Raw genomic sequence first — 72089 nt, forward strand, 5'->3', positions numbered from 1 at the left:
ATGGGACAGGATGCCATGATCTTAGTTTTTTGAATGTTGAGTTTTAAGCCAACTTTTTCACTCTCCAGTTTCACTGTCATCAAGAGGCTCCTTAGTTCTTCACTTTCATAAGGGTGGTGTCATCTGCATATCTGAGGTTATTGATATTTCTCCCGGCAATCTTGATTCCAGCGTGTGCTTCTTCCAGCCCAGTGTTTCTCATGATGTACTCTGCATAGAAGTTCAATACACAGGGTGACAATATACAGGCTTCTAAATCAAATCCCTGTTTGTGTCTCTGAATGCCCAAGGACTTGGGTAGTTTGTCTATCATCCTAATGTGCTGTGTCAGAACAAATTAAGTAATGCCGTAATGACAACCACATTGTCTCTGGGTTAAAACACTAAAGATTTATTTCTTGTTCATGTTTCAAGTCCATTGCAATTTACATTGCCATTGTCCTCAGTCTAGAACCCATGCTGGAAAAGTAGCTCCTAGCTAGAGGACTTCCTATCACAGTGGCAGAGGGAGAAGAGAGTAAGCCTTCAGCCTGGAAGTCACAGAGAACATTAGAACCCATTTTTTTTCATTAGCCAACACAAATCACTGTTGAATTGAAGTAAAGCCTAACTTTAATTATGCAGGGAAATGTAATCTTTCCCGAATAGGAAAAAAAATACTGAGTAACAGTAATATACTCTAACACATGTTGTACACAAGAAATTTTTGTAGAATATCTTGGCGCATCTCTTATAATTTTCACTTACTTGTGTTACTTATAAATTTCACTTATTTGTATAGTAAGTAGTCTTGAAGAAAAATACTTAATATATGTTTTATTACACTACAATATACTAATAATACTTTTTGATAGTATCATATAGTATATATATGGTCATCTGATGTGAACAGCTAACTCATTGGAAAGTTATCTGATGATGGGAAAGATTGAGGACAGAAGAAGAGGGCATCTGAGGATGAGATGACTGGATGGCATCACCAATGCAATGGACATGAACTTGGGCAAACTTTGGGAGATGGTGAGGGACAGAGAAGCCTGGCATGCTGCAGTCCATGGGGTCTCAAAGAGTCAGGCATGACTGGGCGACTGGACAACATACAGTATATTTAGTATATGGTATTGACGGTACTATATATTTAGAATTTTGTGGTTCACATAATATTATAGTATGCATGCATATGTGCTCAGTTGCTTTAGTCATGTCTGACTCTTTGTGACCCTGTAGACTATAGTCTGCCAGGCTCTTCTTGTCCATGGTATTCTCCAGGCAAGAATACTGGAGTGGTGGCCATGCCCTCCTCCAGGGGATTTTCCCAACCCAGGAAGTAAACCCGTGTCTCCTGCATCTCCTGCATTGCAGTTGGATTCTTTACCCACTGAGTCACCTGGAAAGCCCCATATAATAGTATAATATACTAATATTATACAATTATAGTATACATAATATAATATAGTAGCATATAAAACATGTACATGTATAAATATATATGTATATATATGGTGTGTATAAAATAATGCTATATATTTTGTTGAAGTTTCTGAGGTTGTTTATTGTCAACAACTTAGTCAGGACCTAGCCTTCCTGATTGATAGAGCTACTTTCGTTAATCTCTATATGAATTTGCATAATATTGACATTAATTCTTTTTTGTTGGGTAGGATTTTATCTATATGGGCTCAGAGGTCTCCTTGTGGGAATGTTTTAAATATTGAGATTATTTCAGTAAAATTATAGTAAAGATTTAATAACAATTACTAAAGATTTCTTTAAGCCTTTTCGGTTTTTCTGTTTCATCTTCTATCAGTTTTGATAGGTTTAGGAATTTTTCCATTTCTTCTAAATTTTCAAAATTGCTGGCCTAAAGTTGTTTATAATGTTTGGAGAATCTGATATTAGGTATTTGCACCATCTCTTTCTAAACAAAAATTAATCTCAATAGAGGTTTATCAGTTTTATTTTTGTTTTCAAATAGCCAACTTTTGGCTTTGCTAATTCTTTTGATCAATCTCTTTAATATTTCTTTCTACTAGTTTTACATTTATTTTGCTATTATTTTTTCAATCCCTTGCTACGTTAATTTTCAGTATTTCTTCCTTTAAGGACACATTTGGGGCTTTATATTTCTCCCAAAACACTGCTTTAAATGCATCTCATAAATTGTATGGAACTTCTATTGAATAATAACAAAATGAAATCATAACACAACACTCATCCTGATAATGCTGAGACGCTGAACAATCACCAGTAACTACATCCTTCCCCCAAATTATTTTTTAAAGTTAGAATTGCATAAAGCAAAACTCCTTTTTTTTATAGCTGCCCCTATGGGGTGGGTCCACAGGATTACTTTGTCTCTACATCATATCTTATGTATGAAAGGAAACTAGGAACAGAAGTTTTCTTGATTATTTGAGTGTTAATTTTGTTTTCATTGTGCCTGACAAAATACAGTTATGCAAGTGTTTCTCTGTTATTTTAATAAAATAAATTATGTGTCAAACAAACAACAACAACAGAACCCTCCCCTTTTTAGAAGTATAGTTTTATGATTTTTCCAGATGTGTATAGTTACGTGAGCAACATGCACAAAAGATTCATAACATTTCCATCACCCCCTAAAGTTTTCTGAGTCATCTGCAATAGGCTCAATCCTTGTACTGAACAAAATTTTTTCCTGATAATCAAATTCCCTTCACAATCATGCTTCTCTTATTACATCACAGTTTGAGTAGAAATCAAGTAGATATAAGTCCTTCTGGTGTTTCTTGTGTTGTTGATTTAAAAGTGGTAAATTTTCCTATAAGTCAATGAGTTACTTCACTCAAGTGTTTTTGGTAGATTTTTCTATTAAGATGCTGACACCAAAAGAATTGTGGTCTCTTTGTCAATGTTAAGAATTGCACTAATATTGTCTTTTCCAAATAACAAGAAACATTCTTTCCAAAAATTAAAATACAGTAAATTCTGTTACTGGGTTCCAATCTCCTCCAAGCCAACATTGACTCTCCTAATATTTGAAAGAACCCTGGGAAATCATAATGCAAGCTGCAGATTTTTATTTACCTTTCAAATAGTTTTGGGGGAAAAGTACAATAGTTATGGGAAGAAATAAAGCATTTCCGTATTAAGTATGCCTTTCACTCTAGTCCATTTTTCACCTTCGCCAATTTGATTTAAGGAGAAATGAGGCCCTTTGGGATTTTCATTGTTCTTAAAAGTTGTCAATAGAAGGTTTCATAAGCCACTAGTGCCAGAACTGGTTACAATAAACTGTAATTAAGTTAGTATTGGTAAGCAGCTGTTATTCTTCAGCTACTACTCATCAATAACAGTGTGCTATTAAATTTAAAATCCTGTGTTTAAGCCTTTTTATCTTAAGTTAATAAGATTTTAATCTGAGACATCAGCAGCCCTACAAATGTTTCAGATCAATTTATGCTAGAAACTGTGTTTCCAGAATCATATTTCATTGATTTCAAGAAGCCAGCGAACAAATACAAACCACATCTTTGTATTTATTGCCATTTATATTTACTTAACAGGAGACAGGGATGTTTGATGTCTTTCAATAAGTGGGGCAATCCCACACAAAAGAGAATTGGCTCCCATCCTGCGTGGATTTTGAAAACTCTAGGAGACAAACACATGACTGAAAAACCAATTTGTAAATATCCGAACCTTAATACAGTTATCTAGTATATAACTACAAGAAGTTTGGAATATCTTTACGTGCACTGAATTTTTTCAGAAATCAGAAGATATAAATTGGAATAAGATATTTTTAAATTTATCAAATGTAAAATTTAGTTGATTTGGAATCAAATCACCACCGGCAGTGCCACTGTGGTATCTGAGTTGCCAGTACCACGTATTCTTATCAGCTTTTCTCACATTCATGGTAATTCTCGTAGGTACACGTATGCATGCACACACATGCAGACACACATTTACTTAGAGTCTTTTTTGATGACAAAAAGGAAAATACTGAGAACATTCAGTTGAATATTTGTAGTTGAGTTTTATAATTATGCTCACAGTTGAAAAGTTATCAATGTTCTAGGGTAACATTCTTTTTTTAAATAGTGAGGCAAGTGATGAAACCAAGAAAACCAAATGAACATTTTACAAAGAAAGACGGTAGCAAGTTAACAAAGGTATATTGTCCTTACTTTTTCTATTGTCACAAGATGTAATTTGGTCTGTTAGCAATTCCTTCTATTTAGCAATTAGGGAGCAATGCTACCTATTTAGCATTTCCTCTTCTTTCTCATAAATACACAAGTCAGGTTTGTCAATACTTTTCCTAACTCTAATTTTTAATCTAATGTCACCAATAGCATCAACATTTCATTTTCCTTTACTTCTTTTATGGAATGACTTCTGATCTCCCTTGTTCTTTAAATACAAACACATTCACTACAAGTAGGTGAAGCTCCTGGTGAGCTCATTTTGCCTTGTAGTATAGTTACACCTGAGCATTTGCTGCATATTGAACCCGACATTCATTTGCTAAATTTCCTTTTAAAATAAGATTTCATGTTATATTTTCCTGAAGATATTTGTTTAAATGTTATAGTATCTCAGAATTACTTTTCAGGCTAGAAAAGAGGATACTATAATACTACACATTTACTTCTTAAGGGGGGCACTGTAGGTTTGGGGACCACTGCCCTAAACTCTGCAGAGAGTAGAGACCTCACTGTACTTCTGCTGCTGCTGCTAAGTCGCTTCAGTCGTGCCCGACTCTGTGCGACCCCATAGACGGCAGCCCACCAGGCTCCTCTGCCCATGGGATTTTCCAGACAAGAGTACTGGAGTGGGTTGCCATTGCCTCAGTCTATAAACCAACTAAACTTTCTTTCTCTTTTTCTTTCTCCCTTTTCCATCCCTTACTCTTCTTCCTTCCCTCCTCTCCATTACTTTCTCCTTCCTTTCTTCTTATATTTAATGTGTACTATAATACTGCTGCATATTAAATTTTGTCACAAGTTACTGAAATGCAACAGATGTGAATAATATTCCTGACAACAGAGAACCTTAAATGGAAACACTGTCTATATGCTCATAGTTCAAGGACTTAAACAAAATGTCAGGGAGAGAGAGGTGAGTATAGAAGATGTGTCTAATATTTAATTAAATTGTGTTTAATATTTAATAACTATGGATATAGCTATCCTTAATTTTCCAAAATAGGAACACTGTTCTGCGTCCTGTGGTAAAATCATGTACACATAGTAGAGTTCTTTATCCTGATCAGAAACTTCAGTAGACGAGGTTGAGGAGCAAATTTTAAAACTATTCTAAATGCTGTGCCTGTGGCATATGTAGCAGTTCATTTATTACTTAAGCAATTGGTCCCTCAATATTCCCAAGTTACCACTTTTGCAAAGAAAAATTGTGAGCATAATCAGAAGATAACAATAAATCACTGCAGATGGTGACTGCAGCCATGAAATTAAAAGACGCTTACTCCTTGGAAGAAAAGTTATGACCAATCTAGACAGCATGTTGAAAAGCAGAGACATTACTTTGTCAACAAAGGTCCGTCTAGTCAAGGCTATGGTTTCTCCCAGTGGTCATGTATGGATGTGAGAGTTGGACTGTGAAGAAGGCTGAGCGCCGAAGAATTGATGCTTTTGAACTGTGGTGTTGGAGAAGACTCTTGAGAGTCCCTTGGACTGCAAGGAGATCCAACCAGTCCATTCTGAAAGAGATCGGCCCTGGGTGTTCTTTGGAAGGAATGATGCTAAAGCTGAAACTCCAGTACTTTGGCCACTTCATGCGGAGAGGTGACTCATTGGAAAAGAGTCTGATGCTGGGAGGGATTGGGGGCAGGAGGAGAAGGGGACAACAGAGAATGAGGTGGCTGGATGGCATCACTGACTCAATGGACGTGAGTCTGAGTGAACTCTGGGAGCTGGTGATGGACAGGGAGGCCTGGCGTGCTGCGATTCATGTGGTCGCAGAGTTGGACATGACTGAGTGACTGAACTGAACTGAACTGAACAATACAGAGAGAGGATTGAATTTCTAAGATTGTCTGGGCTTCAAAGATAGATTTGAGTAATGCTGTTATGTGGGGTTCAGAGCAGGGGCTCTAGAGGCAGAGGCTCTAGGGTTGAGCCTGGCTGCATCACTTACTAGGTGTGTGATATCAACATTAAATTTTGGTGCCTCAGTTTCCCTACCCATAAAAAGTGAAAGTCACCAAAACAAAACAAAACAAAAACCAATGTCTATTCATGCCTTATGTTTTGCTAGTACTCACATACACACACACAAATGTATACCCTAGCAGGTATATTCTGTCAGTGGACAAAATGCATTGACAACACAAAATATTTTTTCCATTTGGCTTAATTGTGTGGTTGCTTGCTCGCTAAGTCATGTCCAACTCTTTGTGACCCCCTGAACTGCAGCACACCAGGCTTCCCTGTCCTTTTCTATCTCCCAGAGTCTGCTCAAATTCAAGTCCGTTGAGTTGGTGATGCTATCTAACCATCTCATCCTCTGCAGCTCCCTTCTCCTCTTGTCTTCAATTCTTCCCAGCATCAGGGTCTTTTCCAGTGAGTCAGCTCTTTGAATCAGGTGGCCAAAGTGTTACCTCATTATTATCTGTGATCTTTTATCTTTAAGAAAATGTATTGTTTCATGCATTTTATATTTCTGCTTTTCTGTTATTTCCACACATTCTTCTGCTTTTTACCTTCTTATTTCAGGAAGACATGTACTTCTAAGATGTTTATAAATGTCGTCTAGCCTCAATTTTTAATAATTTAGATATAATTCACATGCAACAAATTTACTGCTTTTAAGCATATAACTCATTGGCTTTTAGAATATTTGCAAAGTTGTGCAATGATTGCTGCTGCTAAGTCACTTCAGTCATGTCTGACTCTGTGCAACCCCAGAGACGGCAGCCCACCAGGCTCCATCATCCCTGGGATTCTCCAGGCAAGTACACTGGAGTGGGTTGCCATTTCCTTCTCCAATGCAGGAAAGTGAAAAGTGAAAGTGAAGTCTCTCAGTCGTGTCCGACTCTTCGAGACCCCATGGACTGCAGCTTACCAGGCTCCTCCATCCATGGGATTTTCCAGGCAAGAGTACTGGAGGGGGCTGCCATCGCCTTCTCCATGTGCAATGATTACCACTATTTAATTCAAGGGCATTTCCATTATCCAGAAAGAAATCGTGAACACATTAGCAATGTGAAACCATTAATCTCCTCTCTGATGCTGTGGATTTGCCTCTCTTGAACACTTCATATAAATGTAATCATACAGTATATGGCCTTTAGTGCCTGGCCTTTGTCAATTAACATACTATTTTCAAGGTTCATCCATTTTGTAGCATTTATCACTACTTCATTCCTTTTAATGGGTAAATAATATTTCTCTGGGCTTCCCAGGTGGCACTCGTGGTAAAGAACCAACTGACCAATGCAGGACACTTAAGAGACTTGGGTTAGATCCCTAGGTGAGGAAAATGCCCTGGAGAAGGAAATGACAATCCATTCCAGTGTTCTTGCCTGGAGAATCCCATGGACAGAAGAGCCTAGCGGGCTATAGTCCATAGGGATGCAAAGAGTGAGACACAAAAGAAGTGACTTAGCATGCGTGTATGCAATGTTTCATTATATGGATATACCACATTGTGTTTATCCATTATCAGTTATTCACTAGTTGGACATTTGGGTTGTTTCATTTTTTAGCTATTATGAATAATGCTACTGTAAATATTTGTGTGCAGGTTTTTATATGAACTTAAGTTTTAAGTTTTCTTAAGTATGTATCTTGAAGAATTGCTGGATCAGAGATGGTTGGATGGCTCCATTGACTCAATGGACATGAGTTTGAGCAAACACTGGGAGATAGTGAAGGATGGGGAAACCTAGTGTGTGGCTGTTCACGGGGTCACAAAAATTTGGATGCAACTGACTGACTAAGCAACAACGACACGGTAATTCTACATTTAACTTTTTGAATAAATGCTAAATTGTTTTCCACTATAAGTGCAACATTTTACATTTTTACTAGCAGTGTATAACAGTTCCAGTTTTTTCACATTCTTCTCCAGGTTTCTCTTCCTTCCCTGCTTTCTTCCGTCTTTCCTTCTTTTTTAACAATTGTCATCCTAGTGAGTATGAAGTGTGTCTCATAATTTTGCTTTGCATTTCTCTAATGACTAGTGATGTTGACCATTTTTGTGTGTGTGTGCTTATTGGTCTTTTGTATATCTTTGGAGAAATATCTATTTAAACCATTTGCCTGTTTTTTAATTGGGCTATTTGACATTTTGTTGTTGAATTCTAAACTTCTATATATTCTGGCTAATCATTCTTTATCAGATATATGACTAGCAATTACAATCTCCTAATTTGTGGGTTGTATTTTCACTTTCCTTATCATATCGCATCCTTTAACACAAAGAGTTTCTAATTTTGGTGAAGTCTAGCTTATCTATTTTATATTTGGAAAGCTTTGTTGATGGTCATGTGTAAGAATTCATTTCCTAATCCTAGGTTGCAAAGATTTATATGTCTTTTTCTAAGAGTTTTATAGTTTTAACTTTTACATTTAGGCCTTTGATTAATTTTGAGTTAATTTTTATATATGATATGAGTTAAGGGTTGAAATTTATACTTTTGCATGCAGTTGCCACAGTACCATTTGTTGAAAGATGATTCTCCCCCTGCCCCCAAATAATCTTGGTACCCTCACTGAAAATTGTTTGGCCATAGACAGCAGGTTTATTTCTGGTCTCTCAATTCTATAACATTGACCTATATTGTTCAGCTTTATGCCAGTATCGCACTTTCTTGATTGCTATAGATTTTTAATAGTTTGAAATTAGGAATTGTAAGTTCTTCAGTTTTGTTCATTTCCAAGATTATTTTGCCTATTCCAGGAACCTTGTATTTCTGTATGAATGTTGCAGAGAAGAAGCCAATTCTGACTCCATGTTGGAAACTGTTCCTATGACTTGGTTTTCATTAGTTTTGTTATTATAATCATACATAATAGCCTGCCTCAGAGGACCCTGTCCATCTGATTGTAAACTAATACAAAGGATCTTTGTTCAGCTCATAACTGTGCTTAGTCACTCAGTCTTGTCCTACTCTGCAACACCATGGACTATAGCCCACCAGGCACCTCTATCCATAGAGTGGGTTGCCATGCCCTCTTCCAGGGGACCTTCCCAGCCCACGGATCAAATCCAGGTCTCCCGCATTGCAGGCAGATTCTTTACTGTCTGAGCCACCATGGGATCTGACTCTGCTCACCTGTGTATAGAGGAGATTAACACACTCCTTCGAGAGGCTGACCCTCCCAGGAGATGTTTTGCAAGACTGAAGACACTATTTTACTTTACTTCCTCACCGCCTCTCCCTCTCTATTTTCTCTTTTGACTTTTGTTCCTCATTGCCTCTCTCTCTCTCTCTGATGCTATAAAAATTCCCTAGTATGGCCCCAATAAGATGGTTCAGTTCAGTTCAGTTGCTCAGTCGTGTCTGACTCTTTGTGACCCCATGAATTGCAGCACGCCAGTCCTCCCTGTCTATCACCAACTCCCGGAGTTCACTCAAACTCACGTTCATTGAGTTGGTGATACCATCCAGCCATCTCATCCTCTGTCGTCCCCTTCTCCTCTGCCCCTAATCCCTCCCAGCATCAGAGTCTTTTCCAATGAGTCAACTCTTCACATGAGGTGGCCAAAGTACTGGAGTTTCAGCTTTAGCATCAGTTCTTCCAAAGAACACCCAGGACTGATCTCCTTTAGAATGGACTGGTTGGATCTCCTTGCAGTCCAAGGGACTCTCAAGAGTCTTCTCCAACACCACAGTTCAAAAGCATCAGTTCTTCAGCGGTCAGCTTTCTTCACAGTCCAACTCTCACATCCATACACGACTACTGGAAAAACCATAGCCTTGACTAGACGGACCTTTGTTGGCAAAGTAATGTCTCTGCTTTTCAATATGCTATCCAGGTTGGTCATAACTTTCCTTCCAAGGAGTAAGCATCTTTTAATTTCATGGCTGAAGTCACCATCTGCAGTGATTTGGGAGCCCCCCCAAATCAAGTCTGACATGTTTCCACTGTTTCTCCATCTATTTCCCATGAAGTGATGGGACCAGATGCCATGATCTTCATTTTCTGAATGTTGAGCTTTAAGCCAACTTTTTCATTCTCCTCTTTCACTTTCATCAAGAGGCTTTTGAGTTCCTCTTCACTGTCTGCCATAAGGGTGGTGTCATCTGCATATCTGAGGTTATTGATATTTCTCCTGGCAATCTTGATTCCAGCTTGTGTTTCTTCCAGCCCAGCATTTCTCATGGTTACTTTGAGACTTTACCATCTTCTCAGTCAGCCAGCTTTCCAAATAAAGTTGTATTCCTTGCCTCAACACCTTGTCTCTTGGATTCATTGGCCTGTTATGCAGTGAGCAGAGCAAGCTTGAATTCAGTAACATGAATTCTAGAAAAGCAGTGAAATTTTGAAAGGGGTCTTTGAATCTGAACATTGATTTGGAGAGTATCATGGTCTTAACAATATTAAGCTTCCCAATTTAGGAGCACTGAATGCTGTTCCATGTATTTAGATCTTCTTTAATTTCTTTCAACAACATTTTAAAGTTTTTCTATGAATAAATTTAACAAAAGGAATTCAAAACTTATACACTATTTATATCTTAATAAACTTTTTTAAAAAAATCATCAAAGAGTATTGTGTTTTGTCAAACTACCTCTTGAGATGACCATGGTTTTTCTACTTTTATTCTAGTCACATGGCATATTACATTGATTGATTTTCATTATATGAACCAGCCTTGCATCCCTAGGGTAGATCCAGCTTGGTCATGTTACATAATCCTTTTTAGTTGCTGCTATGTTCAGTAGTTTTCTTGTACTCTTTATTTCTTCATTTAAGCTTGAGTTGTGGTCCAGTGTCCTTTCACAACTTGAAGTGAAATTAAAAACCACATGTAGTCATTACATATGACTTCATATACTCAAAGCTCAAATTTAATCATTTAATAAATATTCATAATATATTAATAACTGAAAAGTCAGTTATAAATCAATATACACATCATGATCTTGTTCATATAAAAAGTGGGTGTATTCTATACAAAGAAAAACTAAAAACAAAAAATTTGTATCCCAAATTGTTAACAATGTTTATCTTCCTATAGTGGAATTAAAGGTGATTTTTGGCTTTCCTGGTGGCTTAGCAGTAAAGAATCTGCCTGCAGTGCAGGAAATACAGGAGATGTGGGTTCAGTCCCTAAGTTGTAAGATGCCCTGGGGAAGGAAATGGCTACCCACTCCATTATTCTTGCTTGGTAAATCCCATGGACAGAGGAGCCTGGCAGGCTAGAGTCCATGGGATTGCAAAAGAGTCAGACATGCCCTAGCGACTAAACGACTATGACAAAAACCAAAAATTTTAAATGGTGAGTTCTTTTGGATAGCAGCCATTCTGACTGCAAAAAGTGCTGGGGAGGGTGTGGAGAAAAGGGAACCCTCTTACACTGTTGGTGAGAATGCAAACTAGTACAGCCAGTACGGAGAACAGTGTGGAGATTTCTTAAAAAACTGGAAACAGAACTGCCTTATGACCCAGCAATCCCACTTCTGGACATACACACCGAGGAAACCAGAATTGAAAGAGACACATGTACCCCAATGTTCATCGCAGCACCGTTTATAATAGCCAGGACATGGAAGCAACCTAGATGTCCATCAGCAGATGAATGGATAAGAAAGCTGTGGTACATATACACAATGGAGTATTACTCAGCCATTAAAAAGAACACAGTTGAATCAGTTCTAATGAAGTGGATGAAACTGGAGCCTATTATACAGAGTGAAGTAAACCAGAAAGAAAAACACCAATACAGTATATTAATGCATATATATGGAATTTAGAAAGATGGTAATGATAACCCTGTATGCGAGACAGCAAAAGAGACACAGATGTATAGAACGGTCTTTTGGACTCTGTGGGAGAGGGCGAGGGTGGGATGGTTTGAGAGAATAGCATTGAAACATGTATAATATCATATGTGAAACGGATTGCCAATCCAGGTTTGATGCATGATACAGGGTGCTCAGGGCTGGTGAACTGGGATGACCCAGAGGGATGGGATGGGGAGGAAAGTGGAAGGGAGGTTCAGAATGGGGAACATATTTATACCTGTGGCGGATTCATGTCAATGTATGACAAAACCAATACAATATTGTAAAGTAATTAGCCTCCAAAAATAAATAAATAAATAATAAAATAAATAAACAAATGGTGAGTTATTTTTTTCCCCCAAATTTTCTATGAATATATATGGCCTGTAAAAAGAAAAGCACTAGTGTTGACTATTTATTAATAATTTTCTTATTTCTGAGTTCACAAGGAGACTAAGAGCCCACAGCATTGAAAAGAATTTGTTCTGGCTATTGAGAGTAGGATCTCAAACAATTGATTTCCTAATCAGAACCCAACTAAAGTGTAAACTCCTTAATACTTCTTTATATAGCCTGAAATCTACGTAGTGTTAGACAGTTATGAACATGACATGAATATATGCCAAGTATATAGATCAATGACTCACTAATTCAGTGAATAATGTATGAATATACAAATGAAAATGATTATAGCCTATATATACTTTTCTTCTTCTGGAACTACCTGGGAAATACTTACTGGCACTGCCTTTGAGACTGTTTAGTTGCAATTCTGGAATGAGTGATTTATTGCTTATAAAACCACATGAGATACTAGGTGAAAAGTCCTACATAAATATGAAATATTATTTTATTCATTGCAACTTTTAGAAAGACTCATAACATATTGTGATTGCCAAAAGCAGCTGACAAACCTGGTTAGCTTGGTGTGTTTGCTTTTAACAAATAAAAGTGAAATTGGAAGGAAAAAATCATAAAGTTATTCCATATAAGCTGAGACTTACCAGACTTACCAAGCCAAATAAATAATATTTACTTTCATTTAAAAATTATATAATCCAACCAATAAATGTTTACATAGAATTAAATATGGTTATTATTAATTTATACCATGGGGCCATGATTAATGTTTTTTCTGCCCGAAGATTTTATTTTTTTTTCTTCCTTTTCTCAAACATGTCTGGCATTTAGAAGTTTTAAAAGTAATTTCCCCCTTTGGCTTCACCTGGGGTCTCGGCTGTCCCAGAACCTCCTCCTGACCTCAGTGTTGTGTTTTCGTTTAAAATAGGGCATGTCTATAAATGTCAGCAATACAAGGCAATTAGAAGTTTGAAAAGAGCTGTAACATAAACCAGCATTATAGCGAAATGGATATTGCCTTAAGCTGCCTGCAATTCACTTGCTGGTGGAAAGATAATATCCTGCCATTCTTCCATGGTGGCCTTCAGCTGAACACATTTGGCTGAGGATTGACCCATTATTAGGATAAGTCTCTCCCAGCTTGAAACAATGAAGAAACAGAGAGAGAGTGAATCCAGCAAATTGGACTGGTCGTTAGTCAGGGGAGAAGGCGATGGCACCCCACTCCAGGACTCTTGCTTGGAAAATCTCATGGACGGAGGAGCCTGGTGGGCTGCAGACCATGGGGTCACGAAGAGTCAGACGTGACTGAGCGACTTCCCTTTCACTTTTCACTTTCATGCTTTGGAGAAGGAAATGGCAACCCACTCTAGTGTTCTTGCCTGGAGAATCCCAGGGATGGGGGAGCCTGGTAGGCTGCTGTCTATGGGGTTGCATAGAGTCGGACACGACTGAAGTGACAGCAGCAGCAGCAGTTAGTCAGGACTGGGCAGAAAGGTGCACTGGATTAAACAGTAATAGCTGTCTATGATGCAATCTGTGAAATCCAGTCCTGTCTTGATTTCCTCCAATTGAATGATAGGTGCATGCTGTTTGGGTTTGCCCCAAATTTTCCAGATTTTGAAGGAATTAATGTCTATATATTTTGGCATGTATGGGTGTTATTTTTATTTTTTATACTATCATCACCACCAAAAAGTCCAGCACTTCTGACATTAACTTACTTTTATTCATTTTCATTTCCTTTGCTTCCAAGAATCCAGACCACAAACTACTTTTGCAAAGTTAGAAAATGGGAAATGTTTTCAGACATGGCATATCATATTGTTCCAATTTGCCCACTTCCAAAGATGCTCGACCTTTGTGCAGTCACCATGCTTTCTTTTGTGAGCTTGAAGCCTTTTGATACACTGTCAGCTGAGTTCTGGCTCACCCCAGGTGACCTCAGAACATGCATTCAAACAAGATAAGGTTGCTGTTGAAGGTCTCTCCTGGGTTTTCAATCTTGGTCAAACTTGGTTTTCAAACTTGGTTCTGTCTATTCCGATGTTTAGTGGGATAATAAAATGCAAAAGGGTACCAAGCAAACATGTATTCCCTTCCAGAATCTACTCAGGACCTGTTTTGAAGAGTATTTTGTTTTAAAAGACCGTGTGAATTTGGGTGGTAAGATAAGGAGCACATTTGGGGGACAATCTATGAAAATACCTGCTTTTTTGCTTTGTTAGGGTGAGTCATTTTAATTAAATATATATCTGGTGGGGCGTTGCCGTGCACCTGCCTTTTCTTCCTAACATTTCATCTCGTCAGACTCAGCTTTGTAAAACCGAACTGAAATGAGGGAATGTAATTGAGTGAGGGGAGGGGGAAATCTATATCACTGGTCTGCTTGTAAAAATCAAGGTTTCTTTGCAAGCTCTGAACTGCAGTTTTGGCTGTCTTAGGAAAGACTTTTAAAAATCCTTGCTGTCAACAGGCTTTTGAGGTTTTCCAGACTTCGGGGAAAGTTAAACAGACCATGAAACATATAAGAAAGTATGTCTGGGCCATAAGAATTGGGAGAAACTAGAATGGTCTACAAAGGAAGTTGGCTGAATCTTTCTTACTGAGGTTTAGTGATATTTGAGGGCCTGAACCATTTTGCTTGAGATGGCTTCAGGGACACAGATGCTTAAGTCCCTAAGATACCTTAAATGCCAACTGTCTGTGGCCGAGCATGTGGATTAAATGGTCAAGCTCACCACTATACTCTAGATTCAATGTAAGTGCTTTGTCTTCATTTCCCTTGCATATTTTGCTATATAACTAAGTATAATTGTTTCTGAACAGATATATAATGCCCTTTTACAGTGAGGATGGTGCAGAAGCGCTTCTTAGCAAATGAATGAATTAGACCTCAGAGATAACTCCAATAAGACCTATGCTATGTTTCATAAACCAAGATGGTACAGCACCACTGAGAGCAGCTGCTGCTGCTAAGTCGCTTCAGTCGTGTCCGACTCTGTGTGACCCCATAGACAGCAGCCCACCAGACGCCCCTGTCCCTTGGATTCTCCAGGCAAGAACACTGGAGTGGGTTGCCATTGCCTTCTCCAATGCATGAAAGTGCAAAGTGAAAGTGAAGTCGCTCAGTTGTGTCTGACTCTTCGCGACCCCATGGACTGCAGCCTTCCAGGCTCCTCCATCCATGGGATTTTCCAGGCAAGAGTACTGGAGTGAGGTGCCATGCAGAGATATCACTAAAACAGTACCATTTGTTGTTGTTCAGTCGCTCAGTTGTGACCAACTCTTTGTGACACCATTGACTGCAACACGCCAGGCTTCCCTGTCCTTCACTATCTCCAGGAGTTTGCTCAAACTCATGTCCATTGAGTCGATGATGCCATCCAACCATTGCACCCTCTGTTGCCCTCTTCTCCTACTGCCCTCAATCTTTCCCAGCATTAGGGTCATTTGCAGTGAGTCAGCTCTTTGCATCAGGTGGCCAATGTATCAGAGCTTCAGCTTCAGCATCACTCCTTCCAATGAATATTCAGGGTTGATTTCCTTTAGAATTTACTGATTTGATCTTGCTGTCCAAGGGACGCTCAAATCTTATCCAGCACCACAGTTCGAAAGCATCAATTCTTTAGTCTCAGCCTTCTTTATGATCCAACTCTCACATCTGTACATGACCACTGGAAAAATCACAGCTTTGACTATATGGACCTTTTTGTTGACAAACTGATGTCTCTGCTTTTTAATACCCTTTCTAGGTCTGTCATGGTGTTCCTTCCAAGGAGCAAACATCTTTTAACTTCACGACTGCTGTCACTGTTCACAGTGATTTTGAAGCCTGAGAAAATAAAGTCTGTTACTGTTTCCATTTTTTTTTTTTCCGTTTATTTGCCATGAAGTGATGGGACTAGATGACATGATCTTAGTTTTTTGAATACTGAGTTTTAAGCCAACTTTTTTGTTCTTCTCTTTCACCTTCATCAAGAGCCTCTTTAGTTCCTCTTTACTTTCTGCCATTACGGTGGTATCATGTGCATATCTGAGATTATTGATATTTCTCGATGCAATTTTGATTCCAGCTTGAGCTCCATCCAGCCTGGCATTTGGCATGATGTACTCTACTTAGACATTAAGTAAGCAGGGTGACAATATACAACCTTGAAGTACTCCTTTCCTAATTTTGAACCAGTCCATTTTTCCATGTCTGGTTCCAACTGTTGCTTCTTTACCTGCATTCAGGTTTCTCAGGAGGCAAGTAAGGTGGTCTGGTATTCCCATCTCTTGAAGAATTTGCCACAGTTTTTTGTGATCTGCACAGTCAAAGGCTTTATCATAGTCAATGAAGAAGTAGATGTTTTTCTGGAATTCTTTTGTTTTTTTTTCAATGATTCAACAGATGTTGGCAATTTGATCTCTGGTTCCTCTGCCTTTTCTAAATCCAGTTTATACATCTGGAAGTTCTTGGTTCACATAGTATTGAAGCCCAGCTGGAAGGATTTTGAGCATTACCTTGCCAGCATGTGAAATGAGTGCAATTGTGCAGTAGTTTGAACATTCTTTGCACCATAGGCTCATATAAGTGACTTTGTTTTCATTATCACCTGTCTCTCCGTATTCTCAGTCACTCTCCTATACATGCCTAGCGAACTCTCATGTCCAGTCTTCCCAACAGATATCCCAAACGTTTCTTCTCCATTTGCAAACTCCCTACCTTGTCTTGTTTACTTCCCCTTCATTAGTGGCCCCATTCTCTTGGATAACGAATACAGAGCACACTCAAAACTTCCTCAAAATTTTAGCCCCAAACACATCTATCCATTATTCTTTGCTCTCAAAGAAAAGGTAGGTTTCATCTCTGTAAAAGTAAATTTCCTGTTGTATACTTACTTCTTTCCCATTCCTATGTCTTGCTCATCAATGACTTTCTATTTTTCCTACATGGTTAGACATGTATGTGAGTTCCTCTTACTTCACATCCTTGCCAAATTTGCAATTGACATCTTTCAGAAATTTAGTCATTTTGGAATGTGGTGGTATCTCAGTGTGTTTTGAATTTTGCATTTCTCTGAATGCTAATGAAGTGAAACACATTTTTACAACGTCTATTGGCTACTTGGGTATTATTTCTTTAAAGTGTGGTTTAAGTGCCTTTCTCTGTTTTCTCTGTGTGATATTCTAAAACCTTATAGGTAGTCCTTTTTACTGTGTTCTGTGTACTCTTATATTTTCCACATGTTGTGATTTTATTCTGGACACTTTTCCCCCTGATTTTTCTTGCAGGTTACTAATTGTCTCTTTAATTGTGCTAACCTACTGTTAAACTTACTGATTGAATTTTTAGTTTTGTTTTTTGCTTTTTGAGTTTCAGAATTTCCATTTGAATATTTTTAGTATTTCCAGTCCTTTCATCAATTTTTATTTTGCCTTTCATTTCCTTGCATGGAATTCATGGTTATTTTACAGTGTCTATCAGTGAGTGACAGTCTCAGAAGCCCCTATCAGTCTTTTTCTATTATCTAATTTTTGTTGTTGTTGGTTTGCTTTTGCTCATGTTGCCTTGTCTTCTAGTATGCCTGATTATGTGTAAGATAGTATATTCAAATATTTTACTGAAATAATTTGAATCTTAGAATAATGTTATCATATCACAAATGGGTTTAAATTTACCATGTGTTTCTGCCAGGAACGTGTGCACTGTTTTTATCATCTGAAAGTTACTTGGAAGGCCCCTCTTCCAACTTTACCCTTGGCCTTCTTTAAGCTCTTTCTGAGTCTCTTCATCTACTCTCATGCTTTCAATTGCCAAATCGACTATGTGAAGCTGAAATCGGTATCTCTATTCAGATCTCTTTCTTTTGAGTGAGACACTCCATCTCTAGCAGCAGCCCAGTAAACATATCCACCTGCATCACCTGAGGGTAGCTCAGTCTTGAATGTTTTATGCTTCTACATTACTTAATTTGTGGTTAATATAATCAATAAATACTCTTCATAGTATCACTTTTCCAAATTTGAATCCTCTCATTGCTTCTCTGAGGATTCCTAAATCTAATCAATCATTAAATTATATCGATTTTTCCTTCTAATACTTTCTTAACAGTTTTCCATTTATTAAAAACTTAGATGCATATGGGCTTCCCTGGTGGTTCAGATGGTAAAGAATTTGTCTGCAATGCAAGAGACTTGGATTCAATTCCTAGGTTGGGAAGGGCCTCTGGAGAAGGAAGTTGCAACCCACTCCAGTATTCTTGCCTGGAGAATTCCATGGACAGAGGGGCCTGGTGGGCTACAGTCCATGGGGTCACAAAGAGTCAGACATGACTGAGTGACTAACACTTTGTACCTCTGTACCTAGACATATGTAAGAAAATTCTTTTGACAACAGACTAGAGCTTTACTGTTTGATGAATGGCTTAAGGTCAACTATTTAACAAATTTGTGTTTCTGTTTCTCTACCTGCAAAAGAAGCTTGATAATAATACCTCCCAGAGGCAGACATCAAGGATCACCACAATATTTTCCTCTTCTCTTTACTGTTCCCCTGGCAGTTCCCCTTGTGATTTTCAAGCTCCTGTCATTAAGAGAGGAGGTTGATGGCCCTGGGCCCCCTGGATCCCACAGACAGCCGCCCTAGTACCCAGATTCATCCTAGCTGGGAACCTTCCTAACCTGGGCAAGGAAACAGATAATCAACTACAGAAAGGACAGAGAGTCCTAAAAAAAGATGGACCCAAAGATGTCCACACCAAGACACATTAGAATTAGAATGGCAAAGTTTTCCCTGCTCTCTCTCCCTTTTATCCTTCTGGGAGAAGGATGGTTCAGTATTTGCAAGTCACCCAATAATATATATAATATTTAAAAGTTGAAGAATAAAAAGACAAAATAAATTTGAGAAAGAAGGACAAAGGTATCACAAACTTGATTTCAGACCATACCACAAAGCTACAGTACTTGAAACAGTATGGTACTGGCACAAAAACAGACACACAGATCCATGAAACAAAATAGAGAACCCAGAAAGAAACCTACACTTAACTTAATCTACAACAAAGGTGGCAAGATTATGTGATGGAGAAAAGATTACCTTTCCAATAAATGGTTTTGGGTAAACTGGACAGCTACATGCAAAAGAATCAAACAAGATTGTTTTCTCACATTATATACAAAAATAATTCAAAGTGCATTAAAGACTTAGATGTAAGTCTTTTATAAAACCCCTAGCAGAAAACATAGGTAGTACGTTCTTTGACACCAGTCTTAGCAATTATTTTTGGATACATCTCCTCAGAAAAGGGAAAGAAAAGCAAAAATGAAGAAATGGGATACATCAAACTATAAAATTTTTTGCACAGCAAAGGAAGCCTTTAAAGAAATGGAAAGACAGCCTACTGAATGGAAGAAGACATTAGCAAATGATATGTTTAATAACAGGTTAATATTAAAAATATACAAATAACTCATGGAACTCAATAAAAACAACAACAACAAAAACAGCTTAATTAAAAAATGGGCAGAAAGCCTGAATAGATATTTTTCTAAGGAAGGCATACAGGTGGCCAACAGTCACATTAAAAAATGCTCAACATCACCAATCATCAGAGAATTTAATACGCAGCATAAGAAAGATGGTCAGTGATACTGCAATGTTTGTTTGGGGACAGATGGTTACTAGACTTATTGTAGTAATCATTTCATAATGCATACAATGTCAAATCATTGAGTAGTAGAGCTGAAACTAACATAATGATGCATGTCAACTATGTTTCATTTAAAAATTAAAAGAGACTAAGTTAATTTTCCACCTTTGACTCAGGTTTAGACTGTATACTGCTTTGATTAATAGAATGAAGAAAATATGATAGTGTGTCCATTCTAAACAAGTCTTAAAAGACTTTGAATATTTAAGTTATCTCAAACATGAGCCAACTTTCTGGGAAAGGAGAGACCATGTGGTTCAGAGAAAAATCTTCTTAACTATAGCCAGTTTAGCCCAGTCAGACCCTAGGCAACACAGACACTGACCACAGAGAATGTGTGATGTTAGCCAAGATTAGGAGAACTGCCAACCTATGGACTGTTGTGCTAAATAAATGGCTATTATTTTAAGGTACTATGTTTTGGGTTATTATCTCATAAAAGCAAACTGATAACACTAATTCATAGGGTTGTAGTGAAGATTAAATGAATTAATATGTGTAAAGTGCTTAGGATGTTGTCTGGCACAGAGTAAGCCGTATTTAGATGTCAGTTAATAATATTCTTTGCCACTCTATCCACACTGCCATGGGACTTTCAAGTCCCATCAATTTGCTTCTTAACTGTTCTCATTGCTGCTCATCTCTTCCCCCTCATGTCCATCCTCCACAATTGCCTCTTGAGTGCTCTTCTAAAACACAAGTTCAATCATGTCAGTTCCCTTTTTAAAATATTGCAATGACTAGTTAGTACTTGGATGGGAGACCTCCTGGGAATACCGGGTGCTATAGGCTTAAAAATATATGTTGCAATGAATCTTTACAAGTTACATTTAAGTCTAAACTCTTGTATAGTTATTTAAAAGTGAAAAATGAAGGTATGTCCAATTTTCTCTTTATGTATTACTTTGATTCATTTATGTTTTTATCTGTGCCTGTTATGCTATTTTGATTAGTAGTAAAATAACTAACAGGGGGACATCCCTGGTGGCTAGTGGTAAAGAATCCACCTTGTAACTCAGGGAACACAGGTTCAACACCTTGTCCCACATGTGGCAGCTTAACTAAGCCCATGGACTATAGCTACTGAGCCAGCACTCTAGAGCCCATGACCTAAAACTACTGAGCCCATGTCCTACAACTACTGAAGCCTATGGTGCCTAGAACCTGTGCTCCACAAAAAGAGAGGCCACTGCATAAAAAGTTCATTACCACAGCTAGAGAGTAGCCTCTGCTCACTGCAAATAGAGAAAGCCAGTGTGTAGCAACGAAGACCCAGCATAGCTAAAAATAAATAATAAATAAATAATGTTACTCTCTCAGTTTTTCCAAACATTGAAACATGAAATTAAAAGATGCTTGCTCCTTGGAAGAAAAGTTATGAGCAACCTAGATAGCATATTAAAAGGCAGAGACATTACTTTGCCAACAAAGGTCTGTCTAGTAAAAGCTATGGTTTTTCCAGTAGTCATGTATGGATGTGAGAGTTGGACTATAAAGAAACCTGAGCACTGAAGAATTGATGCTTTTGAACTGTGGTACTGGAGAAGACTCTTGAGAGTCCCTTGGACAGCAAGGAAATCCAACCAGTCCATCCTAAAGGAAATCAGTCCTGAATATTTATTGGAAGAATTGATACTGAAGCTGAATCATCAATACTTTGGCCACCTGATGCAAAGAACTTACTCATTTGTAAAGACCCTGATGCTGGGAAAGATTGAAGGTGGGAGGAGAAGAGGATGACAGACAATGAGATGGTTGGATGGCATCACCCACTCAATGGACATGAGTTTGAGTAAACTCCGGGAGTTGGCTGCAGTCCACGGGGTTGCAAAGAGTCGGACATGACTGAGCCACTGAACTGAACTGAACTGGCTAAGTGTTACTCTTTCAGCTTTTCCAGACATTGAAACATGTACATTACCATATGTAAAACAGATAGCCAGTGGAAATTTGCTGTATGACGCATGGAGCTCAAACCCAGTACTCAGTGACAACCTAGAGGGATGGGACAGGATGTGAGGTCAGGGGGAGGTTCAAGAGGGAGGGGACATATGGCTGATTCATGTTGATGGCAGAAATGAACACAATATTGTAAAGCAATTATTCTCCAATTAAAAATAAATACATTTTAAATTAAAATAAATCTTTAAAAATTAACTAGCAGGGAAGCCACAATTTTTTTTTTTTTTTTACAGTATAGAAACAATTGCTTTGTAGTTGAATTAATGTTATGTTTGTGGTCAATTCCTTAAATACTGAGTGGAAGATCAGGAATGTAATAATAAGACTGGAATTTACCATATTAAGATAAGATTTGATTTATAGCATCTTTTCTGTAAACTAATCCATCATCAAATGCTAGCTCTAAACTGTTCATATTAAATTTATTTTCATTATAACACCTGGTGCATCAGCATGGTGAGGTAATGAAATGTTCTACCTCAGGAGTTTTCAGATGTGGATACTCTCATTGATAATGGATATTACATAAGAGAAAATTCAGGTTTTTCTTTTTTAAAAAATCTGAATACTCTAGTGCTACCCAAAATCTACTGAAGAATTTCTTCTATTAGTACTACAACTAAGGATCTGTGTGGTTTCAAAGAACTTTTGGCTCATAGACCTATTATAACTAAGGAATATTTTTAGTTATTTTGAAGTTAACTGAAAACTCCCTAGGGCACAGAAAGCTATGGTTTAGAATCTATGGAATCTGGGACTGGGACTTTCATACGTATGTTGATTGCTTTCTTATTTCCACCAACTGTAATCATGAATTAAACATAATATTCTTTGTTAGAGTATAGTAAAAGCACACTGTTACTAATAGTGAATTTCATTTGGAATGAACTGAGAAGAATTTTCAATATGGTTCCTGACATTTTAAAGACATTTGGATTGATTTTAGAACTTCACAGCTGATGGAATTCGAAAGTATTTTCCAACAGTAGAAAATTATTTGATACCTGGAGGCTTAGATTGTTTCATCTCATGTGATGTCATTCTAGCTTAGACAGCATTCAATCTCTAACTTAGAGATTGAAATATACCTGTGAACTCTATGTGTAACTGAAATATTTTCTTCTAAAGCTTTTCTAATATTTTATATTAACATGATTTCTTTAATTCTGAGGTTGAGTGGTAAAGTGATTATAGGCTAAATTCAGATGTGCAGTAAGTCATCAGATTATTTATCATAATGATGATATTGTAGGTTTAAATTGAGGGCAATGTAAAACTACTAAAGAGTAATTTTTTGCTATGGAGAGCCTCTGTCTAATAATATAAATCAACTTGCCCAGAGTGTGCATAGGTGACCATGGAGGAAGCCTCTGGACTGTGTACAGGTTGGGGTTAAATTTTGATTCTAACTCAATTTTTCCATATTCTAAATGTTAACATAAGGTTGAGCAAGTTCATGAACACGAGTTTGAGCAAGCTCTGGGAGTTGATGACGGACAGGGACGACTGGCATGTTGCAGTCCATGCGGTCACAAAGAGTCAGATAAGACTGAGCGACTGAATAAACAAAACATAAGTAATAAGATTAACAATGCCCCAAACAGAAAATTACTAAAAGGATTTAATGAGATAGTATACATAAATATTCTTAGCTCTAACTTAGTATGCTTAAATGTTAATTATTATAATTCAGAAATATATGGTCAGTTCTTAGTTATCATCAAGCTTAAAATGTCACATATAAATATTGTTTTCCTAAAGATAATTTTAATAATTCCACAGTGGAAATGACATTAACTGGTAATCAAATGCTTAAAGTTTAATCAAAACCACTATGAACAATGTACATTTAGGCAGTCCCTTCATCTTCTCCCAGCCTTGGACTTCATCCCTCAAATAAGAATTCTGATGCTTTGTAGGGATAAGATACAATAAGTAGGTAAAAAGTTTCATAAACTCTGTTTTAAGCAATAAGGTCTTGCTACTATCAAAAAGACTTCTATTGACTCGACCCCATAGATGGCAGCCCACCAGGCTCCGCCGTCCCTGGGATTCTCCAGGCAAGAACACTGGAGTGGGTTGCCATTTCCTTCTCCAACGCATGAAAGTGAAAGTGAAGTTGTTCAGTCGTGTCTGACTCTTAGTGACCTCATGGACTGCAGCCTACCAGGCTCCTCTGTCCATGGGATTTTCCAGGCAAGAGTACTGGAGTGGGATGCCATTGCCTTCTCCTGCTTAGATATAATTTCCTTCTTAATTGAATGATTTTGGAAAACTCAGAAGGTATTTTTGCATTCAGCAACTTCCATATAAAGAATTAGTCTTTAGAAGCCCAATAATGAGACAATTACACATATTTGCTTTCCTATATTAAAAGGCATGCATGCATGCTCGGTAGCCTCAGTCATATTCTATTCTTTGTGACCCTACAGACTGTAGCCCACCAGGCTCCTCTGTCTCTGGGATTCTCCAGGCAAGAATACTGGAGTGGGTTGCCATGCCCTCCTCTAGGGGATCTCCCCAACCCAACCCAGGAACTGGACCTACGTCTCCTGCATTGCAGGCATTCTTTACTGCTGAGCCACCGGGGATGTCCCTATATTAAAATATCAAAGTGTAAAATTAAAATGAGAGGAAAGCAACTTGTAGCCATAAAATATTTCTCTTTAAAGGTAGCGTTTTGAAGTTTACAAAGCCTTTCTCCTTACATTATCATGATGAACCAAAAAATGAGCGAAAAGTATAATGTGTCAAACTGTGAGTATGGAGCTTAATTCTACATTAAATGCAAGAGAAATGAGTGGTGCTGGATATTGCTTTATTAAAGCTCATGACTTCTAGGAGATTTCTGGTCCTCACTGCAGAAAACAATGGAATGGAAAAAAAAAAAAAAAAACTAAGTCCAGTTGCCTGATGGAGTAGTAATCTGAGAATTGGGCTTTGAATACTTTCCTTTCTTTGGATACATGAAGTAGCTGAGCTTTACTCTGTGTGGGTTGGTTCCACTTTGTGTTTTGGCTTTTGTATTCCAAAACGAAATGGTTTTCCTTGGCAGACACAGCAGTAGAGTAAGTCTAGAGTAGGTGGAGTGTGTGTATTTTATTTTTTTAAAGGAGTGTAGGGATTTGCACAGTGACCCAGATGTGTGCTCTCTGAACTCCAACTGTCTGTGTTCAGATATGCAATGTGAAGGGAACAGGGCTTAAAGAGACCCCTTTGAATACCTTGGGGGTATTTCTTGCACAGTGTTTTGGCAGCATGCTCTTCTAGCTGAATTAGATTTATTGCTGAAGCACTAAATCTTCATTATACGTGACAACCTTACTCCCCTGCCGTCCTGGTCTCTTTCCATTCAGTCTTTTTTTCTTTTTTTTTTTAAACTCCAACATCTTGTTTCTTCCCCTTTCCTAGCCCCAAGATCCCAAGATATTCTACATTCCACTCTATCTCAAAGTTGAAATTGCATTAAATTTGTGAATGTGTCATTCACCGATGTCAGAAAGTAGAAAGCAGAGTAAAGGTTAAAGATGTCTCAACCAATCCATCAATGTTTAGCAAGGAGGGCACTGGAGCTTGTAAAAGTGATCTGTATGGCTGGATGCCTGACATAACTCTATCAATGAGAAGCAGTCCCACCCTTTCTGGCTAGGTGTAGTTACAGGTGTGGATGGAGAAAGAATACTGTCTCAGGTGTGTGGTCCACTTTCCTATCCAGCTCTGGAAGCCAAGGTAAGGAGTCAGTGTGAACGCTCAGCGGACTTCATCTCCTGTCAAACTTCTCTGGAACGTTTAATAACTTAAGAAAACCTAGACTGTAGAATAGCGATAAATTAAGGAATATCAAGAAAGCTGCTTTTCTTTATTCTGGCTGAAGAGGAAATTCCACATAGGTCCACATTGCTTAGGTCTATCATTCAACTTGTTCAAAAGTTATGATATAGTCATATGTTCTTTCTTTATTCATTTACTGCAATAATATTAGATTTGAGCAATTATATCAATTATTATGTATAAAATCAGCAAATATTACTCTAATGTTCCTCATACAGGTCTGAAAGTCATTCATTCATTCATTCATTTACTACTTACTCATTTAATAAATACTTATAAAATGCCTACCAGACACTGTGAGATCTATAACTGTGAACAATATGACAAAGTATTTCCCTTTCAGTGAGCTTTCAATAAGGGATGAGACTCAGACCAGTAAGCAGCCAATTGCAATGTAAGTGCTCAATAAGAAGAGGAAAACAAAGCTGTCGTGATACAAAGATCTTCTAACTGACCCGTGTTAGTTATTTGCAGTAGGTGGTACCTGAGCAAAAGCACCTAAAAAGAATTGAGTGAGAATGGATGTGATAGATGGGAAGTGAGGGCAGTTCTGTCTGTCTGAGCATCAAGGATGGTGAGAGAATAAGAGTGAAAAATCCTGAAAGAAGCAGGATGCTTGTTGATATGAACTTGACCAGGAACTTCCAAAGCACACCCAGCATTCCTAGACCCTGATAGCAGAGCTTCCTGATTCCTACAGAAATGCCCTTCACCTCTCCAGTGGGCTTTGAAACATTAAATGCCACTTTCAGCTACCATTATGTTTAGCTTCTGGCATATATGGAAGTGATTGAAACAGAGGAATAAAGAAACAAGCAATAAGTAAATGTTTTCCTATTCCATTGAAACACTGGCTATCTTCTTTTGCAGTTGAGAAAGAGGACATGTCATTGTTACATCAATGAAAAAGTTATTTATAAAAACATGTAACATATGAGGAACATAAATGACACACTGAACAAAAAACAAAGCAGCTTGAAGAAAAAGCAAAAACAGAGTTTAGCAGGTAAGGAATTTTGATTTTAAAAAAATCAAAAAGAAGAAATTGTTCTCTAACAAGTAGACGTGTCTCACCTTGTTATAGACTGTCCTGTAGAGTGCTGTGGGCATTGTCAGAGAAGAAATCGAACAGACTGTTCCCCCATTTGTCCATTTCACATGGGAGGCTTCTGATAGATACAGAAAAATATTATTCATTCATAATGTTGAAACACAGCTTTTGTCTTTTAAATGGGCCCAGTTAGTTTAAATGAATTAAATAGTAAATTTGAAGACAAGTGCTACTCCAGATCATTTAAGGTCACCTTTCACTGAAGTCTGATCTCTTTCCCTGATGTCAGAAGCAGTTGTGTGTAAGAATTTGGCCCATTGTCCTAAAGCTCACCAGGTTTGTTGAGGTCTTTTTAGTCAAGTTTTAACCCCAGAACCTTGACATGGCTGAATTTTAGACTGCTGGAGCCATTTTCCAAAAACACATGTCAACAAGTTGTCCAGGTGTTAAATATATACACTTTGTAATATATACCTCAGAGCTTTAATTGGCATACCTTGATGCTAAATTCTTCTCTGTGGACAGTAGTTTGTTGAAACTTTTTGAAGTGTTCATTTATAAACAAGAACAGATTCATTACGTTAAATTTGGCTAAGGTACAAATATGATAATCTAGATTTTTTAAAAAATGCCTGCAATTTTTTTCTAGGAACATCCTCAGGTTAGATTTAATAAATCTTACCTGCAAGAATCTCTTATCTGCCAGAGATTTAATTTCCTTCATGAAACACACCAGGTAAAATGGAAATCACTTGCCATGTATCTACAAAAAAGCAAATAAACAGGACGTCCAATTTCACATAGTTTAAAAGCTATGTTTAACAATACGGTTTCTCCCTACAACATTCTTCTAATTTTTAAAACGCTGTTTGAAATGCCATTTTTCATGAGATAGTCTCTAAATTTTATAAATTGTATTTCATACCAACTTTATTTAAATCCCTTACTACACTCTTAAACCTCTCCTACTACTGTCTTAAACCTCCCCTCATACTTCGTCTTGTGCTTATTCATGAACTCTAATCAGTTAACTTTCAAAATAATCAGTGTTACATTATTTTACCTATTGCATTACCTATTTTAAATATTCTACATTGCATACCTGTGCTGCTGTTGCTGTTCAGTTACCCAGTTGTGTCCAACTTTTTGTGACCCCACAGACTGCAGCATGCCAGGCCTCCTTGTCCCTCACCATCTCCTGGAGTTTGCCCAAGTTCATGTTCACTGCGTCAGTGATGTCCAGCCATTTCATCCTCTGACACCCTCTCCTACTTCTGCCCTCAATCTTTCCCAGCATTAGGGATTTTCCAAAGAGTTGTCTGTTCACATCAGATGACCAAAATACTGGAGCTTCAGCTTTAGCATCAGTCCTTCCAGTCAATATTCAGGGTGGATTTCCCTTAAGATTGACTGGTTTGATCTCCTTGCATTCCAAGGGACTTTCAAGAGTCTTCTCCAGCACGGCAGTTCAAAGGCATCAATTCTTTGGTGTTTTGCCTTCTTTATGGTCCAGCGCTCACAACCATATGTGACCGCTGGTAAGACCATACTCTTGACTATACGGACCTTTGTCAGCATAGAAGTGTCACCTTGTTTAATAGGCCCTAAAGGAAATAGTGTGGTGCACTGGAAAGTAAAAGGGCTTAGAAGTCAGACACACCAGGGTTTGACACCTGTATTTGCTGTTTTACAAGCTGAATGGCATTAGAAAACATACTTAGTCTCTCTATTCCTCAATTTTCTCACCTGTAAAATTAAAGCATTAACACAGACAGTATAGATTTTCCGCAAGGATCCTAAAAGACAGTATATCTAAGTGCATTGAGGAGGCAGTAAATAGTTGCTCTAGTTCTGCTCTTTAGCAGAATTTCTATTTTTAATTCTATCAAAGCATTTTGTACCTTTTAAGGTATATATTTTTCTTGTACACATACTAATTCATGAAATGTAATTGCTTTCTTGGTTATTACAGCCAATTAGTTTAATTTACCTCTAAAAGCTACAGTGTGCTATTCTTATCTAAAAGAACAGCCTTGTCTTACATGTAATATACAGTGATGTGTGCTGCTAAAGGTCCTTAGAGTACTTTTCTTTATGCCTAGGGAGATTCCTTGTGTCTAGAAATGAAGTGTTGTTAGAAACAGTGAGAAGTTAATGGATCGACAACAGTCCTGTGAGCTGTAACATTATGGTAACATTAGGTAATGATTTATGTCCATGATGTTCCTAGGTGACAGGGGAACTGAGATTGTAAATTCATGTAGATTTAAATTGCTGCACAGGAGGTGCCAGTGGCCTTTGTTTTCTATTTTGAGGCACAACAAGGACAGAGGGATGACGTACTAGCCCACACACTAGCTAAGCTCATGTTACATTTCACTCTCTGCTCCATCTTCTGATTTCATTTCTGTGTGAGGTAGTTCTGCTATTTTATTTCATGTTGTAGCATATGTTCCCTCCCGCCCCCCGCCCCTATACAGCCTCATGACTAACTCTAAATGACCGAGGGACTCCCACCTTATTACTTTCCAGGTCCAAAACCACCTGCTGTCATTGAAAACAGACACAGTGATGTTTTTTCATCCTGGTCATCATCGGATGCCTTCTGTTTCTTGTACTAAAATTCACCAGAAGTGTTTATGTAAATTATACTCACTATCAGAGTGACTTCTGAATGAGCAAGTGTCAAAATTGTTGCAAAGGGTTACTGATCTGATAAAATTCAATGGGGTTATGAAATTTTTGTTTCTGAATCTGTGTACATGAGAATTTTCAAGTCAGATTCACGCATAGCGTCAAGGTTACGATTTTGACTTAAAATTTTTATTGTTCAGGTGATTATTTGAGAAGTTAAAAAAAAACAGACCAAGAGCTAGTATTTCTAGAAAAACACCTTAAAATATTTTATCTTTTAAAGAACTTTTACCATAAAAGAAAACTTCTACTTACTTTTGTAGAGAAGCTTAATAATATCCCCAGAGTATTCTGGCTAGTACAATTTGGAACCAGAAGAATCCAGGTCTTTTGAGTCTTATACCAGTGTTCTTTCTGTTGTTGAATTGCCTGTCTGGTCATATGTAATATGAGAAACATAAAATGTTTTGTCTGACAGAGAAATTTATACATGGGCACAGGTACATAATTATGTATATATTCTATATGCACACATCTATCCAGTAAGTATCTATTTTCTTCCATAGTGTAGAACAATATATTTCAAGATTGTTTAACAATGCATCCATTAAAGCACAAATAAATAAAATACCAGAGCCAAAGAAAATGTAGTTTGATAAGAATGATAAAACATTAAGAAGGTTAAAATATACTATGAAATAGAAAACATTAAGTGTGGCGACTTAACTAAGAATCAACACACAGGTCATGTTAATAAATACAAATGACCTGAACTCATCTATTAACAGAAGAGAATTCTAAACTGGATCACAAGGCAAAAGCAGAGAAAACAAGAGATTTATTTAACTGAAAGTGACTCAGGAAGACTGAAAATTAAACAACAACTGGACAAATGAAAATAAAAAGGACACATCATTGTATCAAAAATGGTTGGACTACCGGCACAAACACTAAAAGACTTAGAAGAATCCTTAATAATGATAAAGCGTGCATTCTGCAGTGAAACTCTGACATATGTGAATAACTATTTGATAGAAACATTGCATTGTCATTCTTAGAGCAAAAACACACTCAAATGCATACAAAAACAGAGAGACAACTTTAGTACCTGACTTTTATTCACTCTCTTAGCCTTTGACAGATTTAGTGGATAAAGATTTTTAAAGGAACTGAAGACCTAGATAGAACAAAAGACCTTATAGTGTTAACTAATATGACAAACTTTGTATGTAGCTTGGAAACAAATTATATGCTTTTTTTTACATGTTCAATGACTATTCACAAAATTTAGTTTAATATACGACATTAAAAATGTCTTAATACATGTAAAGCAGGAGAAATAATACAAACAATATTCTCTGACCATAATAGAATATGAGCAGAAATAATGGCTAAATAAGAAAGTAACAAATGCTTCCATTTAGAAATTAAACCCCCCCAAAAAAATCCTCTTTCTCAAATAACAAGAGAAAATAAAAATAAAAAAAAAAGCCTAGAAAATAAAATGAAAACACTCAGAACCTAAGAAAATTCTCAGCCTTAATATTTACATTAATGAAAAATGAATAGTAAAAAGAAGTGAATAGAGCATTCATTTCAGAAAGGTGGAAAGGAATAACAAGGAGCCTTAAGGAAAGGAGAAGGAATGTAGTGGCAAGAGAAAAGCAGAAATTAGTAAATTAGGAAATGGAAACAACTTAGAACTACTGAATAAATCCAAGAACAAGTTCCTTAAAAATTAGGTAAGCAGACCTACTCAAGGACAGCAAGAGGAGAAAGCACAATGTGCAAATAAGAATTGACGAGTGGGAAATAACTATAGATAGGGAGAAATCTAAAAGGACCACATGATGTCTTTTAACCTCCTTCAAAAACCTAGCACATCGTGATAAAATGGGAGATTTTCTAGGAAAGTTAAATTTCCAAAACAACCCTTACCCCAAGTAAATAGTTCAAATGTCATAAAAGCAAGGGAAGAATTTGTACTGTGTTACTGTCTTTTCTCCACCCTAAAGCTTTAGTCCAAGAGTATGTTTTAGTCTATGGAGCATAAAACTCTTTTATTTACGTGCTCTATAACATAGAAAATAAAATTTTGACTTGTTTTACTCAACTTAGCATCATTTTTATAACTAAACCTGAAAAATAAAACTTTAAAAGGCATTGAAACATGTATAATATCATATAAGAAATGAATCGCCAGTCTAGGTTCGATGCAGGGTACAGGATGCTTGGGGCTGGAGCCCTGGGATGACCCGGAGGGATGGTGTGTTGGGGGGGAGAGGTGGGAGGGGGGTTCGGGATTGGGAACACATGTACACCCGTGGCGGATTCACGTTGATGTGTGGCAAGACCAATACAATATTGTAAAGTAAAAAAAAAAAAAATTGACCATAAATTAAATAAATTCCACCATAAAAGAGAAAAAAAATCTTATTCTAAGGGAGAAATTCTAGAAGGGGAACTTTAGGAATATTCCCAATAATGTTTTAGGCAAAGACAAATGTGCTGTCACGGCTATTTTTTTAAGATTCTAAAAAATGTGATCATTCATCTATTAATAACTCTTATGAATGGAGAATGAGCATAAGATATGAGCTCTCTTTTCTAGTTAAGCCTTTTAAGAAGAGGTTCACTCTGCCATAATCTCCATCAACTTTTAGCATTCAACACACATGACAATGAGAACATGGGGCTTGGCAGAGCCACAAAAGATCCCTGATTCAACACATGGATGAAAATTGAGCAACTACAGGAAACACTCATTTTAGGCTTTATGTGAATGACAGATAAACTGCTCTTGTGTTTGAAGCACATAAAGATGTTTAGGTCTGTTTGTTAAATCAGTTTCAGTTCAGTTCAGTTCAGTTCAGTTCAGTTCAGTTCAGTCACTCAGTCGTGTCCGACTCTATGCGACCCCATGAATTGCAGCACGCCAGGCCTCCCTGTCCATCACCAACTCCCGGAGTTCACTCAGACTCACGTCCATCGAGTCAGTGATGCCATCCAGCCATCTAATCCTCTGTCGTCCCCTTCTCCTCCTGCCCCCAATCCCTCCCAGCATCAGAGTCTTTTCCAATGAGTCAACTCTTCGCATGAGGTGGCCAAAGTACTGAAGAGTTTATTTTTATTTTGTTTTTCTTATTGCAGCTCTCAATATAAGTCTAGGACCCAATACCAAAGTGTGTGTGTTCAGACGTTCGGTTTTATCAAACTCTTTGCGACCCTATGGATTATAGTCCACCAGGTTCTTCTGTCCATGGAATTCTCCTGGCAAGAACACTGGAATGGATTGTCATTTCTTTCTCCAGGGGATCTTCCTGACCCAGGGATTGAACCCTCATTATTAATGTCTCCTGCATTGACAGGGGGATTCTTTTGTACCAAAGTACAATTCAGTAAAAACAGGTCTCCAGAGAACTATGATAATAGTGTTTCCTAGTGTTTAAGGCTTTTTGATGGTGCAGATTGAACTAAGGATGCAACTCAGTTAAACTAGAGGATTGTTTATCTTTGATATTTCCTTCCACATATATGGGGCTTCCCTGGAGGCTCAGATGGTTAAAATGTGCCTATAATGCAGGAGACCCAGGTTTGATCCCTGGGTCTGGAAGATCCCCTGGAGAAGGGAATGGCTACCCACTCCAGTATTCTTGCCTAGTGAATTCCATGGACAGAGGAGCCTGGCAGGCTACAGTCCATTGGGTCACAAAGAGTAGGACACAACTGAACAACAAACACTCAGTTTCAAAATATATTTACTTTCAGGTGTTTTTGACAAATATAGGGCAATAAATACTTGAAGATTTGTCCTCTGACAAAGGCTTTCAATCTAGGCATTGTGACTTTCTGAGAAGGAGAAATTTTATTTACTTAAATGAAGTAAATGATACATGAATTGTGAAAAATGAGGATCCTAATTAGGACTCTGATGTAAATAGGTAGTCAAGCCTTTTGGGAAAGAAGTCAGCCATACTAGCATCGTTAGGCAGTTCCAGGATCACTTAAGGCATCAATCAATCAATCAGACCATCAATCCATCACCCTCGACAGCATATGAATAAATAATAAATCCTCAGTAGCTGTCAACTTAAACATAGCTGACTTGATGTCCACTTACACCTTTTTTAGAGCATAAACCATGATATGCCATCCACTGACACTTAAAATCCTAAAAAATGTACTTACACCACATTAAGCTTGGTCAAATAAGTAGACCTGAGGGAGATTTCTTGCATATGAGTTGGTTGCTTTCAGGGTCTTAACTTCTGTATGGTAAAATTGGAAGGAGAGAATATGATATTATGCTAAATTTGTCTAGATTTACCCAATGGAATGGCCTTCTCTGTAGCTCAGAAGGTAAACAAATTGCCTGCAATGCAGGTGACCCAGGATCAGTCTCTATGTCAGGAAGATCCTCTGGAGAATGGAATGGCAACCTACTTCAGTATTTTTGCCTGGAGAATCCCATGGACAGAGGAGCCTGGTGGGCTGCAGTCCATGAGATCGCAAAGAGTCAGGCACAACTAAGCGACTAACATTGCATATTTGCTAAGTCACTCCAGCCATGTCTGATTCTACACATGAACATCACCAGATGGTCAATACTGAAATCAGATTGATTATATTCTTTGTAGCCAAAGAACGGAGAAGCTCTATACAGTCAGCATAAACAAGACTGGGAGCTGACTGTGGCTCAGATCATGAAATCCTTATTGCCAAATTCAGACTTAAATTTAAGAAAGTAGGGAAAACCACTAGACCATTCAGGTGTGACCTGAATTAAAATCCCTTATGATCAAACAGTGAAAGTGACATAGATTCAAGGGATTAAATCTGATAGACAGAGTGCCTGAAGAACTATATGTGGAGATTTGTAACAGTTTAGAGGAGGCAGTGATCAAAACCATCCCCAAGAAAAAGAAATGCAGAAAGGCAAAATGGTTGTCTGAGGAGGCCTTACAAATAGCTGAGAAAAGAAGAGAAGTGAAAGGCAAAGGCAAACAGGAAAGATATACCCATCTGAATGCAGAGTTCCAAAGAATAGCAAGGAGAGATAAGAAAACCTTCTGAGTGAACATTGCAAAGACATAGAGGAAAACAACAGAATGGGAAAGACTAGAGATCTCTTCAAGAAAATGAGAGATTCCAAAGGAACATTTCATACAAAGATGGGCAAAATAAAGGACAGAAATAGCATGGACCTAACAGAAGCAGAAGATAAGATGAGGTGGCAAAAATACACGAAAGAACTATATGAAAAAGATCTTCATGACCCAGATAATAGTGTGATCACTCACCTAGAGCCAGACACCCTGGAGTGTGAAGTCCAGTTTGAACCTTAGGAAGCATCACTACAAACAAAGCTAGCAGAGGTGATGGAATTCCAGTTGAGCTGTTTCAGTTCCTAAAGGATGATGCTGTGAAAATGCTGCACTCAATATGCCAACAAATTTGAATAACTCAGTGGCCACAGGACTGGAAAAGGTCCATTTTCATTCCAATTGCAAAGAAAAGCACTGCCAAAGAATGTTCAAACTACCACACAATTACACTCATTCCACATGCTAGCAAAGTAATGCTCAAAATCCTTCAAGCTAGACTCCAACAGTATGTGAACTGAAAACTTCCAGATGTATAAGCTGGATTTAGAAAAGGCAGAGGAGCCAGAGATAAAATTGCCAACATCCGTTGAATCATAGAAAAAAAGCCAGAGAATTAAAAAAAAGTCCACTTCTGCTTCATTGACTATGTTAAATCCTTTGACTATGTGGATCACAACAAAATGAGGAAAATTCTTAAAGAGACGAGAATACCATACCACCTTATCTGCCTCCTGAGAAACCTGTATGCAAGTCAAGAAGAGACAGTTAGAACCAGACATGGAACAGTGGACTGGTTCCAAATTGGGAAAGGAGCATGTCATGGTTGTATATTGTCACCCTGCTTATTTAACTTATATGCAGAGTACATCATGAGAAACGCTGGGCTGAATAAAGCACAAGCTGTACTCAAGATTGCCAGGAGAAATATCAATAACCTCAGGTATGCAGATGACAACACCCTTATGGAAGAAAATGAAGAGGAACTAAAGAGTCTCTTGATAAAAAGGAGAGTAAAAAAGCTGGCTTAAAACTCAACATTCAAAAAATGAAGATCATGGCATCTGGTCCCATCACTTCATGGCAAATAAGTGGGGAAACAATGGAAACAGTGACCGGCTTTAGTTTCTTAGGCTCCAAAATCACTGCAGATGGTGACTGCAGCCATGAAATTAAAAGACGCTTGTTCCTTGGAAGAAAAGCAATGACAAACCTAGACAATGCATTAAAAAGCAGAGACACTACTTTGCCTACAAAGGTCTGTCTAGTCAAAGCTATGGTTTTTCCAGTAGTCATATATGGATATGAGAGCTGGACAATAAAAAAGGCTGAGTGCCAAATAACTGATGTCTTCAAACTGTGGTGCTGGAGAAGACTCTTGAGAGAGTCCCTTGGACTGCAAGGAGATCAAACCAGTCTATCCTAAAGTAAATCACCCTGAATAATCATTGGAAGGACTGATGCTGAAGCTGAAGCTCCAATAATTCTGATGTGAAGAGCCGACTCATTGAAAAAGACCCTGATGTTGGGAAAGATTGAAGGCAAGAGGAGAAGGGGACGACAGAGGGTGAAATAGTTGGATTGTATCACCGACTCAGTGGACATGAGTCTGAGCAAACTGTTGGAGATCATAAGGAACAGGGAGGCCTGGTGTGCTGTGGTCCACGGGAGTCCAAAGAGTCAGACATGACTGAGTGACTGAACGACAGCCACTATCTCTGTTAAATGTAGGACTTAAATTTTCCTTGGGTTCTGGACTCATAAACCAATGTACACTATTTTAGCATCTTTTCTCCCCACCACCCTCAACAACCTCATACTATCAGTCAGAATCTAGAAAACAAATCATTCCACTTATTTCAGAGGGGGTATTTAATTCAGGTAATTGTTTGCACAGTGAGTTGAGAAGATAGAGGACAGTAAGTTATCCTAGAGGTTATCAATGGTGAGAAGATGACATTGTCCCTATGACTGAAGAGACTTGAGGACAACCTACTATTATCAAAGACTGACCACCAACGCCGCTGGCCAGAAGCAGAAACCAGCCTGTGGAGGTGGGTACATGGAAGGAACAGGTGTGGCAGGAGTGGGATCCTCTAGAGAGATACAGTCACTGCCAGATGCCAGCGAGGCAGACAGAAAGCGCAAGGTAACCTAGGTGTTCCTTTCTCCTGTTCTTTCATTTCTTGCCATTGCTTCTCATTGACTCAGTTTTGCCAAAACCAACTGTCAAGGGGGTAGAGGAAATGTAACTACCTGCAGTATAGACAGAAGAAAGGCAGAGGATGGATGTGAGTGCAGACAAATGACAGCCATGCCTCCCTCCTCATCCTGCCCAGTGCACGTGTGTGTGCGTGCACACACACACACACACACACGCACACACACACACACTAGTTCACCGTGGTTTCTTTCACTTCAGGTCCACAGAGAGCTCTGTCTCAATTTTATTTAATTTGTCTCTATCACTTCACTGTTTTCCTTGAAATTTCTTTCTTTCTTTCTTTTTTTTTTTTTTAATAATTGCTGAGTTTGGAGTGGGGTGCAGATGGGGGATATGACCTCAAAGCATGAAAGCATGCACGTAGGCTTGACCAGAGATATCATATTCTCTCCTTAGCCCTGGTGTTTCACTTTATTATTATTTTTTTAGGCACAGTTGCTGAGTGAAAAGAGAGTAGACTTTCAGTGCAGTCAGATCTGGATCTGAGTTTCAGCTTCACATTAACCAACTGTGTGATTATTTTTGGATGGGCTACTTAACAAGTTTCCTTATCTATAAAATGGGAATGATAACTTTGACCTTAATATTTGTTTAATGATTAAATAAAAGAGAATATCCAAATTGCTATATCACAAACCACGTACTATGTGTGTTCTCAATATACGGTTATTATTATTATTATTATTATTATCATAGCTATGTTCCATTTCATTCCTAGTTAAGTTAAAGCACTATTAGACTGGACTTGTATTCTCTGATATATGATTTTCATCTTATTTTATCAAGAAGACATTGATTAGTAGAACTCAGAGTAGAATGAACTGTAACCTGTTAGGTATCAAGTGTTATGTGGCTTTTTGCTTGAGTATGAAGGATATGCTTAGGAATTAGTATGGTACCTATACAAACCTTGCTTTTATCAACTGAATCTATACATCATAAAACACATTAGCAGAGAAAAAGCACATTATAACCCAGAGAAAATTTTAAGAGAAAGGGAAGATTCATTCAAAATATATTTTAATGCAAATTCCCAAAACCAAAGATTTGAATCTCAGTACATAATACTTCACAACTTATTGCTGAAATAAGTCGTACTTATTTTTCAGTACTTGTTTTGTTGAAATAAAATGTTAAGATTTTAATATCTCAGAGGATGTCTGCAAATGTAGATCTAACACGTTCATATTTTATAGCCTTTGAACACCAGAATTTGGTGAGGAAAATTTTTCTTGCTCTACAAATGCTAAGTAATACGGACATATACAACCTGAAAAGAAGCATAACTTCCATATTCTTTCCCCCTCCATTTCATTTCAAAACCTTATCAGAACATTTCAGCCTCTTTTTGTTACTTCTAAGGAAGAATGAATAGCTCAGTTCACACTTGACCACTATTGCTCCACTGTTCTCCTTCAGAGGGTGTCTTCTTTAATGGGTTGGTTTTACATAAAAAGGATTTGACTATATTCAGTATTAAAACAAACATCAATTAACATATTTGTTGGGTTTCATGCTGCCAAATCATTGGTTAGACTCACTGTTTTCCTTCCCAAGCTTATTTTGACATGGTCAGAACTATGTCTGAGCTACCCAGACTCTTTCCTAACTTCAGAACCCAAATGTTTGGCTCCATTATCGGGTCAATGAATCATCAGGGTCTATCAGACTTCACAGGACCATGTAAGTGGTGTAGAAGTTAGAAAGCTGTTTCATTGCCTAGTATCTACCCTGTCCCATTTGATTCACATTTTCAATTTGATTACAATCGATTTATACCGTTCTCTACATGGCTAGTGGAAATATTCAATACAAAGGCTGAAATTAGACTGTGTGGTAACTGTCTTTCTACTATTTCCAACAAGAGCGGTTCTTTATCACTAAATGTTCTGGAGGACTGAAATTTTGACCAATGCAAGTATAAATAATTGTAATGGTTGTAAGTGTATTCCTGGGCAATGAGAAATTCAATTTGTCCCTGTCAAAATAAAAACAAAAGAAAAAACATCAGTTGGTTGGAACCTTTGAGGCAGTGGAAAGCATTCATCAGAGATTAATTGGAGAGGGAACTAATTCGAAAATGGTTTAACTGCATCAGTTTTGCATCGATCTGACTGTAATAAATGTCTTTTTGTGTCTCTATAAGAATGGTGGCGGTTGTCTTAAGGTCAAAATATCCACAGGGAGTTTGTTGAAAGTAGCATGAAAGGATATCATGGGGAAAGGAAAAAAAGAAAATGATTGATGATGTGTTGAGGGCTTCATTCTGTGAGAATAATCTAAAAGTTTTAGTATTTTTTTCAGTACTGTTTTAAATGTTTTTCGTATAAAGTAGAACTATGGTAAAATACTGTTTAACTTTATATGGATCCAAATGTGTGGACTCCATACTATTTGGTTGATTGTTGCTATGTCAAGAGCCACATAAATGAGAGCGGCAGGTAGGAAGGAGGCTCAAGAGGGAATATATATATAGTTATGACTGATTCATGATGTTGTATGACAGAAGCCAGCACAACATTGTAAATCTTCCAATCTTCCAGTTAAAAATTAAAAAAATTCATTTCGTAGAAAAAAAAAGTTACAGAAATATTTATTCTCAAGATATATTCTTGAAAATACTGAGAAATTGATCTGCAGAAATAGTGCTAGGACTTACCAGCTTCAGAAAAGCCACATTATCTCAAAACACAAATTTTATCTTAGACTCTCAATCACAAAGAATAAGTGAAAATGTAGTGTGACTATAGTAACAGCTTTGGATAACTATAGAATATATTTCACATTTATTATAAGACAGCAAATTAAAACCATATGTGCATAAAAAGACAGAGGCTCTATTTTTTCTTAATCTTTAGAAGTATCTTACATTTAGATGGTCTGTTAATAACCACAAGATACTGCACACACTGTATGTGCCATACACTGTATTTTTCAAGGTACATTGTGTTGTTATCTGATGTAAGCAAATTAAAAAGAAGTTCATGGGAGAAAATACTAAGGAAAAGACCCTTATGGACAAGTTTCATGACTTCCCAGGACAGTGGTAAAGAATCTACCTACCAATGCAGGAAACTTAGGGCTTCCCCCGGTAGTTCAGATAATAAAAGAGTCTGTCTGTAATGCAGGAAACCCGGGTTCAATCCCTGGGCTGGGGCGATCTCTTGGAGAAGGGAATGGTGACCTTAAGAGACATGGGTTCAATCCCTGGGTTGGAAAGTTTCCCTGGAGTAGGAAATAGCAACTCACTCCAGAATTCTTGCCTAGAAAATTCCATGGACAGAGAAGACTGGTGGATTGCAAAGAGTCAGACACAACTGAGCCTGCACGTATAAATGCACAGCAACAAGTTAACAACAATAGAATAATGACCTATATATTAAGAAATCATTTAATATTTAATATAAGTGGTAAACATAAATGTTAGGTGGGCCTAGCAAAAGAATGAGAATGATTCTATAGGATAAACACACAAATTGGTCTCGTTACTTTTTGATCACTTCTCAAATTAAGAAATCAATCACCTTACCCTTTTAAATTCAATAGCAGGCAAAAATATACAAATGGGACATGAGAGGAAGGGAAAAGGAAGTTGCACCATACATTTGTGTTTGCTATATACAAGGCTACTGTGGAAATGTGAAGGAAGTGTCTTTCATTATTGTTTTTATTTTTCTGGGTTTGAATTTTTGTTCACTCCAAAGATCCAAATGTGAGAACTTGCTTTAAAGTCCCAGCTTGTTGATGGACAAGCATCCTCTTTCAAGGTAATAGGGAAGCTGTTTTAGCAACTCATATTTTTGGAAAAGTCAGTGTTTGCTGTAATTTGATCCTGATTGCAACCCATATCTCACCTGCATTTATCAATGCCAAGCCACAGAAATGCCTAGAAGGGCCAGAGTGCTCCCTGTTCGTGCTATGCATTTGTGGTATTTTGGCTGCTTCACTATAAAAATATTATGCCACAGAAAATACACTCTGATTTCAATGTAACAAGTCAACCCACAAACATGAAACTGAGTGTTGGTTTTAATATCCTTAACTAATTTGTGTTTCCTTGAGAGTAGAGAGCAAGAGTCAATTCATGGATTCATGTAACCATGTTTGGGGAAAAAAGCAAATCCTATGTCAAATCTCAACAATGATTTTTCCTTTTCTCCAACACCAATGCTTTCTCTCTAGCCTGCTCTATTTGTCTAAAATAAGTTTAAGCAGTTTCATTTTATGGGTTATGTATGATATTTCCATTTATAAGTAAGGAGAGCAACTCTTTCATAAATGAGAGTAAGAAATTCTGAAAATGATTAAGAAATGTCCAATCATTTTCACCAGAGAAAAGAAAAAGTACTTCTTAGGCTTAGAGATACAGGTATTCCTTCATTTACTCATTTAGTACATTTTCTGTCATTACAGATTTTAGGACAAACAATTTGTTGGAAATTGAAAGAGAAAAGATAAACAAGTGATGAGCCAAGCCATCCAAAAGGCCCACATGGAGAAAAACACACTGATGCAAAGGCAATTGCAATAAAGGGACGTGAGTGCTTAAAACTAGTATGTATGTTAAGGTTTTATCTGTCCCTTTAAATTCAGATTACATTAGAGCATTCTTTTGGAGCTATAGTTATTTAGGCCCATAGGTATTCTTCCATAGCATTTTCAACGTCAATATGTGTGTAATGTCAACTACTAGAGAATATCTACTTAGTTGCTCAGTCGTGTCTGACTCTGCAAGCCTGTAGACTATAGCCCATAAGACACCTCTGTCTTTGGGGATTCTCCAGGCAAGAATACTGGAATGGGTTGCCATTCCCTCCTCCAGGGGATCTTCCCAACCCAGGGATCGAACCCAGGTCTCCTGCACTGCAGGTGGATTCTTTACCATCTGAGCCACCAGGGAAGCCCAAGAATACTGGAGTGGGTAGCCTATCTCTTCTTCAAGGGATTTTAATGACCCAGGAATTGAATCGGGTCTCTTGTATTGCTGGTGGATTCTTTACCAGCTAAGCTACCAAATGAGCCCAGAGAATAGCTTATGTGGTGTAAAGCAAGCAGTTTCGAGTAAGGAATCATACTTGTCCCAGTGGTGACTTTTTATGTTTTGGGCAACAAGGAAAATGATTGATTCTCAGTACTTCTTTTCTTCCCTGTGATGTGAACTGACTACTTTTATGATAAGAGGAAGAGTGAGTTAAATTAAATTCTTAGCAATGAAAGTAGGAGGCTCAATTCTGTGTACTCTTTTTTATTATTAATGAGAAATGTTGCTTATGGAGCCTGTTTCTCCTGCATAACTCAGCAGAACTATCAGGTTCTCAAAATGCTTTGGATCTTTGCCCTTATTTATGGCATATCTTAATGTGAAATTTAATGTTTTAATGTGATATTTCAGAATGGATATAGATAGCTACAGACATAGACACAGATATGTTTATTCATTCAAATCACTTTTTATGAAATAATTACAGTAATTTGCCTTTTATTATGGAACTTAGCTATGTATTAAACACCTTTATTTGCATCCCCTGAATGCATGTGCTGATAAATCTGGTAGTTAGGGGTATTTCCAATGTTTATGAATGTGTTTATGAATCTAGAAATGTATAAATAATATGTCTGTTATGCAAGAAAATTAACTTTATCTCTATGCTCCCTAATTCAGCTTGCTTGTATCAGTAGGAGATAAATTCAGTGGAGGAACACTCAAAGAAGAATATTTGTTAGGTCCAAAGAAGGAATATTTCTAAACCTATTTTCATGGAGGAGCCAAAATATCAATAAATTTTGATTTTCCAACTTATTATAGTGTACACCCAATGATCAGAGGGTGACCTGAGATGGTTGCTAAATCTTCCTCTGTCCAGGTGTCCTCATCCATATGATACAGATAACAAATAGCCTGTGTTTGTGTTCAATTAATCTCTCACTTAAACCAGTGATAAGTGCTATGTAAATAAATATTAGTCGGAATACTTTGTAAGCCCACTGCTCATACATATTATTATAGAATTTAAACCTTCCTTGAATTTCTCTTTGCAACCCCGTGGACTGTAGCCTGTTCCTCTCGCCATAGAACTCTCCAAGCAAGAATATTGGAGTGAGTTGCCATTTTCTTCTCCAGGGGATCTTCCCAACCCAGGGATCAAACACGGGTCTCCTGGTTGTCTGAAGAGGCCTACAAATAGCTGAGAAAATAAGAGAAGTGAAAGGCGAAGGAAAAAGGGAAATATATACCCAAATAATGGCAGAGCTCCAGAGAATAGCAAAGAGAGCTAAGCCTTCTGAAGTGAACAATGCCAAGAAATAGAGAAAAATAATAGAATGGGAAAGACTAGAGGTCTCTTCAAGAAAACTGGAGATACCAAGGGAACGTTTCCTGCAAAGATGGACACAATAAGGAGAGAAACGGTATGGACCTAACAGAAGCAGAAGATATTAAGAAGTGGTGGCAAGAATACACAGAACTAGACAAAAAAGATCTTCATGACCCAGATAACCATGATGTTGTGGTCACTCACCGAGAGTCAGAGATCCGGGAGTGTGAAGTCAAATGGGCCTTAGGAAGCATTACTACAAGCAAAGCTAGTGGAAGTAATGGAATTTCAGCTAAGCTATTTCAAATCCTAAAATATGATGCTGCTAAAATGCTGCACTCAGTGTGCCAGCCAACTGGAAAGCTCATCAGTGACCACAGGACTGGAAAATGTCAGTTTTCATTCCAGTTCAAAAGAAGGACAATGCCAAAGATACCATACAGTTGCCCACATTTCATAATCTAGCAAGGTAATACTCAAAACCCTTCAAGCTTGTCTTTCACAGTGGGTGAACCAAGAATTCCTAGATATACAATTTGGATTTAGAAAAGGCAGTGGAACCAGAGATCAAATTGCCAAAACATCTGTTGGATCACAGAAAAAGCAAAGGAATTCCAGAAAAACATCTACTTCTGTCTCATAGATTATGCTAAAGCCGTTAGACTGTGTGGATCACAACAAACTGGAAAATTTTTAAAGAGCTGGGAATACCAGACCACCTTACCTGTCTCCTGAGAAACTTGTATGCAGGTCAAGAAGCAACAGTTAGAAATGGACATGGAACAACGGATTCTTTCAAAATTCTGAAAGGAGTACATTAAGGCTGCATATCGTCACCCTGCTTATTTAACTTATATGCAGAGTACATCATGTTAAATGCTGGGCTGGATGAATCATAAGCTCGAATTAAGGTTACTGGGAGAAATATCAACAACTTTAGATATGCAGATGATATCACTCTAATGGTAGAAAGTGAAGAGTAACTAAAGAGCCTCTTGATGAGGGTGAAAGAGAAGAGTGAAAAAGCTGGCTTAAAACTCAACATTCAAAAAACTAAGGTCATGACATCCTGTCCCATCACTTTATGACAAATAGATGGGGGAAAAATGGAACAGCTACAGATTTTATTTTCTTGGGCTCCAAAATCACTGCTGACAGTGACTGCAGGTGAAATTCAAAGACACTTGCTCCTTAGAAGAAACACGATGACAAACCTAGATAACATATTAAAAAGCAGGGAGATTTTGTCACTTTGTTGACAAAGGTCCGTATAGTCGTAGCTATGGTTTTTCCAGTAGTCATGTATGAATGTGAGTGTTGGACCATTAAGAAGGCTGAGCACTGAAGAATTCATGCTTTTGAATTGTAGTATTGGAGAAGACTCTTGAAAGTCCCTTGGACAGCAAGGAAATCAAACCAGTCAATTCTAAAGGAAATCAACCCTGAATATTCATTGGTAGGGTTGAAGCTGAAGCTTCAATACTTTGGCCACCTTATGGGAAGAGCAGACCCATTGGAATAGACCCTAATGCTGGGAAAGATTGAGGGCAGAAGGACATTGGATGTCATCACTGACTCAATGGACATGGGTTTGAGTAAACTCCAGGAGATGGTGAACAACAGCAAAACCTGGAGTGCCACAGTCCATGGGGTTGCAAACAGTTGGACAAAAGTTGGCGACTGAACAATGAACAGCTTCTTATATCTATCAGAGAACTGAGATCATAGGGCAAACTGCTGGCCTTCAAATTGAGGAGACAGATACGGAAGATACAAAGAATCTCAACTTACCAGGGTAGAAAACCATGAGCAGGAATCTCCATGGAAACCAGGGTCAGGAGAGGAAAATATGAACTTCAATTGACAAATGGTTAGAGGCTCACAGTGGACAGGCTTGAGGGTTAAAAACTCCAAGAGGACCGAGTCATCTGAAGACCCTCACACTTTTGCTAGTTTTACTTCCAGGGGCTTCATGAGGTCCTCAAGGTGGGTATCAAGAAAATCTCCTCATGCAGTTAGAGATAAAAGAAACCATGTTGAAATGTGCTAGAGCACTCTGTTCATCTTAACAAGACCTTCCCGTAGGAGAAACTATTTTGCTAAAGCCTAAAAGATATTAAGGTTTTACCAGAACCTAGCTTATTTAGGGGAAGAAAAGTATCTAACTCCAGTCAGCAGCAGCCTTTCACAGGGGAGAAGTGAAACCCCTAACACCAGTTCCCTCCAGCCTTCCATGTGGGAAAAGGGAAATACTCAACCCCACATCCGTCTAGCCATTCTGTCTCACTTAATGGGAGAAAAGAGAAGAGTGAAGTCCACTTGGAAGGACCGCTTCCAAGACAGAAAGCAGCTTGGTGTATCTGAAGACACCCACTGGCTGCAGTAAGCAGGATCTGATAGAGGATGAGGTCAGAGCAGAAAGACCCCAGTGTATGCTGGTATTTTGTTAGGATAAAGAGTTTGGATTTTATTCTAAGTGCTATAGAAAGACTCAAGCAATTTTTAACAGGGAGATAACTTGATCTGATTTGTCATTTAAGGAAGAGATGCTGGCTGCTGTATAGAGAACAGAATGAATTACATAAGAGAAGGGACAGAGGGATGATTTAAGAGTCTGTGGCAAACAGAGTGAAGAGAGTCAGAAAGAGAAAAACAAGTATCATATATTAATGAATGTATGTGGAATTTAGAAAAATGGTACAGATGAACCCAACTGTAGGGCAGGAATAGAGATGCAGATGTAGGAAATGGCCCCAGTGCAGGGGGCCCAGGTTCAATCCCTGGTCAGGGAACTGGATCTCACATACACAACTAAGGAGCCCGTTTGCCTCAACGAAGACCTGGCACAGTCCAATAAATAAATAAAATGTTAAAATAGGTTAACAAACATGACAATTTTTAGATGGAAGTAATCCTTTAGTAAAAATATAAAATGACCAAACTGGTGTGTTAATGAAAAATTGAGTTATTCCTAAAATTATTATCAGAACCTAATTCCCTAAAGACATTTCTGCAAAAACTATTATGGAATAAATGCTCTTATATTATATGAGCTTGAAAAATATAGCAAAGTAAAAGATGTTACTATTCCATTCAGATTATGAAACATAAAGATCTTTCTTGATTTATTATGGGATTGCAGCTTGATAAACCCATTATAGTTTGAAAATATTGTTGTCAAATATTCATTTAATACACTCATCTACTGGACATCCTAATCCAGCCTAGCCTACTTTAAACATTTTTAGAACACTTACATTAGCCTGCCGTGGGGCCAAATCATTGAACACAAGGACTATTTTTTAATAAAGTATTGACTATCCCGTGTAATTTATTGAAAACCTTACTGAAAGTGAAAAATAGAGTGGTTGCATACGTTGGATGAAGAATAGTTACAAGTGTATCAGTTTTTCCCCTTTGAGACCCTGAGGCTGACTGGTTGGCTGCTCAGCCTCATAAGAATCTCCTGTTGCATATTGCCAGCCCAGGAAAATATCAAAATTGAAAGCATGGTTTCTACTGAATGTGTATCTCTTTTCCATGATCTTAGAGTCAAAAAATCATAAGTTGAACCATCATAGATCATTTATATTTAGTTTTAGCACCAAAACTCAAAAAGTCCCTGAAAGTGTAAAATTTAGGTTTATTTACAGATATTTTAATAAAAACTCTATATAAGATTTTAAAACAGACTATATCACATTGAAATAATTATCCATTGTGACCACCACCAAGCAGCAACATAAGGAAAAACATTAGCAGAATCCAATGGAAAAATAATAAATGTGTTATTAGACAACAATCATTGATTGGAAAGCTAAGATGATCACATGTTTCTATATGATGTTATATAAATAGAGAATTTCCTTAACATTTAAAATCAGGAAGATGCAAGGCTTCATGGGTTGGAAATATAGATGATTCAATCTAATAAAAATGGAAAATTCAAGCTATGGAAGTTCTCAGATGCTATGCTAAAGACTTTGGATTTTTCTCTAGAGGGTAAAGGAGAGCCAGTGATGAGTTCTATTATAAGCAAGAAGATCTAGAGGAAGAAGGAATAGTCCTCAGTGAGTCAAACTAAACAGGCAGCAGCTCATGGGCCAGGAACAGAGCTCATGCTGAGCTGGGAAGGGGGAGGGATTATGTCACAAAGAATGGTATCCTAGTTTAGACATAGTCAATGGTCTTCCAGAGATTAAGGTCTAGAAAGTTAATAAATGCCTAAAATAAGTAAATAACTTTGTATTCTACTGCTATCAAGTCTTGTATTCACTTTATTTATTTATAAAGTTTGTTTTTAATGTGGACCATTAAAAAAAATCTTTATTGGATTTTCCTGTGATATCCTTCTGATAGAGATAGGTAGTGAGGTAGGAGGATGCCAACCTAAAAATTTGATCTTGAATTTCAAATATTTTAATTTCAGTTTTAGCTGTTTGTATAACTAAAGAAATGTGTGGTTTTGTTATTTCTCATGAAAATCTTGTGGAATTCATTTCTTTTTTTATCACTAAGATCTAGAAACAATAGTTGGAAAGGAAAATTTTTTTTACATAATAATATAAAGCACTATGTGCTGTGTGCTGTGCTTAGTCGCTCAGTTGTGTCTAACTCCTTGCGACCCCATGGATTGTAGCCTGCCAGGCTCCTCTGTCCATGGGCATTCTCCAGGCAAGAATACTGAAGTGGGTTGCCATGCCTTCCTTCAGAGGATATTCCCGACCCAGGGATCAAACCCAGGTCTCCCACATTGCAGGTAGATTCCTTACAGTCTGAGCTGCCAGGGAAGCCCTATAGTCATTGTTCAGACAACTATCTGTGCAGATTATATTATATTCACAACATAGTGCTTTTCTCTCAATATGGGTTTAGACTGCAGTATTTTTGAGATTATTCTTTATCCCAGGGAAGAGTGCATATGTGTGTATTTTTATGCTGGAATCCATGAAACATCTGGTGCCATAGAAAAAATGCAAGAATATATTATTCAAAGAACTTCAGATTGTGATAGGAAAGCAACCGAAATTGGCCTAAGTTAAAAAAAAAAAAATCTTGGTTTCCATACTGAAAATTCCAACAGTACCAGCTTTTATCATGGCCAGATCTAAGTGTCATCATCAGAGCCAATTTCTCTTTACATGTCAACCCTGTTTTCCTCTTAGCCTTATTTTTATGCCTTTATAGTGACTGATGGAAGGTCAGACTTATTTCATCCTCTCTGCTAGCAGTCTTAGGGAAAAAAACAAAACAAAACAACAAGCCTAAACAAAAACCTTGTCTTTCCTAGTTGCCCCAGAAAAAATCCTGGGATTAATTTGATTAGAGCAAAGAGTGATTAACGAATCACCATGGCCAGACCACAGTACTGATTGTCCAGATATGGGTCATGAGCTCAGCTCTGATTCCAGGGGTTGGGTTAGCCCCACCCCAACCACATGGAATGAAAGTGGGTGGAGTTGATCCCCGAGGAAAGTAAAGATGCTATTAAAGGAATACTGGGTATGAAACAACACATGTCCACCCAGCAGCCTAGGCTGGCTTCTCTGTACACTGAGTGAGAAGGCTGAGTGGCAACCAAATTTTCAACTGCAGAACCATTAGACTAATAGATTGTTTTCCAGAGGCTCTTGTCATCTCAAATCCAAGTCTCACCCACTGTTTTCCTGATCTGACTTTGGACTTGCGACCTCAGTCTTAGGGAAATGCCCTGGGGGATGATTACTGCATTCCAGGAGTGCCCAGATTGAGAAAAGGCCATAAGTAAAACCCATCTGCATCAAGTATCTGGCATTTCCCCCTCCTTGGGAGGAAATGAGAGAGTTTTGCTTGGAATGATCCCCAAACTACATCCAAAGCTGCGACATCCATAAACTTTGTGGTTGGGTACTAATGGGAGCAAAGTGACAGGTGAGTGATGGAAAAGTCTGACCCTCGTGGATGGGTGTTCTATCACCTAGAAGACCCAAGTTTTGGGCAGTAAAGAGCAGGGAATGGGACAGTGACCAAAGGCCATGCTGAAAGCAGAGCTAAGAGGAGCACAGGACATAGACAGTAGCTGCCAAGTCGATGACTCAGGAGTTGACATGAGACAAATCCTCTTGTTCCTTTATTTTCCAAATAAACTAGAAGGTGACCCTTAGATACAGGAGGTTGACATGTTAGTTACACAATAATAGAAAACAAAAAATTAGAAGCAACAGCAAAAGGTACAATGCATTATTATTTTCAGATGGGAAAGCTGGAGTTGAATGACTATTTCAACAGTGACTATTTTAAGTTGTGAAGACACAGCACAATATTGCAAAGTGATTTGGCATTTTAATAGGCCACAATCAAATGATGATTAAAAACTGGAAGCTTGGGCTTCCTTGCATAAAAATTTTCTTCATCTGCTCTTCAGATGGAAATTTGTTATTCCTGCCACCTTCATACAATATTGTTCTCATCAGTTTTCTAGATGGCAATAATCAACATAAGTTTGGGGCATAGGAGACAATTCAGGAACTTGGTAAAAAGAATTAAAGATGGGGACGTTTTAACCACAAACACTACCAAAAAATTATGAATATAATCATGAAATAATAGTCACTTGCATTCAACACTGTATAATGTTCTTTATGTGTACATGGTACCAGGGAGGGGGTGGGAGAAGAGCTTAGGAAATCAATTAAACATATCCTAGATGCTTTGGGAGTTTCTAAGATCCTGATACAGATTTAAATGAAAAATAACATTTATGCAAATATGTACTAAATGAAATAAGTGATGTACCAGAGAGAGTGGGCTTCCCTGGTAGCTCAGTGGTAAAGAATCTGTTTGCAATGCAAGAGACACAGATTCGATCCCTGGGTGGAGAAGATCCCCTGGAGGAAGAAATGGCAACCCATTCAGTATTCTTGCCTGGAGAATTCCATGGACAGAGGAGCCTGGCGGGCTACAGTCCTTGGGGTCACAAAAGAGTCAGGCACAACTTAGTGACTAAACTACCACCACCACCAGAGAGAGCACAGATGGAAAGCAATGTTTATGTTGCTTTGCAATCATCAGTTGAATTTTAGGACAATGACCACAGTAAGTGTCTATACTTTGTGGAAACCTGAAGGGCTTACAGATAATAGGATTATGGCTCTACTTTCATCCTGTATGAACTTCTTTTGGGGCAAATGCAGAGGCAAAGTCTCTTTTTCACCCTCTAGGCCTCTAACTGGAGTATCTGTACTGACCGTAGACAATTCGCTGAACTTTGGACCTGGCTAATGTGAGCAAATAGGAACGAATCAGACTTCCAGAGAAATTGTTGACAATTTCCAGCCATCATTAATGTTCACTGCTCCCTTGGATTTTAGCCACGTTCTTACCTTTAATCACTGGACACCCATAGGATAATGCAGCACACCTGGGACTGGGAATAATTTACCACTTGCAGATGGGTTAGCACTGCAGTTCACTTGGACAGAGTTTCACATTTATTCTGGGTCCCAGAGGCCTTCCTTTTATAGTGCAGTTATATCCACTAAAATTATAACTTCCAAAATTCTGTTCTATTTTATTGCTCTCGCTAAGTATTTATGACCTCTACTGCTTAAGTGGACATTTCTAGAGATTTACTGCTGAAAACTTTCAGGAGAACTGCACAAGATTGGTGCTGCCGGTGCTGAACTATGAGACTTGACTCTGTAAGAACGTTTTTCTGAGATGCCAAGAGAAAGTATATCCAGTTTCGGTGTCCAATACTTTAAGAGCAAATCACATTGAAATATGAAGAGTTTACTTTGTATGGCATCGCCACCCAATAGGCTGAATGAGCTCCTCATGTTATGCAGACTGATGTGTTGACTTTTTTTGTCCTAATTTAATGCAGGTAGCCAGAGATTGATTTCTTCCTTGAATACTTGGTGAAACTAGTTAGTGAACTGTATCTTTTTGCATATTTCTGCTTATACTCAAAAGAGACCTCTTTTGTCAATTTCCTGTCCACTTTTCATATCAGTTTCCTTTTTGGTAAAGCGATTCTGTGTTCTCATACTGCCTTGGCAGGCAGAATTTGCCACAAGTGTTACTGAGAAGAGTCCCAGGACAACAGGGGCAAAGAATTTGGGGGGTTGAACTGCTTTCTCATTGAAGGATTGAAGGATTGTGCACCTTTTAGACTAGAACATATACGAGAAATGAGTATTTATTTCACCATACATAAAGGCCTGGTTTGGGAAGAGGACTGGCCAGGGGAAAGTTGAGAACTTGTCACACTGTCACCAGAAAAGAAACAGTTGGTTGTGTCTTGTTAGATTCTTAGCAACCCCCTGTCCTTTCATTCCTGTTCTGACACTTCCATAGACATAAAAAACCCCCATTGCACCCTTTTTCTGAATACACAGATATGTGTACAAATAATATTAAAAGGACATATTTGTTATTCGTGATTTGTGTCTTATAGCATGCAGGCTATAAAAACTAACACACACACACACTCTCACACACAGGGCTGGCTATCTATACCAACACAGCGTGCATATAATTTTCAACAAAGCAACCAAATAAATTCCATCTGACAACGATTTCCGAGTAATGCTTTATGTTTTGCTGACAGTATTAGCTACGACATGATAAAATTCAGTAACAGACCCCAATCCTGCTGAGTCACTTGGTGACACCACTAACCACTCAGTTGTCCCAGCTTGAGGACTGAAAATGGCCCTTCCAGATGATCAGGTCATGTCGGGCCACTCTTCTCAGAGCTGCATGGATTCCCCTGCTTCCCCAGAACCAGAAACAGGAACTTCCAAGCATCTCTCATGTAGTCACACTAGGGAGGGATGGTGGGAGGAGAAGAAAGATGAAAGAGACATATTAAACCTATTTGGGTGCCTGGTTTCTCAACTACCCCCACCTCTTCCTTGACATCTTCTGCCTCCACCCACAGCCTCTCTATTACTGCCACAGGGAATGGCTACTTCCCAGATGCATCATGCTTCTGCAGGGGCATGCTCTGCAAAATATGGTTTATCTCATGCTAGGGAGTACCTGGTTGTCCTTAGGGACTTACTCAAGTGTCAAGTCCTCCCTGAAAATGCCCCTAACTTCCCAGGCAGACTTGTAATTCCTCCCTCTGTGTGCCACTAGTACTTACATTCATTAACTCAGGACTCTATTGTGATGATATTGTGGCTTTATCAGTTTCTTCCATCAGATTCCAAACCTTTGGAGGTCAGGAACCAGGTCTATTTTCATTTTGGTAACCATCTCTCTCTTTTTCTGGTCCCAATGTCTGTTCCTTTTTTTTTTTTTTTTTTTTTACCTTGTCTCAGGTCTCTGGACCCTTTCTTCTGTCTTCTTAGCATGTCTAAGTTTGCAGATAGCCCATGGAAGCAAATGGATAGACTCAAAGTCCCAGGAATCTAAGAATCTGGTACCCTGAGGCTTCCTACCCCCAAATTCTTGACTCTAGAATAGTGAGCCCAGAGTATGCACTTACTGAATCTCACTGAGAAGAGGGGGTAAACAGAAATAATGACCAAGAAGGTAGTCCTGAATTTTCTATGTAAATGCTGTGATGGTGTGTTGCAAGGGTGACTAAATGACATGCAATCTTAGAGTAAACCATTAACATTGAGGATGAATGTTGACCAGAAATATAAGTGGGAAATAGAAAAAAAATTTATTTACACTATATAATTTAGCTCTCATCACAGTCTTGTGAATTATTTCTCCATTTTGCAATGGAGAAACTAAGGTAGAAAGACAAGTTAAATAAGTTGCTCACGCTCATGCTAGTTGGCAGGTAGAAGACAGGGGTTTCAGAAGCTAGCAGTCTAGCTCCAGAGTCTGCCATCTTAAATCTATATAGTCTTTCCAAATAAAAGCTAAATTTTTATATGATTTCATAGAAGCAGTGTTAACAGGTTAATTTATTATTTATGCATAATTACCTAGCAGCATAAGTATGTATCATAACTAACACATCATGGTGTGGGTACTAAGTAAGTTACTATGGGTACTAAGTAAGTTACTGTGATGCTGAGTTCCTAGAATAACAATCTATGTATATATAACCAGTGTTCATAATTTAAAGCTTATGTTATGTAATTTCTGAACTTGTCCAGCTTCTGTTTCATACTTTATAAATGCAGAAATTAAGGAACAAAACTGCCTGATTAATAGGCATAACTTCATTAAAAAAAAGGTAAAATATCCAAATTTCTGATTCCATATTTCTTTATTCATAGTCACAAAAGTGTGTTACAGAACTTTTACTTTAATGTTATTTGACTGCTGTACAGGTGCTAAGATCTTTCACGTAAATACTGAAGAACTTGTAACTTAAATGACTGAGCAGAGTTACAGAATGATGCCTGAGGGACACAGCATAGTTTTTAAAAAGTTGACTGAAGTATTCTTAAGAATAATAGCTCAGTTACATTGAGGGCTTCTTATATACCAGCAACTGTCCAAGGTTTGTTGTTGTTTTTTTTTTAATATATTGACTCCTTAAATTTTCTGAAAAATTTAAGTACCTACAAGTGTTATCCTCATTTTACAGATGAGAAAACTAAGGCTAAGATAAGTACATTGCTCAAAGTTACACAGTAAATAAATGGAGAACTCAAGACCAAGACTGGAATAGGGCAGGTTTTCTCCAGTCACTACACATATGCTTCATTATGCTATATTATCAATTTTTTTCCTAAAGGAAATCAGCCCTGAATATTCATTGGAAGGACTGATGCTGAAGCTGAAACTATAAGACTTTGGCCACCTGATGCAAAGAACTGACTCATTGGAAAAGACCCTGGTGCTGGGAAGGATTGAAGGCGGGAGGAGAAGGGAATGACAGAGGATGAGATGGTTGGATGGCATTACCGACTCAATCGACATGAGTTTAAGTAAACTCTGGATGTTGGTGATGGACAAGGAGGCCTGGTGTGCTGCAGTCAATGGGGTCGCAAAGAGTCGGACACGACTGAGTGACTGAACTGAACTGATCAACTTATGGTAGAAAAATTTAGCCAAATTAGTGAAATTTAGTTATTAGTCCAAGAGGTTTAATTCACTAGACAAATGACCATAGTGACAGCTCAGAATCTGAGGCTTTTATTCTCTAGGATAATTGCCAGTGTCTAAGTATCACTTAATGGCAAGCCAAAGAAGTTTTATACAATCTTTCAGGAGATTTTAGATGCTAAAACACACAGCTTTGAGTTCAGGTAAGAATAAGTGTTTAAAAAGTCTATATTTTTCTTTCTTTTAGAGTGAACCACAGATCCAGAGACCACAAGTGTTCTGAGCTGGTTTTTGTTTGTTTGTTTTCTGAGCAATTTTTTTTCTTCAATAATATTGCAGCCAAGCAGTCCATAGTAATGTCTATATTTAGGAGATAACCTTAAACTAAATATTGGCATCATTCCTATGAAGAATAGTCTAGGTCAACACATCTTTAATTTTGGTATCCAAGGGATGTGGGCTTTGGGAGGGTGGCAGTGGGAATGGAACAGCACCATTTGTCAAGGCTTGTCTGGTACCTGAAGAGTAGCCACCCTTTCTGGCATGAGGCATATCTCCCCTTTCCTCCTTCATTCTTTTTGCAGCTTCACTGGGTTATTTATCCCACTTCACTTCTGTTCCTTAATCTTGATCTATCTGGGTAGAGCAAGCCATGTCTTTTAGTTAAAGTCTGAGAAAACAGTTGGAGCTTTGTGGATCATGGCATCATGAGGACTGGAAATGGGCATTCTTGGAGAGATGGAAAGAGAGGTAGGCCATTTTTAGTAAGAACAGGATGTAAACACTTACATTTTTTTCCAACTAACAATGTAGGTTGTTTTGAAATCAGTGGATGAGGGGAAAGAAAAAAATACATGTTAAGCCAAAAGTGGCTTTAAATGGGTTTAGTTAAAATGGATTTAAAAAGAAAATAATGTTTGCTGTGGGTTTATCATATATGGCTTTTATTATGTTGAGGTATGTTAATTCTATGCTTGATTTCTGGAGAATTTTTATCATAAATGGATGTTTAATTTTGTCAAAGGCTTTCTCTCCATCTATTGAGATAATCATATGGTTTTTATCTTTCAATTTGTTAATGTGGTGTATCACATTGAATGATTTGTGAATATTGAAGAATCCTTGCATCCCTGGGATAAAGCCCACTTGGTCATGATGTATGATATTTTTAATACGTTGTTGGATTCTGTTTGCTAGAATTTTGTTAAGGAATTTTGCATCTATGTTCATCAATGATATTGGCCTTGTTTTCTTTTTTTGTGGGGTCTTTGTCTGGTTTTGGTATTAGGGTGATGGTGGCCTCATAGAATGAGTTTGGAAGTTTACCTTCCTCTGCAATTTTCTGGAAGATTTTGAGTAGAATAGGTGTTAGCTTTTCTCTAAATTTTTGGTAGAATTCAGCTGTGAAGCCATCTGGTCCTGGGCTTTTGTTTATTGGAAGATTTGTGGTTACAGTTTTGATTTCTGTGCTTGTGATTGGTCTGTTAAGATTTTCTATTTCTTCCTGTTTCAGTTTTGGAAAGTTATACTTTTCTAAGAACTTGTCCATTTCTTCCAAGTTGTCCATTTTATTGGCATATGGTTGCTGATAGTAGTCTCTTATGATCCTTTGTATTTCTGTGTTTTCTGTTGTGATTTCTCCATTTTCATTTCTAATGTTGTTGATTTGATTCTTCTCCCTTTTTTTCTTAATGAGTCTGGCTAATGGTTTATCTATTTTATTTATCTTCTCAAAGAACCAGCTTTTAGCTTTGTTGATTTTGGCTATGATCTCCTTTGATTCTTTTGAATTTATTTCTGCCTTAATTTTTAAGATTTCTTTCCTTCTACTAACCCTGTGGTGCTTTATTTCTTCTTTTTCTAGTTGCTTTAGGAGTAAGAAAAAGAAATAAAAGGAATCCAGATTGGAAGAGAAGAAGTAAAACTCTCACTGTTTGCAGATGTCATGATCCTCTACATAGAAAACCCTAAAGACTCCACCAGAAAATTACTAGAGCTAATCAATGAATATAGTAAAGCTGTGAGATATAAAATTAACAAACAGAAATCCCTTGCATTCCTATACACTAACAATGAGGAAACAGAAAGAGGAATTAATGAAACAATTCCATTCATCATTGCAATGAAAAGAATAAAATACTTAGGAATAAATCTACCTAAAGAAACAAAAGATCTATATATAGAAAACTATACAACACTGATGAAAGAAATCAAAGATGACACAAATAGATGGAGAAATATACCATGTTCATAGATCAGAAGAATCAATATAGTGAAAATGAGTATACTACCCAAAGCAATCTATAGATTCAGTGCAATCCTTATCAAGCTACCAATGGTTTTTTTCAGAGAACTAGAACAAATAATTTCACAATTTGTTTGGAAATACAAAAAAAAAAAATCGAATAGCCAAAGCAATCTTGAGAAAGAAGAATGGAACTGGAGGAATCAACCTGCCTGACTTCAGATTATACTACAAAGCAACAGTCATCAAGACAGTATGGTACTGGCACAAAGACAGAAACATAGATCAATGGAACAAAATAGAAAGCCCAGAGATAAGTCCACTCACCTAAGGACACTTTATCTTTGACAAAGGAGGCAAGAATATACAATGGAGAAAAGTCAATCTCTTTAACAAGTGGTGCTGGGAAAACTGGTCAACCACTTGAAAAGAATGAAACTAGAACACTTTCTAACACCATATACAAAAACAAACTCAAAATGGATTAAAGATCTAAATGTAAGACTGGAAACTATAAAACTCCTAGAGGAAAACAGGCAAAACACTCTCTGATGTAAATCATAGCAGGATCTTCTATGGCCCACCTTCCGGAGTAATGGAAATAAAAGCAAAAGTAAACAAATGAGACCTAATTAAACTTAAAAGCTTTTGCACAACAAAGGAAACAATAAGCAAGGTGAAAACAGAGCCTTCAGAATGGGAGAAAATAGTAGCAAACGAAGCAACTGACAAAGAAAAAATCTCAAAAATATACAAGCAACTCCTGCAGCTCAATTCCAGAAAAATAAATGACCCAATGAAAAAATGGGCCAAAGAACTAAACGGCCATTTCTCCAAAGAAGACATACAGATGGCTAACAAACACATGAAAAGATGCTCAACATCACTCATTATCAGAGAAATGCAAATCAAAACCACAATGAGGTACCATCTCACGCTGGTCAGAATGGCTGCTATCAAAAAGTCTACAAACAATAAATGCTGGAGAGGGTGTGGAGAAAAAGGAACCCTCTTGCATTGTTGGTGGGAATGCAAACTAGTACAGCCACTATGGAGAACAGTGTGGAGATTCCTTAAAAAACTGGAAATAGAACTGCCATACGACCCACCAATCCCACTGCTGGGCATACACACTGAGGAATTGAAACCAGAATTGAAAGAGACATGTGTACCACAACGTTCATTGCAGCACTGTTTATAATAGCCAGGACATGGAAGCAACCTCGATGTCCATCAGCAGATGAATGGATAAGAAAGCTGTGGTACAAACACACAATGGAATATTACTCAGCTACTAAAAAGAATGCATTTGAATCAGTTCTAATGAGGTGGATGAAAACTGGAGCCTATTATACAGAGAGAAATAAGTCAGAAAGAAAAACACCAATACAGTATATTAACCCGTATATATGGAATTTAGAATGGTAACGATGACCCTATATACAAGCAGCAAAAGAGACACGGATGTAAAGAACAGACTTTTGGACTCTGGGAGAAGGCAAGGGTGGGATGATTTGAGAGAATAACATTGAAACATGTATATTATCATATGTGAGATAAATTGCCAGTCCATGTTCGATGCATGAGACAGGGCATTCAAAGACGGTGCACTGGGACAACACTGAGGGATTGGGATGGGGAGGGAGGTGGGAGGGATGGTCAGGACGGGGAACACATGTACACCCATTGCTGATTCATGTCAATGTAAAAACCACCACAATATCGTAAAGTAATTAGCCTCCAATTAAAATAAATTAAAATAAAATAAAAAATTAAGTGTTGAAAGGTATGAAGACAGTGTTTAATCAAATAAAGAATTTCAATAAAAACAAAACAAATGGAAATTCCAGAGTTGGAAAAAAAAAAAAAAGAAATGAAATGAACAGATGGATCATGGGTAACAGAGGGGAGAAATACTATAAGATGAGTAAACATAAAATTATCGAAAAGTGAGACGAGGTGGAAGAGAGGATAAGAAGTGCAGCATAGAAGATTCAAGTAGAAAGGGCATATTTTCAGTCCTAAGTGTCTAGGTTTAAAAGTTTGTTTCTGTGGGTGCAGGAAGGCTGGTGACTGTGTACTTGGTGATATATGACATCCTCTGTTGGGGGATTCCATTCTAACTAGTTGGCCACAGAAACAGAATTAATTCGCTTGCTGCACCTCTGGACATACTTTGTCTCTTTCATATCTATGCAAAAGCTAGAAAGTGAAAGATATATATATATTGGCAACAACCTCTTAGACCTGTGCGTTTACTGTAGGTTTGTGTAGGTTAAGTGAGCTGTTTCTGGGGCCTTACCCAGAAATCTCTGAAGGAGGAAATGGTGACCCACTCCAGTATTCTTACCTGGAAAATCCCACAGACAGAAGAGCCTGGTGGGTTACAGTCCATGAGGTTGCAAAGTGTCGGATCTGACTTAGTGACTGAGCATGCATACAAACAGAAACCTGAGTGAAAGGAGCTGATGGGAATTTATCCAAGAGCAGAGTTGACGAGACTTGTGGACACAGTTCAGTCACTCAGTCGTGTCTGACTCTTTCTGCAACCCCATGAATCACAGCATGCCAGGTTTCCCTATCCACCACCAACTCCCGGAGTTCACTCAAACTCATGTCCATCGAGTCGGTGATGCCATCCAGCCATCTCACCCTCTGTCGTCCCCTTCTCCTCCTGCCCCCAATCCCTCCCAGCATCAGGGTCTTTTCCAGTGAGTCAACTCTTCGCATGAGGTGGCCAAACTATTGGAGTTTAAGCTTTAGGATCAGTTCTTCCAATGAACACCCAGGACTGATCTCCTTTAGGATGGACTGGTTGGACCTCTTTGCAGTCCAAGGGGTTCTAAAGAGTCTTCTCCAACACCACAGTTCAAAAGCAACAATTTTTCGGCGCTCAGCTTTCTTCACAGTCCAACTCTCACATCCATACATGACCACTGGAAAAACCACAGCCTTCACTAGACAGACCTTTGTTGGCAAAGTAATGTCTCTGCTTTTGAATATGCTATCTAGGTTGGTCATAACTTTCCTTTCAAGGAGTAAGCATCTTTTAATTTCATGGCTACAATCACCTTGGAGCCCAAAAAAATAAAGTCTGACACTGTTTCCACTGTTTCCCCATCTATTTCCCAAGAACTGATGGGACCAGATGCCATGATCTTCGTTTTCTGAATGTTGAGCTTTAAGCCAACTTTTTCACTCTCCTCTTTCACTTTCATCAAGAGGCTCTTTAGTTCCTCTTCACTTTCTGCCATAAAGGTGGTGTCATCTGCATATCTGAGGTTATTGATATTTCTCCCGGCAATCTTGATTCCAGCTTGTGCTTCTTCCAGCCCAGCATTTCTCATGATGTACTCTGCATATAATTTAAATAAGTAGGGTGACAATATACAGCCTTGACGTACTCCTTTTCCTATTTGGAACCAGTCTGTTGTTCCATGTTCAGTTCTAACAGTTGCTTCCTGACCTGCATATAGATTTCTCAAGAGGCAGGTCAAGTGGTCTGGTATTCACATCTCTTTCAGAATCTTGCACAGAACCTATGCTATTCCACTAGGTTAGAAAAATCCGGGAGGTTACTGAAGAGCTTACCCTTTAAAGACCTCTATTGGCACTATCCTTTCAGGGCTTTTATAACTGATGAGTTATAAAATATATTTGGTAGATGAATGTACCTCTACGTAAATTCATCCTTGTATGTAAGTAAAGCAGCTAACGCAGACTGTTTTTCTCATTCCTGACAGATTTTTGATGCTACCCATCTTAGTTAGCTCAGGATCCATAACAAAATACCATAGATAGTGTGACTTAAACAATAGAAATATTTTTCTCATGGTTCAGAGGGCTGGAAGTATGAGAGTCAGGGTGCCTGTATGTTGGGTTCTGATGATAGCTTTCTTCTTGTCTTAGAGATGGTCACCACCTTGTTTTGTGTGCACATGGCCTTTTCTTGGTGAGAATGTGAGAGAGAGAGAGAGAGAGCACTAAAGGTGTTTTTATAAAAAGGAAAAATGAAATTATTTACTGTGTATTGCAGGGCGCTGGTGACAGATGAAATAGAAAAGTTAAATATAAACACTTACCTTTTCTCCATCCTCTTGCCATTAGTACAATTTTAATATTGCAAACTTAGATTTTCCAACAACTAGTCCATTCCATGGAGGTTATTGAAGAACCATAATGGCAGTATGGCAGATACCGTATATTTAGAGACTGGGGCTGGGCAGAAACTGAAGGGTAAGAGCTTTTCACATTCTATTACTTCTGCCTGGAATACTCTGGTTTATTTTTTGTTTCTGTTGTTGTTTTTGGCCTCACCCCATGGCATGCAAGATCATAAATTCCCCCACCAGGGATCAAACTGGAGCCCTCTGTGGTGAAAGTGTGGCGTGTCTTAATTACTACTGGAAGGCCAGGGGGGTCCCTATTCTGGTCTATCTTGAATATGCTATATCTTTTTTTCTTTGGGGAAGAATTAATTGCTACTTCTGTTCTTTAGGGCTTTTTAAATTGTGAATTTTAAAATGTATTGACTTTAGGAGTGTGAATTCTTTGATTTTAGTAAACAAACTTCTTTATTATCCATTAAATAAGAATTGTTAACTCTGTTGTTTAAAGCCTCTATTTTGTCTACTGTTGAGTTCTTACAGGTATAGTGAAGTCACTCAGTCGTGTCTGACTCTTCATGACCCCACAGAGTGTAGCCCACCAGGTGCCTCTGTTCATGGAATTCTCCAGGCAAGGAACACTGGAGTAGGTTGTCTTTTCCTTCTCCAGGGGATCTTCCTGACCCAGGGATCAAACCCGGGTCTTCCCTCATTGCAGCCAGATGCTTTACTGTCTGAACCACCAGGGAAGCCCCATCTTACATGTATAGTATAGTCTTAAATAGTAGATTTTAAAAAATATTTTCTTATGTTTATACCAGTTTTAATATAGAGTCTAGGCTAGCTAACTTATACATAAATGTTTATTATTATATATTTTAATAGATTGTAGTTTTCCAGAATATAAAATGCCCCTCTGAATTAAAAGACGCTTACTCCTTGGAAGAAAAGTTATGACCAACCTAGATAGCATATTCAAAAGCAGAGACATTACTTTGCCCACTAAAGTCCGTCTAGTCAAGGCTATGGTTTTTCCAGTAGTCATGTATGGATGTGAGACTTGAACTGTGAAGAAAGCTGAGCACCAAAGAATTGATGCTTTTGAACTGTGGTGTTAGAGAAGACTCTTGAGAGTCCCTTGGACTGCAAGGAGATCCAACCAGTCCATTCTAAAGGAGATCAACCCTGGGATTTCTTTGGAAGGAATGATGCTAACGCTAAAACTCCAGTACTTTGGCCACCTCATGTGAAGAGTTGACCCATTGGAAAAGACTTTGATGCTGGGAGGGATTGGGGGCAGGAGAAGAAGGGGACGACCGAGGATGAGATGGCTGGATGGCATCACTGATTTGATGAACGTGAGTCTGAGTGAACTCTGGGAGATGGTGATGGACAGGGAGGCCTGGTGTGCTGCGATTTATGGGGTTGCAAAGAGTCAGACACGACTGAGTGACTGAACTGAACTGAACTGACACATTCAATGGGCTCCTCGGTAGCGCTAGTGGTAAAGAACCTGCTCGCTGATACAGGAGACATAAAAGACTCAGGTTTGATCCCTGGGTCAGGAAGATCCTCTAGAGGAGCCTGGTAGGCTTAGTCCTTGGGGTCACAAATAGTCAGACATGACTAGAGTGATTTGGCATGCATGACATGGTCAATAGTTATTAGTCTAAAGTTTGTTTTGTCTTAAATTGACTTTACCACAATGCTTAACTTTTGTTTGTGTTTGCCTTCTCTGCACTTTTTTCTAGCCATTGTGAATAGTATATAGCTTAATTTTTAAAAACTCTATACAAGTCTAGAAACTCTGTATTTTAATGGAAGACTGCTGCTGCTGCTGCTAAGTTGCTTCAGTCATGTCCGACTCTGTGTGACCCCATAGACGGTAGCCCACCAGGCTTCCACATCCCTGGGATTCTCCAGGCAAGAACACTGGAGTGGGTAACCATTAACATTTTTTGTGTATGTGTGATTAATGACATGTTTGAACTTGTTTGTCAAATACCATGCTTTCTTTTTCCTTCTTTTGTTAAATAGATCACATGTTTTTGCCACATGCCCTTTTCTTCTCTAGTTGTTTTGGCAATTCACATAACTAATTTGTATATAATTTATAATAGTATTCACAAAATTTTAATTTTGTTGAACTTATTTATGTTTTTGCTTAGATCTAATATATAACTCTATCATTTACCATAGTTATATACATATGTACAAACACATACATACATATATAATATACATTTATTTGAACTTAAATGCTATCCATGAAAAGGTAAGAACCTTAGAACACTATAAATATTCTCCCTCCCCAAAGCTCTTACTCCTAGCCCTCTACCACCTTCCTCTGTTGAAATCATCAGATATTTTAGTACCAGAAATTTGATTCCTACTTGATTTTTTACATTATGCCTCACAAATATTTAAACATAACTAGTATCATTGGTTTCTTTGCTCTCTATTTTTTCTGTTGGCCTACTTCTTCCATGTCCTTGGGCTCTTTTTTTCCTGTTTTATACTGAAGAGTAATTATTTTTAGAGAACAACTGTGGGTGGTAAATTTTCTGACTCATTGCATATCTGAAAATGTCATTATTTTGCCCTCCCATTTGAATATTAGCTTTTAAGTGTAGTATTTTAGGTTTAAAACCAGTTTTTTTGGTGATAATGTTAAAGCTGTAATGTAAAATATAGCTTCGCTATTTTTTCACTCTGTGTTGTCAAAGAGATGATTTTTGCCCATCTGATCTGTGGGGTCGTTTTGTAGATAACCTATTTTTTTCACTCTAAAATCTTGCAGGATTTTTTTTTTTTTTTCATCTTCGGAATTCTCAATCCTCAGCATAGTGGCTGAGGTCCATGTCTCTTCTCATTCATCTTGTTTGGTATTCCATAAGCTCTCTCAACTGTGCCATTAAATCTAAAATTTCCTCTGGATTTATGTAATTTCTTTGTCATTTTCTCCCACTCCAGTTTGTTTGTTCTTTCTGGCACTCTTATTAGATAGATGTTGGAATCTGCTTTCCTTGTCTATTAACTTTTCTCTCATGTTTTCCATTTGTTTCTTTGTGCTGTGTTCTAGATTTCTCGGGCTCCATCTTCAACTCATGGATTTACTATCTAGCTGTGCACATTTCTCTATTCAATTCATCTGTCAAAGTTGTTTTTTTTGTTTGTTTCCTTTTTAACAATTCAACTACTTTAACTTTATTTCCACAAAATCTATTTCTTTCTTTATGTATATAGTATTCTCAAAGAGCTGATGATAACGCTTGGGGCTGGTGCATGGGGATGACCCAGAGGGATGTTGTGGGGAGGGAGGTGGGAGGGGGGTTCATGTTTGGGATCGCATGTACACCCGTGGTGGATTCATGTCAATGTATGGTAAAACAAATACAGTATTGTAAAGTAAAATAAAGTAAAAATAAAAATTAAAAAAAAATACAGTTTGTTTTCTTTATTTCATCTATCTCTTTTTTGTTATTTTATTTGTTTATTTGCTTATATAAATTTTCTTTATTTTGTTTTTTTCTGAAATTATTTGTAATTCTTTTGTTTTCTAAAAATTTTGTATTTAAGTAACCCTCATTAAGTTATCCTCATCTGAATATGGCTTCTGGTTATGTTTATCATAAACTCTCTGGTGATTCTGAGTGAAAGATAAAAATACTTTACATTGTATAAACTGCTTACAGGCATCTTTTCTATTTTCAAGAGCTATTGCCGGTTTATCATTTTAAATGTAAACATACTTTTATTTCATGATATTTTATTTATTTATTTTAATTGGAGGTTAATTACTTTACAATATTGTATTGGTTTTGCCATACATCAACATGTATCCACCACAGGTGTACATGTGTTCCCCATCCTCTAACCCTCTCCCCTCCTCCCTCCCCGTACCATCCCTCCGGGTAGTCCCAGTGCACCAGCCCCAAGCATCCTGTATCATGCATTGAACCTGGGCTGGTGACTCATTTCATATATGATATTATACATGTTTCAATGCCATTCTCCCAAATCATCCCACCCTCTTCCTCTCCCACAGAGTCCAAAAGACTGTTCTATACATCTGTGTCTCTTTTGCTGTCTCGCATACAGGGTTATCATTACCATCTTTCTAAATTCCATATATATGCATTAGTATACTGTATTGGTGTTTTTCTTTCTGGCTTACTTCACTCTGTATAATAGGTTCCACCTCATTAGAATTGATTCAAATGTATTCTTTTTAATGGCTGAGTAATACTCCATTGTGTATGTGTACCATAGCTTTCTTATCCATTCATCTGCTGATGGACATCTAGGTTCCTTCCATGTCCTGGCTATTATAAACAGTGCTGTGCTGAACATTGGGGTACATGTGTCTCTTTCAATTCTGGCTTCCTCCGTGTGGATGCCCAGCAGTGGTGTTCTTGGGTCATAAGGCAGTTCTATTTCCAGTTTTTTAAGGAATCTCCACACTCTTCTCCATAGTGGCTGTACTAGTTTGCATTCCCACCAACAGTGTAAGAGGGTCAGAACAGTGGAACTTATGCTTCTGTCTCTGTATTAACCTAATTCTCTTTTAACTAATTTGAAATAGGTAGAATGAAGATTATTATGTTCTTTCTCTTACTATATTTGTAAGTAGATATTCGCATATAAACGATATCATTTGGTACCTGAGGCATAAGAAGAGGTGGAGATGTCTATTCATTCCGCCATATTGATCTAATCCTCTCAGTATTTTGTAACCACTAAAATAGTGATAATCAAATTCACTCTTAAAAGTGTATACTGAATCTTATGCTTTGTATTCCTTTCATGGACTCTGTGGGAGAGGAAGAGGGTGGGATGATTTGGGAGAATGGCATTGAAACATGTATAATATCATATATGAAACGAGTCACCAGCCCAGGTTCAATGCATGCATGATGTCTGTTTGATAAACTTTTGCAGAATTGAAACACATTAAACTGAATGTTAAAGTTCCCTAAACATCAACCCTTTTATTTAGTAAGTCTAGAGTAACCATGAATCTCCACAGAGGCTTAAAGAAGAATTGTAACCATTCTTACATAATAGAGTGATGAAATCAAGTATCTAATTTCAGTGATTTTTTAAAAAATGTGTGAATCAGCAATTTGTTCAGCTGAAAAAAATCTCCTGTTTTAGTTCAAGGGTAGTATTGTTAATACATGAATCAGAGTGTCCTGATTTCAATAATTTTCTTCACAGATCTTTCTCAGGAGAAGAAAATATAAATCACTAATATCATGTCTCATTTTGTAATCATTTGGACTATTTCCATTGGATCTAGTGACTAATAGTCTCTTTCATGGGTAAAAAAAAGAGAAAAATAAAAATGAAAGTATCTATTCTCTCTTATAATATCTGATTTATATCTGTATCAGTATGAGTGAATTTTAGATAATAACAGGAAAACTTGAAGTGACTCTCTTAAAATTATATGGATTTTTTTCTTCCCAAACATAGCAATAAACAAAGGAAATTTATTTTTTAGTTAATACCCACTCTGTACTAGAGAGCTTCCCAGGTGGCTCAGCAGTAAAGAATCCACTTGCAATGCAGAAGATCTGGGTTTGATCCCTGGGTTGAGAAGATCCCCTGGAAGAGGAAATGGCAACCCACTCCAGTATTCTTGCCTGAAAAATCCCATGGACAGAGGGGCCTGTCAGGCTACAATCCATGGGTAGGAAAGAGTTGGACATGACTGAGCACACACACACATGCACACACACACACACACACACACACACACACACACACACACACTGTGCTAGAGCTGTGCTGGCTATGAGGTCTCTGTATGCAGCTCCACCGTGGGGGCAAATCCATTAAAATTCAGAAAGATTTTCTTCATATTTAGAATGGTTAGTACCAAAAGAAAACAAGTAAACAGAAAGAAAATAAGTTTGGGTAAGGATGAGGAAAAAAAAGAATTCCTATGCTTTGTTGGTTGGACTGCTAAATGGTGCAGCCACTGGTATAGTGGATCCTCAAAAAGTTAAAAATAGAATTATCATATGATCTAGCCATTCTGCTTCCAGGTGCATGCCCCCAAAGAATTGAAAACAGGAATTCAAATAGGTATTTATGTACTCATGTTATCAGCAGCATTATTCACAATAGCCAAAAGGTGGATACAACCCAAGTATCTGTTATCAAATGGATGGATCAGAAAAATGTGGTATACACATGAAACAGAACATTGTTCATCCTTAAAAAGAAAAGAAATTCTGACACTTGCCACAATGTGGATGAATCTGGAGGATGCTGTGCTAAACAAAATCAGTTCAGTTCAGTCACTCAGTTTTGTCCAACTCTTTGCAACCCCATGGACTGCAGCATGCCAGGCTTCCCTGTCCCTCACCAACTCCTGGAGCTGACTCAAACTCATGTCAGTTGAATCAGTGATGCCACCTACCCTTTCATCCTCTGTTGTCCCCTTGTCCTCCTGCCTTCAATCTTTCCCAGCATCAGGGTCTTTTCCAATGAGTCAGTTCTTTGCATCAGGTGGCCAAAGTACTGGAGCTTCAACTTCAGCATCAGTCCTTCCAATGAATACTCAGGACTGGTCTCCTTCAGAATGGACTGGTTGGACCTCCTTGCAGTCTGAGGGACTCTCAAGAGTCTTCTCCAGCACCACAGTTCAAAAGCATCAATTCTTCGGTGCTCAGCTTTCTTTATGGTCCAACTCTTACAGCCATACGTGACAACTGGAAAAACCATAGCTTTGACTAGACAGACCTTTGTCAGCAAAGTAATATCTCTGATTTTCAATATGCTGTCTAGGTTTGTCCTAGGTTTTCTTCCAAGAAACATGTATCTTTTAATTTCATTGCTGCAGTCACCATCTGCAGTGGTTTTGGAGCTCAAGAAAATAAAGTCTGTCACTGTTTCCATTGTTTCCCCATCTATTTGTCATGAAGTAATGGGATATTTTTGAATGCTGAGTTTTAAGCCAGGTTTTTCATGCTCTTCTTTCACTTTCTTCACTTTCTGCCACGGGTAGTGTCATCTACATATCGGATGTGTATCTGTCATCTGCATATTCTCCTTGTAATCTTGAGTCCCACTTGTGCTTCATCCAGCCTGGCATTTCACATGATGTACTCTGCATAGAAGTTAAATAAGCAAGGTGACATTATGCAGCCTTGACCTACTCCTTTCCCAATTTGGAACCAGTTCATTGTTCCATGTCCAGTTCTAACTGTTGCTTCTTGACCTGCATACAGCTTTCTCAGGAGGCAGGTCAGGTGGTCTGGTATTCCCATCTCTTTCAGAATTTTCCACAGTTTGTTGTGATCCATACAGCCAAAGGCTTTGGTGTAGTCAATAAAGTAGAAGTAGATGTTTTTCTGGAAATCTCTTGTTTTTTCTATGATCCAACAGATGTTGGCAATTTGATCTCTGGTTTGTTTGCCTTTTCTAAATCCAGCTTGAACATCTGGATGTTCTCAGTTCACATATTATTGAAGCCTCACTTGGAGAATTTTGAGCATTAGTTTGTTAGTGTGTGAGATGAATGCAATTGTGCAGTAGTTTGAACATTCCTTGGCATTGATTTTCTTTGGAATGAAAACTGACCTTTTCCAGTCCTGTGGCCTCTTGTGAGTTTTCCAAATTTGCTGGTAGATTGAGTGCAACATTTTAACAGCATTATCTTTTAGGATTTTAAGTAATTCAACTGGAATTCCATCACTTCTACTTGCTTTGTTTGTAGTGATGCTTCCTAAGGCCCACTTGACTTCACATTCCAGGATGTCTGGCCCTACATGAGTGATCACACCATCGTGGTTGCCTGGGTCATTAAGGTCTTTTCTGTATAGTTCTTCTGTATATTTTTCCACCTTCTGCCATTAATTTGCTTCTTTTACCGAAATGAAATAAGCTAGTTCAAAAGACAAATCTGTGTGATTTCATTTAATAGAAATACCTAGAGTGGTCAATTCATAGAGATAAAAAATAGAAGGATATTTGCTACAGACTGAGGGGGGAGGGGATGAGAAATTGTGTAGTAGGTACAAAATTTCAGTTGAGAGAAGATGAAGACATTCTGAAGATAGACAGTGGTAATGGTTGCAGAAAAATGTGAATTCACTGAATACTTAATGTCATAGAACTGTTGCTATTGCTGTTCATTTGCTAAGTCATGTCTGACTCTGCCACCTCAGGGACTGTAGCATGCCAGGCTACTCTGATCTTCACTATCTCCCGGAGCTTGCTCCAATTCATGTCCATTGAATCAGTGATGCTATATAACCATCTCATCCTCTGCCACCCCATTCTCCTTTTGCTTTCAATCTTTCCCAGCATCAGGGTCTTTTCCAATGAACTGGCTCTTCCCATTAGGTGGCCAAAGTATTGGAACTTCAGTTTCAGCAACAGTCCTTCCAATGAATATTTCAAATTGGTTTCCTCTAATATTAACTGGTTTGATCTCCTTGCAGGCCAAGGGAGTCTTGAGTCTTCTCCAACACCACAAGTTGAAAGCGTTAATTTTTTGGTGCTCGTCTTCTTTTATGGTCCAGCTTTCACATCCATACATGACTATTGGAAGAACCACAGCTCTGATTATATGCACTCTTTTCTACTCCAACTCTTTTGTGACCCATGGACAGAAGAGCCTGGCAGGCTATTTGCTGTCCTTGGGATTCTCCAGGCAAGAATACTGGAGTGACTCCTTCTACAGGGGATCTTCCTGACCCAGAGTTTAAACCCACTTCTCTTGCATTGGCAGATGAATTCTTTACCACTGAGCCACCAGGGAAGCCCAGCATAGAATTACATCAGTTCAGTTCAGTTCAGTCACTCAGTCGTGTCTGACTCTTTGCTACCCCATGAACTTCAGCATGCCAGGCTTCCCTATCCATCACCAACTTCTGGAGCCTACTCAAACTCATGTCCATTGCATCAGTGATGCCATCGAACCATCTCATCCTCTGTCATCCCCTTCTCATCATGCTTTCAATTTTCCCCAGCATCAGGGTCTTTTACAATGAGTTGATTATTTGCATCAGGTGGCCAAAGTATTGGAGTTTCAGCTTCAGCATCAGTCCTTCCAATGAATACTCAGGACTGATCTCCTTTAGGATGGACTGGTTTGATCTCCTTGCAGTCCAAGGGACTCTCAAGAGTCTTCTCCAACACCACAGTTCCAAAGCATCAATTCTTCAGTGCTCAGCTTTCTTTATAGTCTAACTCTTACATCCGTACATGACTACTGGAAAAACCATAGCTTTGACTAGATGAACCTTTGTTGACAAAGTAATGTCTCTGGTTTTTAATAGGCTGTCTAGGTTGGTCATAGCTTTTCTTCCAAGGAGCAAGCGTCTTTTAATTTCATGGCTGCAGTCACCATCTGCAGTGATTTTGGAGCCCCCCAAAATAAAGTCTGTCACTGTTTCCCCATCTATTTGCCATGAAGTGATGGGACCAGATGCCATGATCTTAGTTTTCTGAATGCTGAGTTTTAAGCCAACTTTTTCACTCTCCTCTTTCACTTTCATCAAGAGGCTGTTTAGTTGTTCTTTGCTTTCTGCAATGACGGTGCTGTCACCATGCATACCAAAAAACAAACAAACAAACAAACAAACCCCCAAACAAAAAACAAACCCTCATTTGAAGGGTTAAGTAACATTCCTAAGTTCTACTGTTGGTAAGTAATAAAGTGAAAATTCCAATCCAGATACTTCATTCATTTATTCAATCAGCAAACTTTACTGTGTTCCTACTATGCTAGCCAGACACTGCGCTGGGGCTAGAATATTTGAGAGAATAAAGGAAAGATCCTTGCCCACTTGGAACTTATATTCAAGCTAGAGGAGAGAGACGATAAATCAAAATGATTAAAGTATAAGTTATGTGGTATGTGAGAAGGTGATAAGTGTTCATGATAAAAAGAAAATTGGAACAAGGAAGGAGGAACCGGGCTGCCAGTGTCCACTGACTTCTAAACTCAGGCTTCATCCATAAACCTCTGTTGTCTGTCAGGATATAATATTTCAGAAAAAATATGGGGGTTTTTCTTTGTTTTGGAAGACTTTTTGTTTTGTCTGTTTCCCCTTTTCCTGCAAGTAATTTATTAAGAAAGTAAAAATAAGGCACGTTTTATTTCTCTAAGAATCAGACAAGAGCTCTTTACAACAATGCATTGAAATAATATTTCTTCTCTAAGAAAACCTCAACATGTAGGTTATTGTCCCTTTTGCAAACGTAGGAAATAAAAGACATGTGGAGCTTGGAGAAGACTCGTGCACCTCAAATGGGAAAAATGCTCTTGAGCAATACAAGCGTTCTCAGACTTCCAAATATGGCTATTAGTATATTTGTATTAAAATCTTGGATCTGGATTTTACTACTGTGTGGCTTTGAGCAAGCCAGATTTTCTTACAAGAAAAATGAACATAAAAACATCAGCTCTATTCACTTTGCAAAGCTATTGTGATAACCAAATTTTATTGTCTTAGAGAAACATTTATTTACCATGCACTATGGAAAGATGACTAAGACACTGGTAATCTGTGCTAAGTCGCTCAGTCATGTCTGACTTTGTGACTTTATGGATCATAGCCCACCAGCTCCTCTGTCCATGGGATTTTCCAGGCAAGAATAGTGCAGTGGGTTGCCGTGCCCTTCTCTAGGGGCTCTTCCTCACCCAGGGATCTAACCCACGTCTCTTAATGTCTCCTGCATTGGCAGGTGGGTTTTTTACCTCTAGGCAGCTTGGGAGGCCTCCAGGTAATATTTTTATTATTATTTTTATGTTTTTATACATGCTTCCTTTTATACTGAATATGAAGGCCTGATTTTGGAAGACCCACAGTTGCCCTAGATGCATGCTGAAGCCTTAAACATTCTCATATCACAAAGAAGGGAAAGAAGAACCAACATCATCCTACCCAATGTCAGTGGAACCACTGAAGCTCTACTCTTAGCCTCATAAAATGTCTCTAGTGTGGCATGAGGAATCACTAATGAAGCCATCAGAATCACAGTCTTGCAACTTATCATTTCGAAATGATTTCCTGAAGTTTTCTTCAGTTTAACATTTTTTTTCTCCAATAGGAAAATAATTTCCCCCTTTTATATTCTTAAGTGTGTGAGTTCAATAAATGGTGAAAACCTAAAGACAAAAAAAAAAAAAAAGAAAAGAAACTGATGGAAAATTTATAGCCCAGTGTATACATCCTTTACCAGCGTAACAAAGCTAGAGTTTACTCACCAAATGAAAATGCTCAGTGTGAATGTGAATTAGATCACCATTGGTGTGTAAGTATATGCACGTCTGCACTGAGACACTGCCTTGTGACAAGTGTGTTCATCCTAGGAGGAAGTAACTGCTCATGTACAAGATGAAGAACTGAATTCATGCTGTAGCTTTAAAAAAAAATTTATGCAGTATATTTATGTATTGTATCTGCTACACTGTATTGTAATTAAACATGTGGATGTCTGTTCCCCCCTTTCTACTGTGAGTTTCCGAAAGAGAAAGTCCAAAAGACAGAGGTCTTAGTCACCCTGTGTCCCCAGTGTTTAGTGCATTATTTGGTACATGGAGGGTACGATATCTTAGCTAGAATTTTGTGCAGAGT

This window comes from Capricornis sumatraensis, chromosome 13, assembly GCF_032405125.1.
Source record: "Capricornis sumatraensis isolate serow.1 chromosome 13, serow.2, whole genome shotgun sequence".
In the NCBI taxonomy this organism is placed as follows: Eukaryota; Metazoa; Chordata; class Mammalia; order Artiodactyla; family Bovidae; genus Capricornis; species Capricornis sumatraensis.